Raw genomic sequence first — 72089 nt, forward strand, 5'->3', positions numbered from 1 at the left:
TAGAAGTCAATTGTTGGCTGATACATTATGTAATTTTAGAGCTTAAAACTTGTACTTGTAACTTTACATTATCAATAAAAAATTTTTCATTCCAATCATGTTTATGTATTCATGATTTGTCCTAAAAATTAACAAAGATGATTTTTGTATATTCATAAAGTGTTAAAAATTTGAGACATACATTAATTAGTAGTTAATTTCTAAATGCTCCCGATCAAAAGATCATCACGGATGACAGTGATCAATCCATTTGAGATCGGTACACGGTTCACCTTCCTGGACAGATGAGTCTTGGGTCTGCGGTGTAGAGACACTGGGATGAAGGTGCGGATGGTTGTTAGAGAACAACTTACACTGAGCATGACCAACACGAGAATCACATGGATGTCTACTTACTCGTCAGTGATCTTCTCGATGCTGCAGTGGTGTGAGTGATCCTTTGACCTACAATGTCATTGGCTATTCGCAGTGAGGCTATTGAGTTTGACTACATATTTTTTTGGTTCCTAGTCATTTAGATCCTTGTTGTGTATGCTAGCTTCAGTAGGTTCAGATTCGCTAATTGGAGTAGGATGCATCTAGATGGAATTTATCGATCTTGATAGAAAAGGAGAAGTCCTATGCGATTTGCGAGACTGAGTTCAAAAAGTCTTTGATCAAAGAAAATATGAATACTGAAAAAAATTTTATGAGATTCACAAATGAACTCGAATCGAGCCAATCTAATATATGACTGACAATGGGATCTGATGAGTTCTCCATAACCTCTGTCAAGTCGGGACTCATGATAGAAGGACAGAATCATATGATAACTGTATCTAGAAGTTCGTACTTTCATTTTACTGGGTTATCACTATATAGTGCTAGGTGTCACTGGTGGATTATGAGACTCATCGAGCGTCGTCTTGATGATTGATGACCCTTGAAGGGTAGAATTAAAAATATTCTAATCTATCAAAAAGAGTTTCGATGATATTATGATAGAGATTATAATATATCTTATTACCGAATAGAATGAAACCTATGGGGTCACACATTAAGAGATTTAATCTCGAATTTATCAATTAGACTTATGAAGTTCCAAGTGGGTTAGGGTTCATTGAAATCCTATTAGATTTATGAAAATCATACTAGCACATGGTTAAACCTAATTCTTCTTGAGACTTCGATTTAATCAAGTCTATAGTCTTAAACCAAACCTAAATCCACTTGAGTTTAACTGAGCTCTTAATTGTGAGCCTAAGAGGATTGGATAATATCAATAAGTTGGCATAAATTATCCTAATATTATCTCTACATTATCTCCTAATTATCTCTAAGCGGTGTGTGGAATAAATGGGAAGAAGAGTTGGTGCCTTCCTTCATTTTTGGCAGGACCAGGGGTGCCAATCCCCAAAATTTTGCTAGAAGGACCCACCCCCTCTTATGTGGCATGGCGTGGAGGAGAGAGAGAGGGGCCATGCCTCCTCTTTTGATCAAAATCCTAATGTGGGATGCCAAGAGTTGGCGCCCCAACTACCTGCCCTATATGAGATGGGATGCTCCTTGTACTTGCCTAAAGAGGCTGATAATATGCCAATTATATCTGATTTTATTGAAAAAAAGATTAAAAAGATAGAGTATTCTTATGAGATAAAGATGTACCTTTTTAAGATAATTGGATTCTTCTTTTGAGTCAAGATAGAGCTTATATAAAGAGAAAGTCACTTGGATTTTTAAGAAGAAGAATTTTATGAAACCAAAAATCTCCCTCTCCCTTCTCCATGCCTCCTCTCTCCCTCTCTTCTCTTCCAAGCCCAAGGGTTGGGCATCCCACTTTCTACATGTCAAAAATCTGAGGTGATTTATCTTCAAGAGCGAAGAACGAGGAAAAATAGAGAAAATACTGCAGATCAAGGAGTTGATCCCATAATCTAGATCAAAGAGTTGATCGAGATTCTTAAGGCTGAGATTCTACTTAAAAAAAATTACTATGAGAAGATCCGTTCGAGATTGATTTCGGTGGATACCAATAGAGGTCGGACATGTGTGCGGCTCGAGCATCTACGAATTTGTGATCATCGATAGCGATGAATATCTATCCGCGCTAAAGTATTAAGATTCGATCTCATACTTATTTTTAAATTTTAAATTATATATTTATTTTTTCTCCAGGACTTGGTAGGATTAGATTTGATCTATGCATGTGGGTTAAAGGATTTAATCTGTTTGTTTTCTGCTGCATTCAAAAAGAGTTTTAAAATACACACATGCTGCCTATCCAATTTTCTAACAATCATATGGAAAGATATCTTCCAAACCAGGCAGTGGTTCTATGGTAGTACATATGTAAACTTGGGAAATGGGTGTAGTTCTGCTTTTTGGTATGACTCATGGATCATTAAGAAACCTCTAAAGGATCTCTTTCCATCTCTGTTCATTTTTTCTAAACCACCTCAAGCTTCGATGGCTTGCATATTTAAACTAAATTAGAAAGGAACAAAGTTTTCATGCCCTGAACCTAAGAGAAGAGATTGAGTTCCTAGTCTTAAAGAAGATGTTAAACTCTTTAACCCTGTCAATTGAAGATGACTGGATTGAGTAGAGATGGCATCCTTCGAAGAAGTTTTTAGTTAAAAATAATTATAATTTTCTTAGTGATACGGGGTTACATTCTTCTTTGCAGAAATTGTATGAAAACTTCCACTGCTAGAAAAAATAAAAATTTCAACTGGTTAGCATTCCACAATAAAATTTTAACAGGAGAGGTATTAAACAAGAAAAAGTTGTAAGGGCCAGCTTTGTGCAACATGTGTGCGGAAGCTGAGGAAATAGCAAGCCATCTCTTTGTAAGATGTTCCTTCACTCGCTTAGTCTGGGCTCAGATTTCAGAAGTATTACATCTCCCTCTGATCTCTGATTCCATTGAAGATCTTTGGTCTACTTGGAGAAATACCATGTCAGGTAAGATAAATGGATATGCAAAAGATTGTTTATTAGCTACTGAAAAGAATAATATTTTTAAAAGAGAAGTGACGTCCCCCATTTCTATCATCCATGACACTATTTTTTTGCTATAAAGCTGGACATCAACAAACACAAAGAAGAGTCAAGCCGCAATCCTGGTGATGCTGGATGGCCTTAGAAGATTCAAGGCTTCCATTGATTGCTACAAAGTTGAAAAAAAAATAGAGAAAATAACTTGTTGGAGGGTACAACCTCATTTCGTTTTCTTTGATCTCTACAGTAGGCACATTTCTTGCTTGGGAACTCTGATGTGACCATGTCCTTGTAAGATTTCGCACATTCAGGATATACATGTAAAGATCAAAGCATGCAAATTTTTAACTTTTAAAAATAATAAATACAGTAAATTTGAACTTGACCTAGATTTAAAATAATTTTAAACTAACATGCATAAAAATATGGATCTAATCTACATATGCCAAAAATATTTACATGCTGAAATTAAGATGCTGAAAAATAAAATCAGATTTAGAGTTAGACTACATATGCCAGAAATATTCACATGCTGAAATTAAGCTGCTAAAAAATAAAATCAGATTTAGAGTTAGACCTTTACTTTTGCGCGGGTAGATCTTCACCGTGGTCCAATGGTCTATGATAATCTGATGAGGTTTCTGTAGAACTGCACACATATCTGGCCTCTACGGATATCCACCGAGGCTGATCTGATTAGGAGGACTCGATCTTATTGGAATGCTAGCTCTTTATAGAGATCACTTTTTGGATTGTCGAATAGGCTTGATTTTTTAATTCTCTTCTCAAGAAAATCAATCAAATCTATAGGAAGATGATGAAATTAGATCATATCTATTTTTTTTTTCTTTTTTCAAAATAAATTTCAAGATCTACCAAACAAGATAAAAGATCTAATCTCTTTCTTCTTCCTTTCTTGTCCAACTCTGAGACTAAATCTAAGAAAAGGTAGAGGAGAAGTTTCTATCTCCATCTCATGGATTAAGAAGGAGAGAAAAATCAGATCATTCTGATTTTAATTATATCCAACTCTTGAACATATTTGTAAGAGAGGAAGAGGAGAATTTTGTATCTATCTCATAGATTAATAGAGTGAGAAAAATCAGATCAAATCTGATTTTGTTCATGTCCAACCCTTGGACATCTTTGGAGAAGAGAATGAGGGAGATATGTCTAACTCTTAGACATAAGAGAGAGAAGAAGTTATTGCAACAATCAACTTTGGTTGTAAGAAAAAAGAGATAGGAAGGGAGAAAGCATCTCACTTTTTCTCTCATAGAAATCTCTCAAGCCAACACCTTGGGCATCCCCTTTTTCTCCATGCAAATCTCCACCTTTTAGGGCATCCAAAACTTTGAAGTCATCCATATGGAGGCGCCCCATATCCCCTCCTTTTAAACTAGGTGGTTAGGGTTTGTTGGAGTCCTTAAAGAAGAAGGACTCTTCCATAATGTGCCGCCCCTCTTCCCTTGTGTGCCATCATTATTTGCACCATAAATCCCATAGTAAAAGTAGGTTAGGCATCCCATATAGAAGTGGATAAGGAAGAGAATCTCAGTCCAACGAGACTCTGATTTTTTATCTTAATTTCATCCAATTCGAATCTAGTTTGAGTCAAATCTAATTAGAAATTAAGTTCAAATCCTATTTAGACTAAAAAATTTAAATTAAACTATAATCAGATTAAATTTGATTTAATTCAATCCATATTTATCAAATTAAATAATTACAACAATTATAATTTAGTCCTCCTATAACTTACTAATTCTTAGCAAGTCCTCAATGTAACTTTTACATTTAAGTCCAATCATCAATCAAATTGATAATTAAGATCACTTACGATTTGACAGAGTTTCAATCTAGTGGGACTCTAAAGTCTCAATCCAGTAAAATTCTTTTCAATCAGTCAAGATCTCTTTTATATGTAATCCTATAGTTCTATTCTGTCTGGTACTGAGATATAGTTTCATCTCCATCAAAATATCATTGAAATTCTTTTCAATAGATTGGAATGATTTCAACTCATCCATTGATAATTATTAACTATCAAAATAATTCTCATTGATTTTATAATTAACTAGTGATGCCGAGCAGCATGTAGTAATAATCCAGCAGAACAGAAGGATGAATCTCTAGGTATAGTTACCATATGATTCAGTTCTTCTATCATGATTCCGACAAGATAGAGATTATGAAAAACTCATCAAATCCATCGTCTATTATATATAAGATTTATTCGACTTGAATTCATTTATGAAATCTGATGGAAACTTCTTTCTATCATTCATATTGTTTTGATCAAAGTCTTCCGAACTTAATCTCATAAATCACATAGGACTACTCTTTTACTATTAAGAATGATAGATCTCATCTAGATGCACATCTTATTCTATAATAAATTACTACAGCCAACATATACCTTAAAACTCTGTATTGCTGGAAGATCGAGTTATGGTGTAGTCAAACTACAGCAATCTCATTGTGAACGTCAAGACACTGTAGGTCTAAGAACTAGTCATACTACTACAGCATCGAGAATATCACTGACGAGTGAGTAAACATCCAAGTGACTTTTCGTATTGGTCACGCTTAGTATTGTTGTTCTCTAACAACCACCTACATCTCGCTCCAGTGTCCCACACTATAAATTCGAGACTCATCTATCCTAAAAAAATGATCCATACACCAATCTTATCAGACTAATGACCATCTCCATGATGATCCTATGATCGAAAGTAATTTAGAAATTAATCATCAATAATACATGCCTCAAATTCTCAATTCTTAAGAATATGTGTTATCATCTTATTAATTTTTTGAACGATTCATGGAACATTCACTACATGAATGAAATTAACTATCCTAATTAATTAGATCAAATATAAAATTATATCTTAGAAAGAATTAATGTGTCGATCTAATTGACCTCTAGGACATACATCTAACAATCTTTCACTTGCACTAAAGCCAATCTACCATAAATCTAAGTCCTATCTTCTCAAGATGTGCTAATTCTTCACTGGCTAAATTATTTAGTTAGTAGGCCCACCACGTCTCTGTGAGGTCTACTCTGATCTTCGAAGTCTTACTTTTCAAAATAGTCATAAATCATCATTTTTATGTGCTAAAAACTCTGATGAGACTTAGCTCCTTAGCTAGAGCTATAGCGCTGTCGTTGCCTAAAAATAGTGTTGTGTTATCTCATGACATTACACCTAGTTCTGTAATAAATCAGAATGGTTTCTTAGCTACCTCATAAGCAATGACATATTCGGCTTCTAAAATCTACAATGATCGATTGTTTGAAACTCTTTCAATTTATCAAATCTCATTGCACAAGAAAAACATCCTGATATAAACTCTCTATCATCAACATCAGACTTAAAGTCTGAATTATGAATCCTTTAATCTTCAATTTTTCTTCTCCAAAGATCATGAGCATATCCTAAGTGCTTCTCAAGTACTTAAAAATATTCTTCAAGCTATCTAGTATCTTCAGCTTGAATTCAACTGATATCTGCTTGTGACACTTATAGCAAAGTCTATATCGGGTTGTATGTATAGTAAGATATACATGAGGCTCCCTTTAGCCGAAGCATAAGAGATCTTACTCATGTGTTGAATCTTCTCAAATGTGTCAGAACACATCTTCTTGGAGAGATCAATCTCATGCATAAAGAATAAAAATCCTTCTAGGAGTTATTCATACGAACCCTTTCAGCACTTTCTCTATGCACATTTTCTGTAAAAAATTAGCATCTCCTTAGATCTATCTCATAGACCTAGATCTATCTCATAAATCTTTATTGGATGCTTCTCGAGGTCCTTCATGGAGAGTTTATTTAGATAATCAAATTTTAAACCGATGTCAGTATAGGAAAACTTTTTTAATCAGAAGGATGTCATCCATGTACAATGCGAGGATCGTGACAATATTTCCACTGATCTTCTTATAAAAATATGTTTCCCTCAAGAAATATTTGATTACATCAAATGATTTAATCACATCAAATTCATGTTCCTTATATCCCATGAGGAATACTTCCTCTATGTCCTCTGTCAAAATACCTAAGTATCTTTCAGTAGGACAAGAGATTATAAGATGAAGGGACTACATATACTGGTTCAACATAATATGTTCTATGACTCATGCTCTTAAAAATTTCTTTTTGAGCTTAGTTCTCCTCCCACTATCCCATCTTGGACAAATTATTTCTCCAAGAACATAACATATCGGGCCACAATCACATATTATCCTTAGGAAGAAATTAGTATTTCTAAAACTCTTTAGGATACCTTTAAATGAGTCTTATAGATCTAACCTCTAATTTGGTCCATATGCCAATACTTGATAAGGCTGGACTTTCTTAATATACCACATCTCATATGACATAACTTAGAGAAAATTCTATTCATTAAGTTAAGCATATTCCTAAAAAAAAGAAGAAAAGATCGGTGAAGCTTATCATAGATCGAACTATATCGAATAGAGTCCAATTCCTACTTCGATACTTCATCAAATTAGGATACATCAGGAACAATCCATTGTGAGACTATGTCATTTTCTTGAGATAGGTTAGAAACTTCTATTAAGATACACATTTTCGATCTCATCGAAGAACCTTAAGAATTTTTCAATTTATTTCTTTACTTCATATCTGAATTCTTTGAACCTTTTCAGATTTCAGATTTGTTTCTCACACATATACCTATACTGTAAACAATCACCAATCTAAGTAATAAAATAAAAAGAATCACCCCTTACCCAACTCATCAAATGGACTGCATACATCAAAATGCATCAAGGCAAGTCTATAAGTGGTCCTCATCCCATGTCTCACAAAGCATGTTTGGCCATCTTTCCTTGAAGGTAGAATCCATAAATCAAAAATGACTCGAAAGTCGATGAGTCTAAAAGCTCATATCTTTTTAATTTATTTATTCTGTCCTCTCCTATACGGTCAAGTCTGAGATACCATATATACTTCAGATTTATCTCATCACTAGATCTCTCAGATCTTATGACATTCACCGTCTGCTCAAATACTAATATCGAGCAGATCCAACATACCTTTTGAAGGCATGTCCCTTATTCTTTTCTCTAGATTCATCAAGTATACAGAAATCCTTTCTCTTGAACTCTTCAAGGTCCCATCAGTAGTTACCAACTCAACCAATGTGCAATCGATTTTACTCATATGGTAGTTTACTATAAACTGTCCATATGAACTAGTAAGAAATGCAAGGTCAAATCCATTCATAATTCCTTATGCTTTGACATACTGAGCTTCTCAAGCTCATCCAAGTCCTTAATTATTATCAAACAATGATCATGAACTGACTGTCCTTTGTCAATATCGAACGGCTTGATGACTTAGGGATATCTGGTTAGCTCAACTTCTTGAAACTTAAAATCATTTTAGGTTCTAAGCCAGTCTTCATAACTTGATCGATTAGTCAATTAGTTCTAATTTTATGAGGATTGAAAGTTAATTTTTAATTCTATTAGAGAGTAGAGATTCTAGTTAAATATGTGTACTTGATTTTAAATTTGTTCTAAGGGCTTTTAAAACAAATGTACTCCTATTATTTTTTTGGATTCCAACACTCTTTGGGTTGGAAAGTGGAAACTCCTTCATGAGTTAGGATTTCTAGCAGGCATTGCAATCCCACCGACTGGCAACTACCTCACTTGACAGTTATTGACAAACATATCAACCAAAGTGGATAACTCTTCTCCAATACTTCTCGAGTAAATTAACAGACTTGGTCTCTAGGTCCTGAAACCTCATCTGACAGTTATTAGTCTCATTCTTCTCTAGTTAAGTCAAACTCACCATTGAGCACGAGTGAAGCCGTCATTAAGACCCTCACCTGATAGTTATTGGATCCAACCCCATCTCCATCCCGCAGCATCTCATACCAATAGAGTGTTTGCTTTTCTCTTGATACGACTGAACCACTATATCCAATCAAGAATAATTAACATCAGAGAGGGCACGACACTCTACAATGGTGGAAGATCCTATGACTTAATATTAACAAGAAGATTTTAATTTAGATCTCTTTAATCCTAATTAGTCATAACTGTTATGACTAACCCTAAGGGTATCGGCTAGCTTGAATCATCAAGCAACCACATCAAGATTAATCAACCAAATTGGCCAGAAAAGTATAAGTCGGTGGGGGTCCCCCATTGCTTTCTTTAACATTAATAAATTGATCAGATCAATGAATAAAATTAATTAAATAATTATCTTTCTTTAGATCAAATTAAATCACTTTTCTTAGACACCAATAGGTCAATCAATTTCAAATAGATTAGCTTATGTAACTCAGGCTCGAGCCACTGAGCTAAATCAGATCTTTGAGTTAATCAATCCAATATAAGGTTGTTAATCGATGTGACCAATTTATAACTATTGAGTTAATCTTGAGCACTCTTAACCTAATCCAATCAACTCTTGATTGGGTTGGATCAATTGCTCATCTCGATTGAGCTCTATCATATACAAATTGATTATCCAAAAGTAATCGAGTTACTAGACCTAATTGAACTACCCAAGCCCGAACCCTCATATTTTATGCTTAAGATTAAGATCTTAAATTCTCAATTTCATAACCTTAATTAAGTGTATTATGAACATGAAATAGTTTAGATGTCGAAACTGTTTTCATATCTAAACATTTAATTATGCATCTCATACATGAATCTATGATTTTAAATTAAAAGGTCACATCTCACATCATCTTAGGATAACTATTCAGCATAATCTCCATTATGCCAGGACAACCTTATGTCAGGATGATTTTGATTAACCCAACCAATTTAGATCTAATCTAAAATAGATTTGATCAATTATACATCTCATGTATAAATAAGATCTAATAACATACATCTCATGCAATGTCAAATTAGATTATGTATCTCATACATAATTATATCTACACATATTACATATGCATATCAATTATACATCTCTTGTATAAACAAAATCTAATACATCACATGTATTTAAATTAGATCTAATCTAATTTACTAAATTTAATTTTTAGATCTATAAATTTAATTTTCAAATCTATACATATCACATATGCATATGCATCTTATGTATAATCTAGATCTAATACATCTCATGTATATTTAAATTAGATCTAATCTAATTAATTAGATCTAAAGACCTAATTTTTAGATCTTCATAACATGTATGTGAAACAAAATTGTGGCTCTGATATCACTTATAGGATATCGTATATCCGAGATATGCATGCAGAGATCAGAACATACAGATTTTAACTTTTAAAAATCACGAACATAGTGAAATTTGAATTGGATCTAGATTTAAAATAATTTTAAATCTAATATGTATAAAATATGGATCCAATCTACACATGTCAGAAATATTCACATATTGAAATTAAGATGCTAAAAATAAAATCAGATTTAGAGTTAGATCTTTACTTTTGCGTGGATAGATCTTCACCGCGATCTGATGGTCCATGATAATCTGGTGAGGTTCTTGCAGAGCGCACATATGTCCGATCTCTAGGATATTCACTGAGGTTGATCTGATCAGGAGGATTCGATCTCATTGGGATGCTAGCTCCCTTACAAGATCGCTCTTGGATTATCGAATCGACTGGATCTTTTGATTCTCTTCTCAAAAGAATCAATAAGATCTATAGGAGATGATAAAATTAGATCACATCTGATTTTTTTTTTTCCTCTTTTCAAAAAAAATTTAAAATTTACTGAAAAAGATAAGAAATCTAATCTCTTTCTTCTTCTTTGCTTGTCCAACTGACTAGATCTAAGAAAAGTAGAGGAGAACTTTTTATATCCATCTCATAGATCAAAAAGGAGAGAAAAATCAAATCAAATATGATTTTAATTATGTTCAACTCTTGAAATATTTGTAAAAGAGGAAGAGAAGAATTTTGTGTCCATCTCTTAGACCAATATAGAGAAAAAAATCAGATCAAATCTGATTTTGTTCATGTCAATTTTTGAACATTTTTGGAGAAGATGATGAGGAAGATATGTCCAACTCTTAGATACAAGAGAGAGAGAAGAAGTTACTTACAAAAATCAACTTTTGGTTGTAAGAAAGAAGAGATAGGAAGGGAGAAAGCACCCCACTTTTTTTTTTGTCGGAAGTCCCTCACGCCAACACCTTGGGCATCTCCTTTGTCTCTATGCAAACTCCACCTTTTAGGATGTCCAAAATTTTGAAGTTATCCATATGGAGGTGCCCCATATCCACTCCTTTTAAACTAGGTGGTTAGGGTTTGTTGGAGTCCTTAAAGAAAAAGGACTCTTCCATAATGTTCTACCCCTCTCCCCTTGTGCGCCATCATTATTTGCACCATAAATCCCATGATGAAAATAAATTGGGTGTCCCATATAGAAGTAGATAAGGAAAGAGAATCTCAGTCTAATGGGATTCTAGTTTTCTATCTTAATTTAATCCGATTCAAATCCAATTCGAATCTAGTTTGAGTCAAACCCAATTAAAATTAAGTTTAGATCTTATTTGGACTAAAAAATCCAAATTAATTAGATTAGATCTGATTTAATTCAATCCATATTTGATCAAATCAAATAATTAGTAAAATTATAATTTAGTCCTATAATTTACTAACTCTTAGCAAATTCTCAATATAACTTTTACATTTAAGTCCGTTGATCCCACAATCCACAGTGATGTCTAGCAGCTGTAGTGGCAACCAAAAGAACAGAAGGATGAACCTCTACGTGTAGTTACTATGTGATTCATTTTTTATCGTGAGTTTCAATAAAACGGAGTTATAAAATACTCATTAAACTTCATTATTTGTCATATTTATTCGACTTGAGTTCATTTGTGAAACTTGATAGAAATTTTTTTCCATCATTCACACTGTCCTGATCAAGATCTTTCAAACTCAATCTTATAAATCATATAGGACTACTTTTTACTACTAAGATCGATAGATTCTATTTAAGTGTACATCCCATTCTTATAATGAACCTACTATAACCAACATATATCTCAAGACTTCGTATGCAAAAGACCAAGTTATGGTGCAGTCAAACTACAGAATCTTATTGTAAATAGTCGAGGCAGCATAGATTTAAGAACTAGTCACACCACTATAGCGTCGAGAATGTCACTGACGAGTGAGTAGACATTCAAATGACTTTTCATCTTGGTCATACTCAATACCATTGTTCTCTAACAATCACTGCACTCTTGCTCCAGTTCCCCACACTATAGACTTGAGACTCGTCTATCCTAAGAAAAGCAATCCGTGCACTAATCTTATCGAATCAATTATCATTTTCGTGATAATCCTATGATCAAAAGTAATTTAAGAATTAACCATTAATAACATATGTTTCAAATTATCAATTCTTGAGAATATGTGTTATCATCTCATTAATTTTTGGATAATTCATGATACATTCACTATACGAATAAAATTAACTGCTCTAATTAATTAGATCAAATATAAAATTATGTCTTAAAAAAATTAATGTGTCAGTCTGATTGGCTTCTAGGACATACATCTAACAATCCTCAATGTGGATTTTGATCCTTTAAAATGTGAACCCCCTTGCCTTTATAACTATGTATTATTTTGGGCCATAGTTTTGCCGAATGCTAACGGCCCTCATCATCGATGTTGGGACCAAAAATGAGCTCATTTATAAATACTAAATCTATTTTATAATAAATTACTGGGTGGATCATCCTTCCATTTTAATCTATATATATATATATATATATATATATATATATATATATATATTTTAAATTTATTTTTTAAATATCAATTTTCTAAGCCAAATACGTGTGTGTGTTGTAAATTCACAAAATAAAAACTATCAACATTGTTTATTTTGATATTTGGATATTTTTCGGGCCATAGATAATGAATTTAAATATTTCTATGCATTTAAATATAGGATCATAAATTTTATTTAACTAGTCTTTGGATATTTTTTAAATATATATAATAAATTTAAATATTTCTAAAATGTTCAATATAGGATTCTAAAGTTTATCTTAAAAATCCAAAAAAATATTTTTTTTTTTATGGAGTAGTATCATCCAATAAATATAATTTAACTGTACGTTGTGGATCTGTACGTCGGCCTCGGCTGCTACATCCTCGACTCTGGACGAGCTATGGAAGATTGATGCTTATCAAATTATGGGTATATGATAAATATGAAGATCGCCAAGAACGACCTGTTGAATTAGCTGTAGTTCTCGCTCTTCGATCCGATCCTTGTTCACTTCATCTTTGGACGACCTACTATAGTTCGGACATGGCCAACCAATCCTAAATTACTTGAGGTCAATGCATGCTCCACGATCTCCAAACTTCAACTTCGGATGATCTATTATAGTTCGTCCGTAGCCGAGCTAAGCTCTTGCCATAAGATCCGCTTTTCTCTATTCCAAATCGAAAAAGTTAAATAAAGAGAATTCCTCCATTATTGAGTCTCCTGTGAAAGGACACAATTTCTTCGAATCAATCTACATGCCAAATCTGAAAAGCTATTCATACTCCAAGACAGACACGACTCCAACTCCTCCTCTATAAATAAAGGAGTTTTGAGACTTATAAAGTAAGTTCTCTACTCTTTGCTCTCTCTCTTTTCATTGTTCTCCATGACTTGAGCATCAAAGATCTTTATCGGAGAATCCTCCGGTGAGAACTTTGTGCAGGTATTTGGATGAAGCTCCAACAGCAGTTTCATCTCAGCATCTCCACCTCGGCATCCAACCTCAAGTGGGGAGATCAGGAGCAACACTTTATTTTAAATTTTTTTATAAAATTATATCTATTTTTAAATTAATTAATAATATATTTTAATTTTTTGGATTCTTACACAGAAATATCCAACACAAAATCTATTCGGTTGCCTCAAGCCTCCCATAAAATTCCAAGGAAAAACTAGCGAAAAACATAAATAACATCAATGAAAAAAAGGGAAGTTGGAAAAAATCGAAAGATAAGACCTTTTCTCATATAGATTGATATTTTTTTTTTTTTTTTTTTTTCTTTTCATTTCATCTTTTTTTGGAGATTTAAGAAAGGAGGGCTCTGGGAGAGATCGGAGGGGTTTCTTAAGTTCGATAGAGATTTTGTCCTAATTGTGGTGTGTGTGTTGGTCTTTGAGAGCTTAATCTTGGTATAAATATGATAGTCTATAGGATTTGAAGATTTTTCATTAAAGGATTCTTCTCTGGCTACAAAATTTTTAATTCAATTCTCTGATTCTCCCATACCTGGCTAAAGAAAAAAAAAATTCCGTCATTTTTTTTTTTTTTTTTTTGCTGTGCATAGGGAGTTCAGAAGTTGCCTATATGTCAAGAAGGGGAAGCTCCGACCTCTTTTTTGGCGTATTGTATAGATTTTATTTTCTAAATTTATTAGATATATTCATATCAAACGGATATGATCCATCCATCTTTTATATATATATATATATATAAAAGGAGGTGGGGATGAGTATTGGAAGAGATGAGGCGTGAATTTGATTCAATTATAAAAGATCCGGTTCTTGTGGCCTACACTGTCGGTTATCCGGGTTCTTAAGTTTACATTAAATATTTTTATAAAAAAAATTACAGTAAAGATTATGTACCTATTGGAAACGTAAAAGGACCATAACAAAACTCAAATGTCTTATAATTATTTCCTGGGCAAAATAATGTTTAACTTTTACTATAACAGTTTTTGCTGGATCTCTTCCTCTTCCATTTCCTACGCCATGCAAACTCTTTCGATTTTTAATTGCGAGGAAGAAAAATACAAAACTATACAAAGTCGTCCAATTTCCTCAACTTCAAAAGAAACTTTGGTTAATAAGTAATTAAACACCCGTTTAAGAATATTAACCTACAGCCACACCCCCCCCGCCCCCCCCATAAAAAAAAAAACTAACCTACGACTACTCCCATAGAAAAGTGGAAAAAACGCCGTCTGGTTTTGTATGCGAGAAGAGGAGAGGAGCGAGAGGAGGGGAGAGAGAAAGAGAGTCCACAGAGAAAGGAAAGGTCGAGATGAGGGCGTACAACGACCCCAACTCCACCACGCGCGCGGTGGGTTTGGATTGGGGTTGGGGTGGGAATAACAAAGGACATGGCAGAGTTTACCCATTATCATCGCCCCCATCATCATCATCATCATCACCACCATCGCCGCCTTTCTGGATCCAAGGCCGAGGAGGGGACGCGAGCAACCTCTCTTTCACCCTAACCCTAACCCTAGGTGATCGTTTTTATCTCAATTCCGCTCCTTCGAGGCCAGAGACATAGATGGTTGAAGGAAATCCCCCTTCACTCCAGCGATCCTGTTGACTTTTGATTCCAAAGCCGTCGCCTTTATCTCTCCCCTCCCCGTTCTTTGGTCGCTCCTTTGGAGAGCAGATGACCTGAGGTCTTCGGTCGCGCCGCCGAGGTAAGGTTTCTGGGTGAGAGGTTTTCTTGATTTCGTTGTTATTCTTGTTCCTGGATGTTCATTTCTTGATTCGATTGTTTTTCGGTTTGTTTTTCGATCAGAGTTTCTTGATATTTGGTTCTTATGATCTGAATTGTGTTCGTCTCTGTTGGATTGTGAGGCGTATGTTATGAGATTTGACTGGGTTTTCTTCTGGAGATGTTGATTTTACCTGGATTTATCAGAAAGTTTCGATTTTTATGACTTCTTGACATGATTTTTCTCAATATCTATGGTTGTGAGCCTGAAAATTTTGATTTTTCCTCAAATTTCCTTTGGATTTCTAATTTTTATTGGTTTTGGATTTCGATGCCTTCTTCATTTTTTTTGCTTTTCTTTTTTTTTTTTCCTTTTATTTTTCAGCCTTTATTTTGCGGGCCTTGGTGTAATGGGTAAAGTTGCTCCTTTGTACGCTGGGTGTCATGCGTTCGAAATATGAAAACAGCCTCTCTGCACATAGACATGCTTTTCGTTTTTTTTAATTCACCTTGATTTTGGGGAAGCAATTGCTGTATATGTGGCTTTTGGTACTTATATCTTTACCACATTCTCTGGTTTTTATTGCACGTGTTGATTCGTTGTTTTCGTTGGAATTTTCTTTGATTTACAGACAAGAGTGGGGGTAAGTGTTGATATTTTGATTGTGATTGTGAAGTTGAAATCTTCCCAATGGAAGGATTTGGGGTCTCTGGAAATGCTTTCGCAAGGAAACGGAGGAGTGCAACTGCAAGGCGGCCTCGGCCAGACTCACAATTCATGTTGGAGGGTCGTGATGCCTCTCCTCCCTCATCCACACCATCTTCAGATAATGCTACGAAGCTCTCTCCTGATGATAGTTCTGGCCATGATGTCTCTTTCCGTAGGAAAGAATTTAATCTGAACAGCTCTGCCCCAAGGATTGCATCAATTAATAAGATTGAAGGCTTGGCTGCCTCAAAAGAGATAAAGAAAGATGATAAAAAGTTTGGAGATCTTGAAGGGTTCTATAGAGATGGTAGTTCGAGAGGGGGGCTGTCCGGAAATACCGATCATAGGAGAACTGGATCTGAGCTGAAGAGATGCAGTGAAGGTGCCCTTGCTCCAGCTAACTGGAAAGGTGCAAACAAGGTTAAAGAGAACTTGGAAATTTCTCTTGACAGCTATGCTGGCAAGAGCGGCGATGGAAATAATGTGCATGGGTCTGTTGGAACGCCTGACGGATCAGCTGAGAACAAGCTGAAAAAAGTGAAGCTCAAGGTAGGTGGAGTCACCCGCACCATTCATGCGAAATCAAATATGGTGAATGAGAAGAATGGTTCATCAACTGCAAAGCCTTCACGTTCTTCAGATGCTTCTCGGCATCGGCAGAGGCTGATTCTTCAGGTAGTATGCTGATTTATTCTGTTGAATAATTTAGCTTAGGATACCTTTGGCTTAAGAAGATGAATTAGAAGTATATTTAACTTTATTTTGAGAAGCATTTGGATGTTAAGTTGACTGGAAGAATATATTCCTGTTCCTGCTTAAAGTAATGGCACGAATATCTTAAACTGGTTGGTTTCCACTACTTAGAGATAATGCATTGTGTATAACTTCAACATATTTTTCTTTTATTCTGCAGGATATTTCAGATGATGACTACCCTCCACCTGAGAAACAGAATGGCTTGCAAGGAGCTCCACGAAAGGATTTTGGCAGAGGTGGCTTTTCTCATGGGGCAAAGGATAATCCACGGGTCAAAACAGAAGAAGAAAGCCTCTCTGGAAAGCAAACAGATACACCACAGAGTATACACTTCTCTGAGTCTGTTCGTAAAAGTAAGAGGGTGCCCAAGCGACGGGTGTTAGATGGCGAGTTTGATGATGGTAATGAAGATGATGAGATACGCTATCTTGGGAGACTCAAAACCTGTAAGTCCAGCTCAGATTACAGCGGTGGGCAGGAAGATGATGGAGAGAGCAGTGTGAAGAAAAAGAAGGTTTCCAAGGTTCCTAAAAGTAGGAAAAGTGCATATGATGTGGATGAGGACTTTGGTTTGTCACGATCAAATAAGGATAGCAAAAGGAAGTCAAGAAGTGCGAGGGAATCTGATGACACAGATTATATTGAAGAGGAAGAACCTGGTTCTGATGATGGACCAGAGGCCAAGAGCAAGAAACGCAAGAAGGAACCTGTAGATTCATCAATGGATGCCAGATCAGAACCTCTTACGACTCGTCAGCGAGCCCTTCAATCAGGCAAAGGTACTGGAGAGAGTTTGATTGAGTTTCCAAATGGGCTACCTCCTGCACCTCCAAGAAGTAAGGACTTGGTTCATAATCTTCAATTCATTCATTAACAAAAATTTCAATGTTGGAGATAATATTTTGTTGACATCTACATTATAATCACAGAACAAAAAGAGAAGCTGTCAGAGGTGGAGCTGCAGGCAAGGAAAGCTGAGGCTGCTCAGAGACGTAGAATGCAAGTTGAGAAGGCAGCTAGGGAATCTGAGGTTCATTTGTTGTTACCTGTTTTAAGAGTTTCTTGCTATTTATGAGCTAGCATCCTTTTGTATGGAAGCAACTTAGTTACTTTTAATATTACAGGCTGAGGCAATAAGGAAAATACTGGGCCAGGATTCTAACAGGAAGAAAAAAGAAGAGAAGATTCGTAAGGAGCGTGATGAAATGGCACAGGTAAATACTGTACTAGTGCTCTCAATTTGCTTCCAGTTTGTTCATTTGCCTATGCTAACCCCTTCAACCTGTTGCTTTACTCAGAAGAAGGCTGCTGAATCTTTGATATTAGCATCAAACACTGTCAGATGGGTTATGGGACCAACCGGCACGGTGGTTAAATTTGCTGATGATGTAGGTCTCCCAAGTATATTCAACTCCAAGCAATGCAGGTTAGAACTGGTCTTTTGCTGATCCGACACTATCGTATCAGTCCATACTATATACTAACACTATAAAAGGATGGTACCAGTATGGGGTCCAGTACTGAGACGGCAAATCTTTAGTCATCTATGTACAAGAAGCGATAATTTTACTAATGCCTTTATAGTCATATTCTACCATGGTTATTCATTCAGATGTGTAGTTGCTAGCTAATTACTTTCTTGGTGCATTGCTCTGGACTCAGTTATCCACCCCCACGAGAGAAATGTGCTGGCCCAGCATGTACAAATGCATATAAATATCGGGATTCCAAATCAAATCTTCCACTGTGCAGTCTACAATGCTACAAGGCAGTGAAAGAACGTGCTCAGTCTGTATCAACATGTTGATGTCTTCTTCATTCATCCATTTTCTGGTCTACACAGAAGCAGGTAATCCTGCTGTCACACTGAGAGTTGTATAATCTAATGTTGGTGGAAGAATTTCATTTATATTATTATTTTAAATGTATTAAGTTGGATGTATTATAAATTTATTTGATCAAACATAGAGATAGAGATATGCATATATAACTTTGGGCTTATGAAAATAAACAAGTAGTGCTTTTTTTGCACCCTACCTACATTATCCTATTGAGACAAATGAATGTGTTCTATCTTTTTGCTTTATTTATCTCCATGATGTTTGACTCGACGTGGAAGTGATAATCAAATTTATTCATTTTTTTAAGTTCCTAAGTTGAAGGTTGTGTGGGAAACAACTCCTACTCCAATCCATGGTCATCTCTTTTTGTTAATATTTGTGCAATTAGAGTTATGTGTTATCTGTTGAAATCTACATAGAGGAATAAGTTGTGGAGCATCAATTTCACTTATATTGATCATACCTTGTCTTTTGTAGATTGTAGGGTTAAAGGTCTTAAAAAGTGGTTGTAGAACTTTTTTTATCCAGTTATGCCTTTGATCAGGGTTGTCATTTTTGTATATCAGGTTGATGATATTGTTGTCGCATGCCACCTATAAATTTGAAAGTGAATAAATTTGATTCCAGCATCAGTCTGATATGTTATAAGATAATTGTTAAGTGAAATCAAGTGAAATTGAGTGAAATTGTTAAGCTAATGAAGGTGTAATACTGCAATTCATTATGAGCTAATTGTTAAGTGAAATTGTGATTACCGCTTTCTTAGTTACAGGCTTATTAAGACTGTTGGTTTCAACTTTGAAATTTTTACATATCAGTCCTCCAATCTTGTTTAAAAGAGAGAATGTGTATAGTTATCCCACCCATCTTACCAGGTTAGGGGCAAAAATTCATACAGTTTATTGATTCCATGCTTGCATTCCACCTGTAAGACTCTGGCTGCATGTTTCTATAACTTTCTTTGAGAATACACTGACGATTTGTGTGTGTTTGAAATGTCAACCAATCCAACATGCACAATGTGTTTAGCTAATTGTGGATTATCAGTACAAGCTTCATGGTAACCCTTCATTTATTGCTTCAAGTTGTATTATTTATTACCATAAACCTGAGTTTTTGACCAATAATAGAATTGATTGTGGCCCTTCAATTTCTATGAGCAGTTAAACTGATGCGTCTCTAAGACATTACATAATGTTAAACAAATGAGCATTTTCCCTATCTTGAGCCTAATGGACCTTCCATTGTTCTATTTATGTTTGAAAGAATCTACTTCAAAGCTTATCAGGCCATGCTTCAATTCACATTCTAAGAAAACCATGGAGAAAACTTGGTTTCTGAGCTATGCAGGACTAAGTTGTCGCTGCAGAAGCTAATTTATTGGACTCATTTGATTGTTTCAAGTTTTGTGAAAGGATATTTTGATAGAACTCCATTTCAACTACATCTTCAACTGATAATTTTAGAATTTGATTACCAGAAAACCCCAGTGAGTGGCATGATGTGTTTGGGTAAAAGCTTGTGAGTGGAGATTTTTGAATGATCATTCCACAAAAAAAAAAAAAGGTATTGGTCATTTTCCATGAACTTACATATGTATGTTGTCTGGTAGATGGCATTATTTACCTGTGTCCTGTTCAATCTTGAAAATCTCACTTGAAAATTATTTGTAAAACCCACTCCTATTTAACATGTTAAAAATTGTTTCTTACCTGCCATCTAAAAAAAAGTTTAAAACATTATGAATGATTCTGTCAGGCTTAGGAATTTCCAGGTCCATCATAAATCCAATCTTGGTTTAGATCACATTTAATCTTGATTTTAAATGTCTGGCTAGTTCCGGTATGTTGGCAGGGTTTATTTGTGCCCTGGGCTGGCAGTGGGCAGACTTCGATTGGACCTTTATCTGGCCTGCTGACAACCCAAAAGGCCTTAGTATGCTGGACGTTGATGCATGTGATGCTAAATTTAGTTGTGGAATTACTTCTTTCAACAATTGTTCATTTATAATCTACAGTTCCAGTTAATATTGTTCCAGAATTTTGACTAGACATCACTTACATAGGCCAATCACACTTGGTTTGGTTTGGCAGATTTGTGATTGCTAGAGAATTCAGGCCATGCTTCTGATTTCATCCTTCAGAAATAATGCAATTTGACGAGGCAATCATCATTCAGCAGTTGAAATAGAGGAAGAACTTGCTGGAGTCTTCAATATATATGCGTAATCCTTCCGTGATTCTACAATTATTGTGGAGATTGTGATCAAATGTGCTGAGAGGGGTTTCCTCCAAGAATATTCACTGTCCCGTGGGATTAATATTTAATTGCTATTTATAGATTCCTGTGGCCTTTGGACCCAGCCAAAAGCAACACCTGGAGGCAGAGCTTGTCTTCATTTTGAAGAGGTGGCATCCCTTGCTACAGCTAGTTGTATCGATGCCATGGGTTTTCTAGACATGTTGAACTGTTCAATGCATATTGATGTTTAGCCATATGTCAAATATACAAATTCCAGCTACTCAAAGAAGTTGCAAGTTCGTTCTTGGCAGCTCTTTAAATTTGATCGACGGTAATGAATTGTTTCCAACAATTCATTGATTATTCGAGTCGTTGGAAATCTTTTCTTTTATTACTGAGTGAAATTAAACTGTTTTAGTGAATTCCTATAAGTTCTTTCCTTAATTTCTTATGTAAATTGGGACTGATTCTTTTAAACGTTTTGGCGACTCTCAAAAAACTAGATTTTTCTGAATATTTTATGATTATTAACAACTTTTCTTTTTCTATTTTCAAATCTGGGATACCGGTTTAAGTTGTTTCTGTTATTATTAAACTCATGCTTCTGTTTTTACTGCTTCCTGTTCTTCCCCCTAATTTTGAGAAAGAATTGATCTGTGTCCTTGATAATAATCTTAAATGCCGATTTTGTCTCTAAGATTCTTCCAATGCAAAACTTTATATTTTACATGGAAAGGTAATGACGTAATCAATCAATGCCAAGCTCATTATGTAAAATAATCAATTTGAACTAAAATTGCTTTTTGAGCAAGAACATTTGTGGTTTTGTGTTATGCATTATCATGTTGCAGTTCTTTAAGACTTGTACACATGAAATACTTGCATATATCATTTGAATGGGTTTAGAATTTTACAAACAGCATGTGTTCCATTAAAATGCTGGAAATTTCCAGGATAGAGGCACATGCTAGACCAATTAGCAGATTATTTTTTGGGTCAAAACAAACATCACATGGATGCTGTGTGGAAGCATTCTGTGGTACATGTTGCATGTGTATGTGTTCTCAGCTAATATTTCAAACTGTACGAGCAGTTGGTATTCCCTGAGAAAAACTTTTAGACATATTTACGAGGAACCTTATTAAATTTCAGATGTTGAGCTGTATGGGAACATCTAGGTAGGCAACTTGGGCAGGTTGCATCGAGTTGAGGGCTAGTCCTACTTTTAACTTGTAAACCAACCAAATATGACCTTGGGTTGGGATTTCTGCACCCTGAGCCTACCCAAACTCTTATTAAACTAAGTTTGGGTTAGTGTCAGGTTGGCTTGGGTCGGGTTGGATTAATCCGGTTAGGTCAAGTTGTATGGGTAACATAAGATAGGCGAAAAGTTTTGGGCATTTTTGTTTAGTCATTATTCGTTTGGTTGATCCTCTCTGCATGAATTAAGCAATTATATAACTTAACAAGGTTGAAGATATAGCTAAAGCATTTTATATGAAATAAACCATAATTTATTTATTTAACCAGTTATGTCAGTGTTGATTGGGTTTTGGTTGAGTTAGGATCAAGTTTAGGGTGGGCTTTAACTCAAACCTAACCAACCTGTTGGTATGAAGGTAGGTGTCATGCTTGTGGACTTGTTTCTGGCAGCTCCACTGCTAAAATCTGTGAAGGAATTAAATGGTTTTCAAAGATACATGCAGTGATTTGTTCCCTATGGGTTTTGACATCTGATCCTCCGGTTGCATGTGGTGCACTCCATTATTTTTGGTCAATTATTCTGCCTTAATTTCTAGGTTATTAAGGATTGAGGCTGGAACTGACCATATTGACCTAGGTTGCTTTTGATGAAATCTTGATAAAATGTCGTTGTAACTGTTGGAAATCAATTATAGTCAGCATGGTTTAGCCGTCTTAGGGGACTCTCAAACTGGTGGAGCTTATCTTAACCTCAAGAGCTACCAGGAAACTTTCAGACCTGTATGCTAACGTAGTCTAGCGCTCAGTGTAATTATGTGGCGGTATTAGCATTGAATTTAAATGAGTTTTTAGACCTACTTTCAGACAATGATTTGATTGTTCAACGACATTCATATGGTAGCACATGTCTTGGTTCATTGAGGTGAATCATAATGCTAGATGGTAGACTGAAATTCACAGGAAGCATGATAGTTTTATGACTGATTCCTACTTTGATAGTTTCCTTTCTTATTTTCCCTTTCGACCCGTGCCAATTGACTTTTCAGAATGATAGAAAATTTTCAGCATGGATGTAAGCTCTAGCTGGTTTCCTGGATGTCCATGGTCAAAGCATGCCCACTTTGTTGAATCTCAATAAGTTAGCCAGCAGTAATCAATAACAATTTGTTCAATCACTCATTCAAATATTATCATAAGTTGTCTGCTCTTGGTGATACATACTGCTTTATACTGGATTCCAAACCTGAGTCTTGGTCACTGAATTTTTGGAGATTCCATGCTCATCTTCATTATCCCTAGCTCTTACTTTCGATGTGAAAAGGAGAGTATATTTTAGGAAAATTTCAGCATAGGTTAATCATGACAGCCCGGACGGTATAGCCATTGCTTGCATACCAGTTCTGTGATGCAGTTGAGTGGAAATTCTGTTGACCGTGCCATTGCCCTTCTTGCTTTCGGTGCCTGCTAATTAGCCTAAACTCATCTGGTGTTAGCAGAAGCAGTACCAACCATGCGTCTTCTTGGATTATTACTGATTGTCATAATAATTTGAACATAAATGTAGGCCTTGCGTAGTTTTTAACAACAGGTGGAGTGTAACATGTAATCTATTTTTTTCTGTATATTGATAAGAGATGTATGGTGTATACAATATAACAACACGTAGGGCTCATTTATAACACAATGTGTGAACAAATGAAAGAATCTCTAATCCGACCAACTTTTGAATCGCATTGCTTCAATGAAACTGCATGATGATTTTTTTCTATCCAAATTATAAGCAAAACTGTTGCGACTTTCTTCTTCAGAGATAACTGGATGTATGTCATCTCCCTTGCACAGCAGTCACTGACATCTGATTCACTGAATAGGGGGACCTTGATGAGGATGCTAAGAGAGAAGAAGTTTCGGAACCCTCAGTTTTAAAACTTGCACCCTTGATGCCAATGAAAGGAGGTTGTGTGGGAAGAGGAAGGTCCTTTGAGTTACTGGTCAGCATCTCCACCACCTTCCACATTGGTGGCCTGAGATTAGGAGAAGCTTGTGCGCATAGAAGACCAATATGGAATACCTTTAGAGCTTGCTCCTCAGAGCACTGGTCTTGAAGATAAGGATCCAGCAGTTCCAATAATCTCTCTGAATTGAATTTTTGCCATATCTACTAAGAAACAAGAAATTTGTCCATAAGAATGCAAGTTAGAACAGGGGTATGGAAGTTTCTGATCAAATAAATATTGGAGCAGGGAATTAATTACCAATGACACAAGGGAATGGCCTTCTGCTGATTCTGCTATGGAACTGTTGTTCTTTCGGCCTGTAACAATTTCAAGAACTAGTACACCATAGCTGTAAATGTCGGCCTTCTCTGTCAGCTGCCCATGGACGATATATTCGGGAGCCATATAGCCACTGAAAGCATTGAGGATTCAAATTGTCACTTTGAAAATTTTTGTTGAGATCCATTAGTGTTTGATGATTGGAGAATAATTTTTGCTAGAAAAAGAATCATTTAAGAACATGCAACCTTTATCCTTGTAAAAAGAGCAAATAGATCAACAGGTCAATCAGGGATATGGATTATCAAGAAAATTAGAGACCTAAACCCCTTTTTAGGCTGTCAGTCACTAACTTTTCTTCTTGTTTTTTCATTAAAAGGAAAAAGAACTTCTCCTTCTTGGTTGATCTTTCTCATTAAATATTAGGTAGTTTCTCAAATTAGTGACTGTCTGTGTGTACAGGCTAAATCCCCTATGTACAAGGTTCAACAGTCGTATGCTGGTGCCTACATCCTGAGGCAGAGTAGTGCTTAATAGTCTCTCTTTATGAGTTATTCTTCAATCATTGTTATAAAGGGCCTACATCCTGTGCCCCAGCTCTTCCAGATCGAACAACTTCTATTCATTTTGTTACCTTTTTCACGCACACAGACTCTTCATGAGTTATTCTTCAATTACTCCTATAAAGGGCTACATCCTCCCCCATGGCTCTTCCAGGTCGAACAACTTCTATACATTTTGTAACCTTTCTCGTATATTTTGCAACATGCCATGTTAATGTTTTTATGCGCTTGACTGCTTGGTTCCCATTAATGTCCAGCTTCCTGATCCATCAACATCTTGTCTTCGACTTTCTCCTCAGTTTTGGAAGATCGCATGATATCTCAATACTGCCTCGCTCTAATTTCTGAGACATTCACTCTTCTGGTTTTTTCATATGAGGATAAGTCTACAACTTAGATTTATTCGATCAGTTTGAATAACCATCTGTAATATATTCATTTAAGCAGTGTTTATAAGAAATTGTGATGATTTGAAGCATTTAATTTCTCTTATAAAGGCCATGCCTATAACATCCTTTAATTTGAATTTGAATGCTAAATACTCGAAGCATTAGTAAACAGAGAAAAGAAGTTTCTTGACTCACAAAGTTCCTGCTAGGCCAGTGCTGAGATGACTCTGATCCCCTGCAAAATACCTTACCAGTCCAAAATCTGATATTTTGGGCTTAAAACTTTCATCCAACAATATGTTGCTGGCTTTTATATCCCTATGTATAATCCTGACCTCACAAGAAGTATGGAGATAAGCCAGTCCCTCCGCCGTTCCAGTGATAATATTGAATCTCCTTTTCCAATCCAATGCATTCTTCTTGAATGAGTCTGTAAGCAAATCAGAGGAGAGCAACTCATGCATGTTCATCGTTTATAGCTAAAGCAGGGTACTCTATAGCTAATAATTACATTTAAGATTAAAAATACTGTACCAAATAAGAAGTGATCCAAGCTAGTATTGCATAAATACTCATAAACCACAAGGCTTTCAGGTCCTTCAACACTGCAACCCAGAAGCTTCACAAGGTTTTTGTGCTGAATTCGATTAATAAGACTAACTTCATTGAAGAACTGATCAAGCCATTGCCTTGTAGTGGAGAACAGCCTTTTAACAGCAATTTCCCTGCCATCTGGTAGAACTCCCTAGTGATGGAGAAAACAAACCAATCTATTTTTGCACTTATACTAGGGATAAATCTGATGGACAGTATCATGAAGCAATTGGAGTAGAATCTAGCAAACTAAATTGATATAAACTTGAAGAATATACAGGGCTTTAAGTTACCTTGTAAACTGAGCCAAACCCCCCTTGGCCAAGCTTATTCATCTGACTGAAGTTGTCTGTTGCTATTCTCAAATCTTCATATTTGAAATTAAGATTAGATGATGAAATTGATCTTATAATTTCTTGTGAACCATCTATATCTGCAGTGGGATTCAAAATAGCAAGTTAGTCTCTCAATGTATCAACACATCTCCATCGAACTCAGACATTTGATCGTCTATTAGATCTTTTTACCGTCATTCGAATCAATGGATCGTCTATTAGGTCTTAATTTCATCCAGAGGATAGCTATTGCTATGACTGCCAATGCAGCAATGACTGACCCAAGAGCAACTATCAGTCGACGCCGGGCTGCCATAATAAATCAAGACCCAAAGTGATTATTATGGAAAGAAAAAAGAATTGTCCACATTCAACCAGATAATTCGGATAGATGGCATCACACAGTTTGACTTCCATTCAGTCTTAAGGCTTAGCAGAAGAAAAGCAACAAGAGACCCATGAATTCCACATTGCACAAAGTAATTGATTAGACTTTAATCCAATCTTCCCCAAAAAAAAGGGCAAAAAGTGATGATGAACAGCTGAATCATAAGGAAATAGAAGAAAAGTTAGAACAAACAACTTCTCATGAATTACAATCCAAAACTTAGGAGGAATATATTTTTGATGAATTGAGTAAGTCACCTTCTCTCCTCAATAAAGCTACCAAATTAACAAAAGAAAGGATGAGAAAAGTTGACTGTGAACAAAAATCAATGCAATCGCCTGTGCTACTCTTGTTCTCCATAAATGAAACATTAATCTAACAACCGATTCCTGATTTTCTGAACTACCTCTATATCCAATTGATATAAAACATGACCAATTTCATACTGAAACAATAAACACATACAAATCAAACACAAGCATTCTGCTAAAAATTTAACATCTGAAAAAGATTTTAACATATGTGACAGAATATGGCAAGCATAACAGGACTCGATTGAATTACCAGAAGAAGAGCCACCACTTTCCACTGTATCGCTACGTAGAACGGCTCCGTCGAGTACCTCAAGTAACACCCTGCATTCAGAGCCTTCCCATCTGAAGCCGGTAAGCACCGGGCCACACTACCTCTTGCACTTTCCAAACAATCCCTGCATCCACTCTCATTCAGAGACCTCCAACACTGTGCCATCCCATAGACTGTCACACCTGATGACCCAACTGATAAGCTCCCTGCCTTGTAGTACTCCTTACTGCTATATGCTTCTGATGTCAAATTCCTCACCAACTTCATTGCTGTATCATCAAAGTCTGTGGAATTCGATGCAGATGTCGATGAATTCCCACAAACATATGTGTCGAGCTTGTCGACCGCCTCGCTAGATATGTTATAGTCTGCATACCTCAAGAAGCAACCATCAAGATAGATCCTGCCAGTGGTATTAGGGAGACAGTAAGGGAGCTTGACTCTACTCTCTGCATAGCAGAGCTGGCAACCAGTGGGGGAAAGGTAATTGAAGCACTGGCCAAGGCCATAAACGATGTTGGAGGTGCCTGAGACTGCGGTGCCAAAACCAGTCCTGGTGACATTCTGGTACACCATCTCCATGGTGTTTACAAAGTTGACATCGAAGGCTTCGGGCTTTGTCGATTGGTTTTGGCCGCAGATGGTGAGGATTATAGCAGGGGAATCATCAGCTTTGGCGAAGAAAGCACCAGAGATGAGGAGGAGGAGGTGGATCCATGATAGCAAGGTGAATACCATCTGTGGAGGAGTTCAAGGAAGGTAGCTTAGGTTGCTCCTGCTGCTATTTTGTCTTTTTGATTTTGTGAAGCTATGCTTGGATGGAGAGATCTTTTCTAATATGCTCTAAATTTTTCTTTTCATGTGGTTGAATAAATGATGGGTTGGTGGGTAGAGGCGTTGAACTCCATCATGAGAACTAAACTTTGGTGCCACTGGATTTATCTAGAAGTACTTGACTTTTCATCTCCAATTAAAAGAAGACATTCTTCCAGCTCCCTTGGCTGGGGGGTTTTAGTTGCTTATTCCTTGGAGTTTGGTTGTGGGAAGAGAGGTCTCTCCTTGAAGCTGGTGCATGACACCACCGATTGGAATGGTAAAGAATTATGAAAGAACTTTTATTTGACAAATAAATTGGATGCATGTGCATCTTGGAAATATAATATTTGAATTTTGAAAGAAAGAAGGTTATACAAGAAATATTATCTAAAACTTAAATATTAAAAATTTTCTAAATAGCCGACAACGATTGACTTGTAGCTTGGAGTTTCTGAATTCGCTAAAAGCTGTCGTGGGATGCGCCAGCGATTTTCCTATTTAAAATTGTCTACACCGGTAAAGTTGATTTTAAGACCGGAATTTTCCCACATGAGATCAAGGGTGGAGCCCATGCCATGAAAAAATTGGAGGAGTACATCAGCCTTTCTAACCTTATCATTTGTTTTGATGTTTTTTTTTTATTCCCGTTACTCTAGCACCGTTCTATGAAAGAACAGTTGGGTGGTCTTTTTTTTTTTTTTTTTTTTTTTTTTTTTTTTTTGGTATTGGTAAGTGGCTGGGTGGTCGGTTTGGTATTTAAATGAAGCATCGATGGCATTAGTAGGACGGCCCAAAGTGGCCTAATATTCTTCTACCACGTCAAGGAGCCTGACTTCTGTTTCAACCATCACCATCTCTCTCTTTCGGAGGTCTTATTTGGCACGAATGATCTGCAAAAAGTCTCTAATTAGAGGTGACTCCAATAAAGATTCTTTGACACTCAAGTCAAAATTTCATTCCACAGAAGAAAGAGCGTGAGAGGCAGAGTGATTGCATACCTTCTCGTGGATCTTTTTTAAATTTCTTTTATAGCAGAGAATTGGAACTTCAGTTGACAAGTTGGTTGGCACGATCCTATATAATCAAGACATGATTCGTTGGGTTGTCATTCGATATTTTCGAGATGTGGCGAATATGGTTGCCTTATCAGTCTAACGACAGCTGTTGCCTCGTAGGTGTCGTGTTTTGAATGGAGTGGCCAATCTAGATGCTGTGGGGATGAGGACTGGTCATCGACTACTGGAGTTCGATCATCTTGCGCTATCGTCAAGATTTGCTCCATAATGCATGCGTGATCAATCGACGAGGAGTCATCGAAGATGATGTGCAGGGGTCGTCGAGTCACTGTCGACGAGCAAGGCTCTAGTCGGATGGTTGCGAAGGACTAATCGGTGAAAGTAGTTGCCGACATCGAGTCGTCAGAGGAGGTGGTGGCGACCTTGGGTCGTCAGAGATCCCTGTTGATGAGCCTGCTGAACGCAGCTATTTTAAGCTTTGGATCTCTTCATAAATTTGGTCTGTACGAAATTTTTTCCAACACATACCCTCCTACTCTCGAGTCTGACTTCAGTCAGGAGAAGGGAGTACACCTGTCGTCCTAAAACTGATGATGTGAAAAGGGTTCTGTGATTGATGGAACGTGCACGATTTTTCAAGGCAGGCTTGAGGTGGTACAACTTAAGTCATCACGATGGAATTAAATGTCTGTCATTTCGCTGTATGCTTTTGAATTGTAGTGCCGATTTGCATAACCGACAGCAGTGACTGACCGAATAGCAGGATGACACGTGTGCCATGTTCTTCGACTTGTTGGGGAAGAATGATTCGATACCTGAGTATTATCTTCTCCTGGCTATAAATAAGAGAAGTGCTTGTCTTTTTCGATTGTTGCCGGGCTCTTTGATTCCTTTGTCCATTGCCATAGCTCTTAGAGCAAAAGACTTTCTTTCTTCTCCTGGTGTGAGTCCCCAAAGAGGTTTCCAAAGGTTATGGTGATCGCTTCATTTTTTTCGTCTTCTTCCTTTGTTCAGAGGTGAATTTTCCTCTCTTGCCGATCTATTCTTCTGCTCTTCCTTTCTTTCTTTAGATATCTTTCCAGTCATTTTGCTTGAAAATGGTAGAGCAGAGCGAGCTTGGTCCAGAGTTATCACTCTATACTGAACCCAGACGATTTAAGTCAGATATGGATTTGGTACGGGATCCCTCCAGAAGCCACGTCTAGTCCCACCGATCCTTAAGGTGAGGTCAGGAAATGAGGCATGTACTTTCTTCTCTTCTTTCTCCTATAAAGAAATAGTGGTTAATGAAACAAAGTTTTATCCTTTTTGTATTTTCTTTCACTTGTCCAGCTTCGCTCGTGCACTCTCATCGAGTATACTCCTACAACTCCTATTATCGAGCCTTTATCAGTAGAGTCTTTATCAGCGGTATCTGCAGTAAGGATCAGGTCCCGTACAGGCGATCTTGAAAAAATCATTAAGAAGTTAAATAAAAAGCTTCTGCTTGGAAGGAGCTGTAAAAGACCAAAAATGCTTTAGACGAAGCCTTGGCAGAAGCCGACCAACTAAAGATGATCAATTGTCAGAGTGTCATGACATACTCCACCGAGAAGACTCGACTTGCCATCAGTCCACATGACTGTCGAAGCTTGTTGAGGATGCCATCTGGGGCATCGCTGTTCGGGAACAAGATCTTCATATCTGGCTTCGCAGGTTTAAGAATAGAGTTTCGAAGTTGAAGTCATCGAAGGTTGCCACCAACGAGGCCGGGAGGCATTCTGCTGATCATGTGGTGCAACTTCAAAAAAATCTTCACGCTGCTCAGGAGAAGATATCCAAAGCCAATCGTCAGTCTGTTGATAATTGTACTCATATTTATAAAATATATATGAATTTTTATTAATAAAAGTTATGTGACTTTTTCATCATATTTTGCCTATCTTTTTTGAACTCCTATGTTGTGATGAAGTCCTTAAGACTATGTTTAATCGACAAAAAAAGATTTATTGTTTAGTCCTTAAAATGTGTTCGCGATTAAATGATATGCTGTTAATAGGACGATAGCAATATCAAGTATAGATCGTTGTGTGCCATATGGGCTAGTTATCCTCTTAACCAAGGAGTGTGAAAATACTGGTATGGCATGCAGGTGGAATGTAGGAGTACATTCGCATCGAATGTGATCATTTGTCGAGCACTCTGCTGTCAAGAGTAGCTTGTGAAGGATATAGATATAAGTGTCCCTTCGATCTGAGATCATCACGGTGACTTATAAGTAACTTACTATACTTTGGTATCGAACCATCTGAATTTTTAATTCAGTGACAGAAAGTTACTGAGTGCAGTAAGTACTTATCAAGTCGGTGTGTGAGTCAAGATGGAATTGATCTCCCTGAATAAGTAGGAGATATGCATCAGTATATTTTAATTTAGTAAAATCTTGGCCAGAATAATCCATATGATGGATTTGAAAGGTTAAAATATAATATGATCGACTATATTAGGATTGACAGTCAAATCTTAGGTCACCTTGAGCATTAGGATCAAAGGGATGAATTATACGATAACCATACGTTAGTAGATTCTAGAATATTGCTTTGTAATCTTTCGATCTATCCGGATGTCAGATCCCATTGCTAGATAGTTACATAGATTAGTATAAAAATTTGTTCTTATACTACCGGCTTAGGTTTGAACCTATGGGGTCACACACATGAGAAGATACGGTCTGATCTGATGGCTGAAGAGTCCCATGTGACTCTGATGAAGAGTCCCATTGGGATTGAGACTCTGGAGGAGAGTCTCACTAGACTAGGACTCTACTATTAATGGAGAATTAATTAGCAATTATATTGCTAATTGACTCTATTTGATTGAGCAAAGAGCTTTGGATCAAGTCTAATTGAATTAGATTCAGTTTGATTTAGTTTGGATTTGATTTGATCAAGCCTAATTATAAAAAAAATTTGATCCTGATTTGATCAGGATTTGGGCTCAGCTAATTCCTAATTGGGTTAGGAATTTATTGAGATGATTGGGCTCCTAATTAGATTAGATTCATTTCTATCATGGGGTTCAAACCAGATTTGATTTAGCTTAGAATCAAAATAGAAATGAAGAGTCCCAGTCGGTAGGAACTCTATCTCTTCCTCTTGCGCCACCTTTGGACCCGCCTCTCTTCTCAACATCAAAATTGGTTTTGGCGTGAGATTTTTAGCATGAAGAAAGAGGGCTCAATAAGGGTGGGCAGCAAAGCATGATGAGTCATGATTTTATCTCATGCCTAATTTGAATGCGATCCAAATTAGAGATAAGAAGATAAGAAAGAAAGAAATTTTATGTTTGGAAAGAAGGGTGGCACCATGATATTTTTCCTTAAATTCTTTGAAGTATTTTTGGACGTGAGAAAGATCAAATCTCCTTCATCATGCCATCACTCATTCTTGAAAATTTTGGGATGCCAATATTGGGATTGGAGTGGAGATATTGGCACCTCTCCTCTTGATCCAAAACCCAAGTCCCTTGTTATTTAAAGAGGGCTCCAATAGTGGACGCCTCATATATTGTTACTTGCTGATTTTGTTTCTCCACAAGAGCTCTCTCCTCTTCCTCCTCTAGATCTTCTTCTCCTTTAGAGCATCCAAGAGATTTAAAGAAGAAGAGAAAGTTCAGCTTTTGAAGATCCTTACAAGCTAGTACTTCTAAGAAGCCTAATCTGCACCAATCTTCGTATGGATGATCTGTAGAGGTCAGACATCTTTGTGCGGCTATGAACCTGAAAGGACTCTCTCCTATGCGAGATATTTGTGGAGATCAACAATCCACAATCTAGTAACGAGTTTTGAACTTGTTAAACTAGTTTTGGTAGATCTAACGGTTAGATCTAATTTGCAGCATCGAGTAGATCGATGCAGATTTTTATTTTTAGATCTTAAGTTCATGTTAAATCATATTATAGATCTTGATATGATAGTTTAGATTAGATCTTATATATATAATAGATTAAATCATTTAATCTTATACATCCACTGTGAAAAATTTTAAAATTGTATGCATAGTACTGTCCAGTATTTCTTCAAATGATATCAGAGTCAGATTCCTTATGATATGATTTAATATGCTTTTAGATCTGATTATATGTTATTTAGATTAGATCTAAATATATTTTAATTTCAGATCTGATATTTGATGAGTTCTGTACATGTTAGATTAGATGAACTGAGTAGCAAAGTACTCAGATTGGGCAATCATCAGGCCGTTCGATCATAGGAGCAAGAAGGATTACATGACCCTCTCCTTTCATTCAATGGAGTGCTTTTATGACGTGTAAGGGTGCCATTGTGAGATTTTACGAAGAAAAAAGTGAAAAAAAAAATTACTTTCTTATAAAATCTTAGATCTTGAAATCCTAAAATTTGTTGTATGTGATGTAAGTTGCAAAGAAAAGTAATTATATTTAATCTTAATAATCAAAATTATTTTGATTTGAAATCATGAAAATTTAGATTTGACATAAAAAGATTTTATAATTTAATGTAAAAATTTACATGAGAAATAGTTTCAAAACCTAAACCATGTTGATGCTAAACTTAATTAAGAATTAAGTGTTGAATCGATTAGATCTAGAATTGTGATTTAAGATCTAATGACATTGCATAAAATATGAGGCATGAGTTAGCTCAAATCAGATCTTCTAAATTGGATTAGACCTAAGGTTAGAATCAAAGAGTTAATAGACTATATAGAAAAATTAATTAAATCTAACCAAATATTGAATTAGATTAAATAAAAAATTTTCTAATACAATAGTTGTAGATGGTCAAGTCCATATCTTTGATTAGACCAAATGGACCTTGATTGTGGCTCAGTGGTTGAACCCGAATTATATATTGATCAAATCAAAACTAATTAACCAATTGGTGTCTAAGATAAGTTTGGCATTTCGATCAATGATTTTTAATTGGGAGTTATTTATCTAACCATTTCGATAGTATCTATGGCAAGCTTAACATACCCTCCCATTGATCTCACTTATCTAACCAATTTGGTGGATTATATTTTGATAAGATCGCTAAGTGATTCGAGTTGACCCATGCCATTAAGGTTAATCAATGTGACTGATTTAGATACCATTTCAACCAGTATGACATTAATCCGATTCAATGACTTGGTGAAGTCAGTGGAAAGATTGTGGTCTACTGGTTGATCTCTTCTTCTTTTTTTTAATTCATAAATTAAATTTTTTAAATTATTAGATTTTTAAAATGAGATAATTATGGTGATAACTAAATTATAGCTCCCATTAAGTTGGGTGATAATAGATCCAATGGTATAATGATCATTGAAAACCCAAAGGTCTGGTGCTCATCTACTATTAGAATTATCATTCATAATATGATGACTTAGTTGAGTCTCTCTAGCAAGTGATCAGATTAGTCGATCAAAATCAACCTGATCATTTGGTGTTAGATTTTTAAGTATGATCATGTTAATGGTTGGACCTAACCAGGACTTGTAGAGAAGACCAAAGTCAACTGAAAAGTTATCTGGGGCTAAATCAAATACTAAAAATTATTTATAAAATAATTGGTTAATGAACCTATCCATGGATGCACATGGGTGAGCCGACCAAAGTCGGACTTGTGTGCAATTTGTGTAGACTTTAGTACCACTAAGAAATTAAGATAATTCATCGAATTAGAGATAGAGATTGTCAATTCATACAAACTAGTGGGAGAACCTTTAGACTAAAGTCCATATCTTTAGGCTTAATTAATTTACATACTAATTAGATTTTGATTTTCTTTTTGTGCAATTATAGCTTCAACCTTGTCACTTCGATCACTGTTGGACAGTAAGAAGTTGATGGGTCCAATTTCAATAACTGATATCGAAAACTTAAAATGATCCTGGAGCACGAGCTGATTTTGTATGTCATTACAAATCCGACACTTGAGGAGCCTGCTCCCAACGTCCGCGGTATGGTTCGAGATACTTATTTGAAGTGGCTCAATGACAGCAATATAGTGCGTTGTATAATGCGGCCTGCAATGAATGACGAGTTCAGTCGAAAGTTTCAAGAGGCTCAGCTAGAAGAAATGCTCAAAGTATTGAGAGAGTCTTTTGATACTCCCGACAATATTGAGCGGCACAAGACTAGTTACGTCATTTTCAATGCTCGAATGAGGGAGGAGCATCGGTCACTGATCATGTATTGTATATGATCGAACAGATTGAGCGATTAAGCAAGCTCGACTTTTTCTTGCACGACAGCTTGGGAAGGATGCGATCCTGCATTTTCTACCCAAATCTGACCTTCTATTTCTCAGTCATTTTAAAATGATGAAGCCTGTAGTCAACTATCACGATCTGTTGGGGTTGCTACAGACTTTTGAGAATGATCACTAGCTCCACAAGGAGATGGTGAATGTAGTGGGAGGATCTTCTTCGGATGGACGTCGTCTTTTTAAGAAAGAAAAAAAAAGAATAAAAAGGTACAAAGTGCTAGGAGTCAGACCCAAAAGTTTAAGTCCAAGGCCGACTAAAGTCAGACAAAGTACCTCTATTGTAAGAAGTAGGATCACTGAAAAAGAAACTGTCCTCGATACATAACTTTCTTTGACCCGAATAAGCCAAAAAAGAAAAAGCAATCGGTTGTTAGACAAGGTAATTATATGGTAACATCTTGTAACTTCTCAGTTTTTGATACAATGACCTGGGTATTAGATATCGGTAGTCCTATTAACATTTGTAATTCATTGTAGGGACTTCAGATCGGTAGGAGATTTGGAGATGACGAAAAATTCTGGAATATTGGAGATGGAAGATCAGTTTCAGTTCTAGCTTTAAAATTATCAAGCTTGTATTCAATTCTCATTTTATTGTTCTTAATAATTGTCATTACTGTTTCAATTTTTTTTTAATGTTATTTCTGTAGGCCTTTTGGCCAAAGGGAATTATGAAATTTCAATAAAGAAAAGCTTTTGTGATATTATTTTGAATGGTATTACTATAATGCGTGGACAGTTGAATAATGATATTTATATTATATCACAGTTAAATGTAATGTACACGTCTAACAAATGTCCTAGAATAGTCGATGTCATGGATGCTTATCTTTGGTATTGTAGGTTAGGTCATATTAACAAGAATAGGATGAACAGATTAGCTCAAGAAAGAATTCTTGATGATAATGATTATGAATCATTGCCAACCTGTGAGTCTTGTCTACTTAAAAGGATGATCAAGTCATTTTTTACTGAAAAAGATGAACGAGCCAGTGATGTTTTGGATCTTATACATACTGATGTATGTGGACCCATGAGCACTAGTGCCAAAGAGAATACCACTATTTCATTATATTTACAAATGACTATCTAGGTATGGGTATGTCTACTTGATGAAATACAAGTCCGAATCATTTGAAATGTTCAAACGATTTCGTAATAAAGTAGAGAAACAAATGGAAAGAATATTAAAATTCTTTGATCAGATCGAGGAGGTGAATATCTTTCTGATGAATTTTTGATATATCTTAAGAAGAATGAGATTCTCTCTCAATGGATACCTCCTAAAATACCACAACACAATGGTGTGTCAGAAAAGAAAATCAATCTATTGGATATGGTTCAATTCATGATGGGCTTTTCTAGTCTGCCAATATCTTTTTGGAGATATGCACTCGAGTCGGCTTGTTATGTGCTTAATAGGATTTCTAATAAATCTTAAGTAGAACACCATATGAGATATGGACGGGACATAAGCCAGAGCTCTCTCACCTTAGGGTTTGGAGGTGTCTGGCTTATGTCAAATATTTAAAAACAGACAAACTCAGAGTCAGATCTGATAAATATATTTTTATAGGGTATCTCAAAGAAATTAAGAGATATTACTTCTACCTTGCTAATGAACAAAAGGTATTTATCAGCCTTAGGGTAATCTTTTTAGAAAAAAAAATTCTTTGAGAAAGAGATTAATGCCTCTAAGGTTGAACTTGAAGAAATTCAACAGGTAAAACCGACATAGTCTAATGAACCCATAAAATCGGATTTAATGATGTCAAACTCGAAACCAATTGTAGAGATATCGTTAAGGAGATCCGATAAAGTATCGCATCAATCGGACAGATACTATGATTTCTTGATCCGAGATGGAGATCCTGTTGAACTCGATGAGAAAATAAAGATCCGATCACCTATATGGATACAATGTAGAGGTCTGACTCTGATAAATGATTTGAAGCAATGAAATTCGAAATAGAATCTATGAAGGTCAATGATGTATGGACATTAGTTGACCCACCTGAAGGGGTTAAATCCATTGGATGTAAGTGAGTCTTCAAAAGGAAGAAGGGCACAGACAAAAGGTGGAGACCTATAAAGCCCGTTTGGTTGCCCAGAATTATTATCAGCATTATGATATTGACTATGACGAAATATTTTTTCCTATGACAATACTCAAATTCATTCGGATTATACTTGCAATAGTGACACACATAGATTATGAAATCTGACAAATGAATATGAAAATAGCTTTTCTAAATAGAAGCTAGAAGAAGAGATGTATATGATATAGTCTGAGAATTTTATATCTACAGATGATCTAAAGTGTGTAAGCTTTAGAGATCCATCTATGGATTGAAGCAGATATCTAGGAGTTAAAACATATGTTTTGACAAGATTATCAGAAAATATGGTTTCATTAGGAACGGAGAAAAACCTATATTTACAAATGGATAAATAACTCTGTGCTTATATTTCTCGTACTATATATGGATGACATTCTCTTAATCAAATATGACATCCTATATTATAAGGAATAAAAGTCTGATTATCGTCTCAGTTCTCTATGAAGGATCTGGAAGAAGCATCCTACATCCTTTGAATGAAGATCTATAGAGATAGATCAAAAAGGTTGCTTGGATTATCTCAGTCCACGTATATAGATACTGTGCTGAAACGGTTCAGCATGGAGAATTTCAAGAAAGGCTATCTTCCGATAGGCCATAAAATTTTTCTCTCGAAGAGGGATCATCCGATAACTCTTAAGAGAGAGAGCATATGAGTAGAGTTTCATATGCTTCGATAGTGGGTTCTATAATATACGTCATGACATATACAAGACCAGACGTGGCATACTCACTAAGGATAGTGAGTAGATACCAGTCTGATCTAGGAAAGAACTACTAAAAGATCAAAAAGATCATTCTTAAGTATTTAAGAAATACTAAAGATCAGTAGCTTATTTATGGTGAAACTGACTTGAAACTAGTGGGACTCACTGACTCCAGCTTTCAGTCTGACCATGACGATAGCAAGACTGTGTCGGAATATATTTTTATCCTGAATGATGGAGCAATTTGCTGAAAAAATTTCAAGTAGTACATCGTAGCTGACTCTGTTTGCAAGGTGGAGTATATCGCGGTATCCGATACTGCGAAAGAAGCTGTATGGTTGTGAAAATTCATCGATGAGCTCAGAGTGGCACTCTCCATCAATGATCCTGTCCTATTATACTGCGACAGTACTGGAGCCATTACTCAAGCCAAAGAGCTGAAGTCCCATCAGTGCACCAAATATATTCTGTACCGCTACCACCTCATCCGAAAGATCATGGATCGAGGAGATGTCGACCTTCAGAAGATCGACAAAAAGGAGAACTTGATCGATCCATTTACTAAAGCTCTCAAAATTAAGGAGTTCGATGATCATAAGTCGAAGATGGATATATGATACTGTACCGATTGACTTTAGTCCAAGTGAGAGTTATTGAAAATTGTGTCCCAAAATCAATTGTCAGTCTGTTGATGATTGTATTCATATTTATAAAATATATATAAATTTTTATTAATAAAAATTATTTGGCTTTTTCATCATATTTTATCCATCTTTTTTGAACTCCTGTATTGTGATAAAATCCTTAGGACTATGTTTAATCTACAAAGAAGGATTTATCGTTTAGTCCTTAAAATGTGCTTGCGATCAAGTGATATGCTGTTAATAGAATGATACAATATCAAGTATAGATCATTGTGTGTCATATGGGTTGATTGTCCTCTTAACCAAGGAGTGTGGAGATACTGGTATGGCATGCAAATGGAATGTGTGGGGAAAATCAGTGCAGGGATAAAATGGTAATTTTAAAACTTTTTTAAAATCATTATTTTATAGTAAAAATTATTAATTAATCTAATTAATTAATAAAAATTTATCCTACACAAGATCTAAATATGATATATAGCATGCATGCATTTAAATTTGAAATTCAAATTTGAACAGTAAACACTTTACTGTAATGTGTTCAGAACACAATACCTTTGTGCAGATAGTAGATCGCCGCAATCTGATCACCGTTGAGAGAGTCTGATCGTTGCGATATAACCACACAGCATGTTTGACCTCTGTGGATCATTCACATGAAGCTTTCGGTCTGATTGACTCCTCACGAGTGCTAGCTCGTTGTAGAGTCCTTTCGACAGCCGATGCAGATCGAACTCCTTCGATCGATGTTTGCCAATTCTTCAGATACTCTGGATCATCAGCAGACGTGTTTGAGAGGATGTTGAAGATCTTTCTAAAATTTAGTGGGCTCACGACACTCGTAGCTCACCTTCTCACTTTCCAAACTCCAGGCTGAAATCCTGAAGAACTCACTGAAACCCTGCGCACACTTTTTCTTTCTTTTCTTTCTTTTTCTCTCGAAGGATATTGACCTTCACCTTGCACACAAAGATTTCTCATGCCCAGATTTTCTCTCTAATTTTTTTTTTTACACACCCCACTCTTCTCCTCCTTTTAAAACAATGTCAAACGTCTTATCCACGTGAGAGGATAAAGATGAGAATTGCATATTTGAATTCAAATCAAATTTTGAATTCAAATGGAAATCAATTTATCCCTATCCACTAAGGGCGTGAGAAGAGGAGGGCATGGCTTAATTTATGCGGGAGTGATTTCATGAGAAATATTTTCTCATGAAATAAATGGACGTTAAAAGAGGATAAGGTCAAGGCGCTAAGATTGGTTGCTCATTCAAATTCAAACTTTATTTTGAATTTGAATGGCCAACCAATCATCCTTATCCACTCATATGGTGCATTAAAGTAGGGCGTGAGAAGGGCTTTGCGTGAGAAAAAATTCATGAGACCTTCCTTCTCGTGAATTCAAATGGGTGCAGTGAAGTGAGGTGGCGCAGGGAGAATGGGTCAAGGTGGTTTATTATTTAAACCAACCTAATTGAACCAAATAAGTTAGGCCCAATTAGACTAATTTAAATCTAACTTAATTAGACTTAATTAGGCTCAATAAAATTTTAATCAAATCAAAAATTGATTAAGCCCAACCCCTGATCAAATCAGGGACCAAACCATCTCGACGATTAGGTCAACTCTTAACCTAATCGGGTCAAACCCAACTGAATCCAATTCAATTGGATTTGATCCAAAATTAATTACTTAATCAAATTGAGTTAATTAACGATCAAATTACTAATTAAATCTCTCATAAATATTAAGTCCAAATTCGATGGATAATTGGCATCAGAATTCATCGATATGTAACCCTGATCGAAGAGTCCCAAACCAGTGGGACTCTTGATCCCGGTACCCAAAATGTGTGGACTCATGATCAGAGAATCTGATTCTCGATCACAGAGTCCTAGACACATAGGACTCATAGTCCACAAGCATTAGGATTCTTCATCAGCCATCAGATCAGATAGAAACCTCTAATGTGTGTGACCCCGCAGGTTCGAACCTAAGCCAGTAGCACAAGAATCAATTCCTGTACTAATCGAAGTGACCATCTAGCAAAGGTACCCAATGATCGGATAGGTTGAATGGTCAAATCGCAATACTCAGAACCTACGTGAATATGGTTACTGTATAATTCATCCTTTTGACATCTGTGTTTAGGACGACTCAGGGTTAAACTGTCAATCCTGATTAGATCATCCGAATCGTGCTCAACTCAAACAGTCCTGTGACTCCTCACAAAGACTACCTTGGCCAAAATTTTGCTAAATTGAAACACGACTGTACACAGCTCCTAAACTGGAGTGGTCAATCCCATCTTGACACACGCACCGACAAGTCAAGTACTTGACTACACCCAGCAGCCTTCCGTCACTGAATTGAAAATTCAGGTAGTCCAGTACCTAAATGCAGTGAGTTGCTTGCAAGTCACCATGGTGGTCTCAGATCGGAGGGATATTTATACCCATATTCCATCAGAGTAAATCTTGACAGCAGAAATAGCTCCAGAGTCAGTCACGTTCAGTACAGATGTACCCTTACATCTCACCTGTATGCCATACCAGTATCTCCACACTCATTGGTTAAAAAGACAACCAACTTATATGGCACACAACGATCTATGCTTGATAAACATTATCGTCCTTGGTAACAACGTATCATTTGGTCACGAATAGATTTAAGGACTAAACGACAAATCCTCCTTTGTCGAGTCTAAATAGTCCTAAGGACTTCACCACAATATAGGAGTTCATTAGAAGATGAAACATTTTATGATAAAAAATATCAAAATAATTTTTACTAATTCATAATTCATGTACATATACAAAAATGAGCACAATCGTCAACGGGCTGACGATTGACTTTGGGACACTATTTCCAACAGAATGTAGGAGTACATTCGCATCAAATGTGACTATTTATCGAGCACTCTACTATCAAGAGTAGCTCATGAAGGGTATGGATATAAGTATTCTCCGACCTGAGATCACCATGGTGACTTATAAGCAACTCACTGTACTTTAATACGAGACCATCTGAATTTTTAATTCAGTGATGAAAGGTTACTGGGTGTAGTCAAGTACTTATCGAGTCGGTGTATGAGTCAAGATGAAATTGATCCCTCTGAATAAGTAGGAGATAACATCAGTGTATTTCAATTTAGCAAAATCTTGATCAGAGTAGTCTATGCGATGGATTTGAAAGATTGAAATATAAATGGTCGACTATATTAGTGTTGATAGTCAAACTCTAGGTCACTTTGAGCATTAAGATCAAACGGATGAATTATACGGTAACCATACACCAATAGGTTCTAAAATTTGCTTTGTAATCTTTCGACCTATCCAGACGTCGGGTTTCATTACTAGATGGTTACATCGATTAGTATAAAAATTTATTCTTATACTACCGACTTAGGTTCGAACCTATGGAGTCACACACATTAGAAGATACATTCTGATATGATGGCTAAAGAGTTCAATTGGATTGTGACTCTGATGAAGAGTCCCACTGGATTGAGACTCTGGAGGAGAGTCCCACTAGACTAGGACTCTGCTATTAATAGAGAATTAATTAGTAATTAGATTGCTAATTGACTTAATTTGATTAAGCAAAGAGCTTTAGATCAAGTTTAATTGAATTAAATTCAGTTTGACTTAGTTTGGGTTTGATTTGATCAAACATAATTGCAAGTAACATTTGATCCTAATTTGATCAGAATTTGGGCTCAGCTAATTCTTAATTTGGTTAGAAATTTATTAAGATGATTGGACTTGTAATTAGATTAGGTTCATTTCTATCATTGGGTTCAAACCAGATTTAATTTGGCTTAGAATCAAAATAGAAATAAAGAGTCCCAGTTGGTAGGGACTCTATCTCTTCCTTTTGCCCACCTTTGGACCCACTTCTCTTCTCAACATCAAAATTGGTTTTGGCATGAGATTTTTGGCATGAAGAGAGAGGGCCCACAAAGGATGGGTGGCAAAGCATGATGAGTCATGATCTTATCTCATACCTAATTGAATGCGATCCAAATTAGAGCTAAGGAGATAAGAAGGAAAGAAATTTTTTTGTTTGGAAAGAAGGGTGGCACCATGATATTTTTTTCTTGAATTTGTTGAAGTATTTTGGGTATGAGAAAGACCAGATCTCCTTCATCATATCATCACTCATTCTTGGAAATTTTGGGACACCAATATTGGGATTGGCATGGAGATATTGGCGCCTCTCCTCTTGACCCAAAATCCTAGTCCCTTGTTATTTAAAGGGGGCTTCAATAGTAGTGCCTCATATATTGTTGCTTGCTGATTTTATTTCTTCACAAGAGCTCACTTCTCTCTCCTCTTCCTCCTCTAGATCTTCTTCTCCTTTGGAGCATCCAAGAGATTTAAAGAAGAAGAGAAAGTTCAGTCTTTGAAGATTCTTGCAAGCTAGCACTTCCAATGAGCTTGATTTGCACCGATCTTCATGTGAACAATCTGTAGAGGTCAGACGTCTTTGTGCAGCTGTGAGCAACCTGAAAGGACTCTCTCCTATATGAGATATTTGTGGAGATCAGCAACCCACAATCTGGTAACGAGTTTTGAACTTACTAAAATAGTTTTGGTAGATCTAATGGTTAGATCTAGTTTGCAGCATCGATTAGATCGATGCATATTTTTATTTTTAAATTTTGAATTCATGTTAAATCATATTATAGGACTTGACATGATAGTCTAGATTAGATCTTATGGATGTAAAATAAATTCAATCATTTAATCTTATACATCCACTGTAAAAAATTTTGAAATTGCATGCATAGTACTGCCCAGTATTTTCTTCACAGGCGACCTTGAAAATGTCATTAAGAAATTAAATAAAAAGGCTTCCACTTGGAAGGAGCTATCAAAGATCAAAAATACTTTAAACGAGGCCTTGGCAGAAGCCAACCGACTAAAGATGATCAATCGTTAGAGTGTCATGACATACTCCATCGAGAAGGCTCGACTTGCCGTCGAGTCCACACAATTGTCGAAGCTTGTTGAAGATGCCACCTGGGGCACCACTGTTCGGAAACAAGATCTCTGTGTCCAGCTTCGCTGGTCTAAGAATGGAGTTTCGGAGTTGAAGGCATCGGAGGTTGCCACCAATGAGGCTGGGAGGCATTCTACCGATCATGTGGCCAACTTCAGAAAGATCTTCGTGCTGCCCAGGAGAAGATATCCAAACTCGAGCATTCGAGGAATGCAGTCGTCGAATACAACCCGAGGGAGAGTTTGCGAATGACCAAAAGATTTCGAGGCTCGATCGGATGTAAATCTATCGATCTCGTGTCGTCAGACGACATAGTTAGGCATATGTTCGACACGGAGTACACAGCTAACTTTTGGATATGCCAGATTCGGATCAAGATGATGTTTTCGAGACTCGATCTCTCCAATATTTCTCCCTATCACGGTGCCGAGACCTCCACAACTTAGGGTAGGTCCAAGAGCGTGGAGATCTAAGAACTTGGTCCTACTAGTGGGGAGGTCCGTGAAGAGGCTCCCGATGAGACTTCAGAGACAGCAGCAGGTCGTGATTGAATGTAGAAATATTTGGAGTCATCTTGTTCATGATGATGATGTCCCTATCATCACAACGAGTTAAGTAGATGCAATAATTAAATACTTATCTTACATCGCTTTTTCCTTTATAATGTGGTGTTGCTTGGTGTCGCTGCCAATCTTTGCTTGGAAGATCTCTTGTTTTGGACAAGGACTCTTCGATTCCTTTATTCACCGGGTTCTTCATGCATTGATTGCTGACGGCCTTCTAATATTTCATGATTCCCACATATTTAAGCTGGATTTGACCAGAGTGCTTAATGGCTGTGGGGAACGACGGCTATTGACTCTTCCAATGGAATAGCGTTTGGGGAAGAATGTTGGGCTTGTGAGAGCACGCCACATGGTCACATCCTGTTCATGAAGGATCATCCAAATTAATTTCTAGAGTTGAGAAGATACGTTATTTATGGCTGATGGGTGGCTACATTTTTTAGGCTGTCGATTGGCCATTAGTGTGGGCACTGGTGCCTATAAATAGGGATCGAGGGCCGGTTGAACTCCATCTTTCATCTTTCTTTCCTTTGTTCTCACAAAAATTTTTTCTCCCCTCTGCCACCATGGCGCCAACTCTGCAAGCAATCAAAGCCAGGATAAAGGAGAGGAGGGCTGTCGAAAAAATGGCTCGAAAGAGGGCTCGGCATGCCGGTTCGTCCTCCTCTCGCATAGTGCCCTCCACCTCTTGATCCTCGTCGTCCTCTAGGAGTGAGGGTGTCCCCCAGTTTGAGTGGATTCCTCCTAAAGTCTAGGCACGCTGCATCCAAGAGTTCTAAGCCTCCATCGCATTCGAGAGGGAGGCCATCAACATCACCACCACCGATTTTATCCTCAGGTTCTAAGACTGTAAGGCCCATCTGTGAGGATGATGCTGCAGTTGGACCTCCACCATCTTCAGTCAGAAAATAGCAATGAGAAGGTGGGGGCCTTCTCGTCAGATGAGACTGAGCCCCCTCATCCTTTCTTCTGCTTCCTTCTTTTTCTTCTTCTTTTTTCTTTTTTGTTTTTCTTTTTGTAAGGTGGTGCCTCAGGCACTATCTTTTTTCTATAAATATTTGAATGAAAAAAAAAGTTGTCTTGCTTTCCTCAGTGTCTCTATGTATCATGGATGCTTGTTAATTTCTTCTTTGGCCAATCAAGGATCATCGTGTTATGATCTGAAGGTCCTATTGGTTATCCCTATTCCATCAAGTTGTCTTAGCCGATAAATTTCTCGCTTGACGACCTCCTCCACTTGGTATGGACCCTCCTAATTTGGGACCAGTTTGCCTCACTCCTCTAATTGGGATACCTCCGTCTTGTGCAGCACTAGATCGCCATCTCTGAAGACTTTGTTTCAGACCCTGGTATTGTAATACCAGGCAACCTTTTGTTGATAAGCCGCTATTCGGATGTATCCTTTTTCTTGGCCTCTTCAAGTAGATCCAGACTAGTGCGTAGCCTTTGTGAATTGGTTTGCTCATCAAAATTCTCTGTCCTTGCCGATGGGATCCCAATTTCGACTGGTATTGTCATGGCCTGGCCTAGCCCATGCAACAATCAGCCAAAGCCCAAATTAAAATAAAAAAAAGAAGAAAAAAATAATATAATAATAATATAATAATAATAAATAGGATTTTCTCATCTCTCTTCCGTGAAGAAAAAAAAAGAGAGAGAAAAAAAAAAAAAATCATTAAATTAATTAATAAATAATGATATAAATAATAAAATATGAGAAAGAGAGTTTCTCTCTCTTTCCTCTCTCTCTTCAGCCTGAACTAGTATTTTTTTCTCTAGAATTGGACTTTCTCTCTCTACTTTTTCTCTCTAGAATCTTCTCTCTAGATTATTTCTCTTTCCTAAGATTTTTAGAATTTTGAGAAGAATGATGATGAATTTAAATGATCCTCGTGATGAATTTTTGATCCATGATCGTCGGACGGTACACCGACATCCACTTTGATCAGATCAAGTATTTTTAGATTTTATTTCTTATGATCTTATTGAATTGTTCACATGATAATCTTAACATGATTTGATCTGATCGATCAAATTTATTGAATCATATCATCTGGGAAGTTCAAGATGAGTTTTCTTCTCTAAAATTTTCTCTCTCTAGAATTTTCTCTCTCTAAAGTTATTTCTCTCTCTCGATCGATTTCTCTCTCTTGATCGATTTATCAATGAAAAATTCTTTCAATAGTTCTGATCTGATTCTAATGAAGAATCCTGATCCATGATTGTCAGACAGGTACTGGCACCCACCTTAATCAGACCATGAATCTTTAGATTTGATTATGCATGATTTCGATCTAGCCATGACTTGATTTGATCATGTTGATTTTATCAATCGAGATATTGGATCAATCGTAATGTTGGATTGTGTCACCTGATCAATTCGAATTGTACCTCATGAATTCTCTCTACTTGATTTTATAAAATTGATGAAGAAACCTCGATCCTATCACTTCGAATCGATTTGATCTGATAGTCAAACCTTGGATCGTTTAGGTCCTAATTAGATTTTGATTAGATGAAATTAGATGATCGGATCCAGTCTAAACCGTTGAAATATGGTATTCATATTCTTTCTAATTATTGAAATTGATTCTGTATAGGATTGTAGATATTTGATCATGGGATATTGCGATATGATCTACGAACAAAATTTTTAGAAGAAAATTTATAGAATTATGTGGATTTATTGGAATACGTTTGAGGTAAGTAATGTTTCACTTTTTCTAGATTTATCGATAAATTATAATGTATTTTTCTGACATGATTTGTGAAACAATGCATGAATTGGATGAATGGTATTTTGTTATGAAAATATCTTATTTGAAATGTTATGATGAAGCATGATTAAACATATTGATTTCATGATGCATTACATTGATTGATTTCGATACTACATAATTATATATTTTATTATCGAAATTAGAATATGAAATATGATTTATGAAGAATTATAATATAAGAAATATTATGAATTGACAATCTGACTATGTAAAGGACCCCGCCAATGGGGGCATATACGTTGGCAATTGATTGTGCTGAGGGTTTATATCGCCAGTGAGACCAGCGACATGTCGTCAGAGAGACCAGCGACAAACAGCCAGAGAGACCAGCGATTCGAAGGACTTTGCTGCCAGATGATTCGCAGCTCACCGCAAGCAGATACGCGGTATTATAACCCTGCCACAGAAAAAATGTGGTCATAGCTCATGGTTGACGAAAAGAATTAAAGAACAAAAGAAATTGAAATCTCGAAAGAAACTTGAATTTTCGAAAAAGAAATGAATTTGGCATGAATTATATTGCATAATTGAAATTGATTTGAATTGATGAACTCTATATGCTTATTTTCTATAAATAATTATTTACTTAAATATCTGATGAAATCTGTTGAAAGTGATCATTGCTTACTGGGCTGTCTAGCTCATTTTTCTTATTTTACTATTTTTACAGATGTTGAAGAATTAAGATGATACAAGATATGAATGGAAGAGTGATCAGAAGCAGAATCTTCATACTTTTATTTTAGGTTGAAAGGCTTATTTGAATTTGATGCAAAGCCTTTGAATTATTGTTGAATTTATTGAGATATTAAAGAAGAAATTTAGATCGTTATTTTTGGATTTAATTTATTGACTAATTATTCGCTGTTGTTTTAGAATAGCATGATAAGATGCCTTGCATGCTTATGGAAAGAGTTTTCTATGAGTATGCGGCGGTTGCCATGACCCTCGATTACAATCTCGATCGGGGGCGTGACAATTATAGTGGTATCAGAGCATAAGTGGATGAATTATGAAAATAGAACAGACATAGAATGGGTGTAAGTGGATAGACACCAGAGACATTATAGTGTAGATCTTTAATGATTATAGTGGGAGAAATATTTATAAATTTTGATTAAATATTGAGATTATGTATAAAAGGATCGCAAGAGATTATGACATATGGAGTTTGAAATATGATGGATAATCTATAGATCATGATATGATTAGTTAGATCTTGATCGAAAGTAATCACAAAAGGATTGACATAAAATTTTATTATGCATTGTGGTTATTAATTTGATCATTGGTTATTCAAGTGAATCGTAAGTTCAAATTCGATGTGAGAATAATACTATGATATTACTTCTAGTTGAAAAGTTGACTATTATTGGCAAGATAAAGATTTGATAATAAAATCTTATTCCAGAATGGGCTAAGAAATTTTTTTTTTATGATGCTTGATTGGAATATTTATCGAAATTGAACTTGGTATGTGGATCATATATATAAAGTGGCATATTAGGATGAATGCATACTTGGAGATATTGCAAAGAAGTCTATTTTTTATTGATGAAATCATTTTGAGGTTGTAGAATATTCATCGTACTGGAATCTTTAATCATCATCCTTAGATTTAGATAATAATCTTATTATGTCTCTTGGGGACTTCATGATGTGTATGAAATTTCAATTTAAAGATTTCGTATCTAAGTTGATCAAGAGATTTTTGATATTATTATTGAGGTTGTTAATAAAAAATTGATATCTTTAGATTAAGACAAAAGATCTGATTTATATTTATCTAGATTAAGAGATCCATGTGAATTTACAATTTAAAAATTTTAGATTTAGAATTGATATGGAGTTCCTTTGCTTTTGTTAATGAGGTCCCTAATTGAATCTACTATTAAATAGAGATTTGATTTTTTTGAAGCTTGTATGATTGTTATGAAAGGATATTTGATAGATATTGAAGATCCTGATGATAAAAATTTTAGAAAAAAAATAAAAAATAATGATTTGAAATTCTTATATATTCTGATTATGTCCAAATTTGATGAGCATCGAAGGATTTTCTCATTAATTTGACTTATAAAGATTTTTGATTTAAAAATTATCGAATTAAATTGATATGAGAATTGAGATTTGATTCATATTGATTATAGTAAATCTATATGATGGTTTAAATATAATATTGGACTCAAGGGTTAATCAAGATTATTGTACACCAGTAAAGGTATGAATGAGAATCGAAAGTTAATCTTTGACTTCAATTGAAATTTGAAATTTTAGATCTTTTCTATTGATAAGATAAAGAAATAATTTGATCAATTTTTTTTTTGATGAACCTAAGAAATTTTGATTGTTAGATCAGAGTGCGCAGCGGAAGCATGGTAATCTGAACTACTTTGAGTAAGTCAGGAATGTTGACCCTTTGAGTTAAAGAATTATGATAGATGATATGGTTTGATACAAGAAATTTATTGATATTAGAAAGAATAATATTTTAAAAATTTTAATTATTTTTAGATATCCCTAATATGATTTTCAAAAGTAGAGCTTCCACCTACTATGCTACAAAAATAATTAGCATCCTAATTCTAAGATGAGTGGACCTTTGATTTTTTATTTTTAATTTAGAATATTTAGAGATAAATTTTTTCTATCCTAGAATTAAATTTTATAATTCTCTAATTACTAGAAAAATTTGAGATTGTTTATCGAATGATGATTTCGATCTTAGATTATTATACTCAAATAATTATCTCCAGGGTATAATGAAATTTGAAGTTAGAATCTTTTGATCATTATTATTTCTCTGACTGAATGAAAAAGATTGAGGTCATCTATTGATATTGACGATTGTTCTACAAAAGATGGATTGGAGTTATTTATAATTTAATTTGATAATGAATTGATTAATTAAGAGTTGTTAATATTTAGATAAAGAAAATTGATATACTTTCTTAGAATAGAGACATTGATTTTGATTATAAGAAAAATATAGTTTTGATTTAGATCAATTTTTGAGTTATTGATTTTATTATGGAATGACTTAATGATAAAATTTACTTCAAGAATTAGAATATTAAAATATTTATGGATGAGATTTAAGTAAGAAACTATGAAGACTCAGGCAAGAAAAATTTCGAGGACGAAATTTTTTTTAGAGGGGAAGAATGTCATGGCCTGGCCTGGCCCATGCAACAATCAGCCAAAGCCCAAAATAAAATAAAAAAAAAAGAAGAAGAAAAATAAAATAATAATAATATAATAATAATAAATAGGATTTTCTCATCTCTCTTCCGTGAAGAAAAAGAAAAAAAAAAGAGAGAGAGAAAAGAAAAGAAAAAAAATCATTAAATTAATTAATAAATAATGATATAAATAATAAAATATAAGAAAGAGAGTTTCTCTCTTCCCTCTCTCTTCAGCCTGAACTAGTATTTTCTCTCTCTAGAATTGAATTTTTTCTCTCTACTTTCTCTCTCTAGAATTCTCTCTCTAGATTATTTTTCTCTCCTAAATTTTTAGAATTTTGAGAAGAATGATGATGAATTTAAATGATCCTTGTGATAGATTTTTGATCAATGATCGTCGGACGGTACACCGGCATCCACTTTGATCAGATCAAGTATTTTTAGATTTTATTTTTCATGATCTTATTGAATTGTCCACATGATAATCTTAGCATGATTTGATCTGATCGATCGAATTTGTTGAATCATATCATCTGAGAAGTTCAAGATGAGTTTTCTCTCTCTAAAATTTTTTTTCTCTAGAATTTTTTTCTCTAAAGTCATTTCTCTCTCTCGATCGATTTCTCTCTCTTGATCGATTTATCAATGAAAAATTCTTTCAATAGTCCTGATCTGATTCTAATGAAGAATCCTGATCCATTATTGTCAGACAGCGTACTGGCATCCATCTTAATCAGACCATGAATCTTTAGATTTGATTATGCATGATTTCGATCTAGCCATGACTTGATTTGATCATGTTGATTTCATCAATCAAGATATTGGACCAATCGTAATGTTGGATTGTGTCACCTGATCAATTCGAATTGTACCTCATGAATTCTCTCTCCTCTGATTTTCTCTCTCTACTTGATTTTATAAAATCGATGAAGAAACCTCGGTCCTATCACTTCGAATCCGATTTGATCTGATAGTCAAATCTTGGATCGTTTAGGTCCTAATTAGATTTTGATTAGATGAAATTAGATGATCGGACCTAGTCTAAACCGTTGAAATATAGTATTCGTATTCTTTCTAATTATTGAAATTGATTCTGTATAGGATTGTGGATGTTTAATCATGGGATATTGTGATATGATCTATGAATAGAATTTTTGAAAAAAAAAATTATAGAATTATATGGATTTATTGGAATACGTTTGAGGTAAGTAATTTTCACTTTTTCTAGATTTATCGATAAATTATAATGTATTTTTCTGACATGATTTGTGAAACAATGCATGAATTGGATGAATGGTATTTTGTTATGAAAATATCTTATTTGAAATATTATGATGAAGCATGATTAAACATATTGATTTCATGATGCATTACATTGATTGATTTCGATACTACATGATTATATGTTTTATTATCAAATTAGAATATGAAATATGATTTATGAAGAATTATGATATAAGAAACATTATGAATTGACAACCTGACTATGTAAAGGACCATGCCAATGGGGGTATATACGTTGGCAATTGATTGTCCTGAGGGTTTATGTCGCCAGTGAGACCAGCGACATATCGCCAGAGAGACCAGCAACAAACGCTAGAGAGACCAGCGGTTCCGAAGGACTTTACTGCCAGATGATTCGCAGCTCACCGCAAGCAGATACGCGGTATTATGACCCTACCACAGGAAAAATGTGGTCATAGCTCATGGTTGACGAAAAAAAATTGAAGAACAAAAGAAATTGAAATCTCGAAAGAAACTTGAATTTTCGAAAAAGAAATGAATTTGGCATGAATTATATTGCATAATTGAAATTGATTTCGAATTGATGAACTCTATATGCTTATTTTCTATAAATAATTATTTACTTAAATGTCTGATGAAATCTGTTGAAAGTAATCATTGCTTACTGGGCTGTCTAGCTCATTTTCTCTTATTTTACCGTGTTTACAGATGTTGAAGAATTAAGATGATACAAGATATGAATGGAAGAGTGATCAGAAGCAGAATCTTCATACTTTTATTTTAGGTTGAAAGGCTTATTTGAATTTGATGCAAAGCCTTTGAATTGTTGTTGAATTTATTGAGATATTAAAGAAGAAATTTAGATCATTATATTTTAGATTTAATTTATTGACTAATTATTCCGCTGTTGTTTTAGAATAGCATGATAAGATGCCTTGCATGCTTATGGGAAGAGTTTTCTATGAGTATGTGGCGGTTGCCATGACCCTCGATTCACAATCTCGGGTCGGGGGCGTGACAGGTATTACTGCTTCTGTCCCAAAAGTTAGGCTGAAGAGAGTCTCCCTTATTGAGACTCTTGGGGTCGTCTAGTATGCTCATAGTACGTGATAAAGCTCATCAGCCTATGATTCTTTGGTTTGTCCAACCTGATCTTCAGTGCTCGCAGAATTATGCAATTTGTTACTTCGGCCTCTCCATTAGCTTAAGGATGAGCGATGGAGGTGAAGTGATGTGTTATCCCATATAATCTTTCAAATTTGACCCCTGTAAATTGACACCTATTGTTGGTAATCAGCACTTAGAGTAGGCTGAACCGACAGATAATTGATTTTCAGACGAAATCTATCATCCTTGTTTCTGTGATGCGGGCAAGAGGTCCAGCTTTTACCCATTTGATGAAGTAATCCACGGCGATAAGTAGAAACTTGCGCTGGCCTGACGCCTATGGAAAAGGACCAAGGATATCTATTGTCCATTGTGCGAAGAACCAAAGAGTATGGGTAGGAGTGATCGGCATGGCAGGCAGTCATTGTATATTGGAGTTTCTTTGGCACTTATCACACCACCACACATAATCTTCGAAATCCTTCTGCATGGTTGGCCTATAGTAGCCTTGCCTGAGGAGTTTATAAGCCAATGCCCTCTTACCTATATGATTTCTGCAAATCTCCTTATGCACTTCTTGGAGAGTGTAGTCAGCTTCAAATAGTCAGAGACACTTCAAGAGAGGCAGTGAATGAGACCTCTCATACAACTTTCCCTCATGAAGGAGATAGCCTACAACTTTCCCTCATGAGACCTCTTATACCTAATTTTTTGTGCTTCTTTTCGGTCTGCTGGTGGGGTTTCATCTTTGAGATAGTCTACTAACGAATCAATCTAAGAGGGTTTCTTATCAACCTATAGTATGATCGTCGATTTTTCAATGCTTGGTCGACTCATTACTTTGAAGAATATTTTTTTTGACAACTCAAATGATGCCGATGTCACTAGTTTGGATAGTAAGTCTACCCTTAAGTTCTTCGATCCAGATACCTGTTGAATTTCAAACTTACTGAAAGTAGATGCAAGGTCTTTAATCTTTTGAAGATATTTATCATATTTTCTCCTTGGGCTTCATAACTGCCTTCAACTAGCTTAGAACCCATGCGATGCATGGCATATATTTATTTCTTCAAAAATATTTTTATAAATTAAAAATTTAACATAGTATAAAAGACATCATAGATGATATCAAATATTCTAAATAAAAATATAAATTCAAAATATTTAAATAACATAATAATAAGAAGTAACATAATCATTTCTGTCTTTTACTGACAGAGAAATCATTTCTTGAATCAACATTTTCAGCATCAATTATTTCAGAATCCTCATCATTAAGCAGAGCATGATCACTTATTTGCATCCCATGTACATCTCTTTTCTTCATAATCATATCAATAAAAATAATATATATTTTATTATTATATAATTTTTTATTTTATTAAATTTTTAGTCATCATTAAAGATTTACTTTAGAGAAAAGATATGATCAATCATCGATCAACACAATCATTGATAAGTTTGAGAGATGGAAGGGATGGAAGGAAAGAGGACATAAGGAGTAGGGTGGAAGAAAGGAGAAAAAAATAATGTGCTAAAAGCAAGGGAGACTAATATAATATGTCAAGCATTTTAGATATAAATAAATCAGAAGAAGATAGTACTCTCTTAAAAAAATCAAATTAAGAAAACTAAAAAAAAAATTAACAATTTCTCTTAGAAAGCCAACTACATGTCTCAAAAATCCTCACCATTCTCCCAAACTTATTCTCCTTCCCATCTCTCTCCCCTCTCTTCTTCCTTCCCCTTCCCATCTCTCTCTCTCTATCCTCCCCCCTCACCCAACAAATCCCAGTTTCATTCTCTTTCTTAGAGCAATAGATAAGGGGAGAAAGATTCTAACCCCCATGCGATGCATGCGATGCAACCCGCCGATGATGACCACCCTCTCTCCGGCAAGTGCCAACACCCGCTCTCCCCTTGCAGTCATCGGGGCTGCTGCCGCCGACCCCCATCGGAGGCAGAAGACCCAAAGATCCATCTCCTCTGTGACATCATTGCCAACATCAACCCACATCTGTCGTGGAGCACACCCTCGACGACGTCGACATCCGAATCTCGGCTACTAACATCAAGGACATCGAGCAATCCTCTATCATCATAGACGCCGTAGCGACCCCTTCCATAGTCGGATGGCTCTAGCCGGTGCATCCATCCTTCTCCTCCTCGATAAGCATGACGATCGGGGCCACCATGGTCGCTCCCACCGATCGGATGGTATACGCAACCAACCCAACATTCAATGACACCCACCCTTCCCCCTCCTCATCTTTCTCTGTCATCTTCATCCCTAACACCTCCTCCTCCGCCAGCCATCCCCTCCAACCCCTTATCATCCCTTGTCTGCCTCCGCGATAGCTGCCATCGCTGCCTTCTCTACCAACAGCCGCTGCCCTCAACGATGGGAAGTACCATCCGAGTCCCGATCTTTGCTGGCCACCAACCGCGATACCTCCGTTAGTTTCTCGATTTAACTTCGACCATATCACATGCATGCACTCTCTCTCTACATATCTATCGCTCTCCTTTCCCACATCTCTCCATCGTTAGTGGACCGTTCGAGGGAGCTGGAGAAAGGTCTTGTTCATGCGAACAGGGAACTGGGAAGCTATTCAGGCGTCGCCAAAAGAAATGTTTCTAAAGACCTGTTCGGGCATCGTCGGTGGAGCACTGTTTGGGTGAACAGGGATGCTACGGGCAAACACGTCGTCTGCCGTCTGCCGCCTCTCCTCCTCTGACTTCGCCTACTTTTTCTTTCTTAGAGCAATAAAGGGTCCGCGCGCATTCAAGAGCTTTCACGAGCGAGCGCCACGACATCCAGGTGGCCAATGGAGGCTTCATATTTTTTGCCACATGTCAAACGAAGGTTTCTCAATGGAGAAGCCTCTCTCTCTATCTCTCTCTCTCTCTCTCTCTCTCTATATATATATATATATATATATATATATATACACACACGATGTGCTCGATGACCAACTAGGAATCACTGCAAGCCTTCAAGTCTTATATCCCCAGTTCCCTGGCTATTCGAAGTCTAGCGGCCAAGGCCTCATACTCGCTTCATTATTAATGGTTGGAAACTCAAAGCGCATGGCATACTCAGCCACCATCCCTCCTGGGCTAGTAAAAATTAAACCTGCTCCAGATCTGAGGAGTTGGACGAGCCATCTACATATATCACCCAAGAGTTGTCATCAATCTTCGACGGATCCGCATCAATTGGGATCTGCAATTCTGACTCTTCCTACTCAATCGGCTAGTCTAGAATAGTGCATTCGACCACAAAGTCAGCTAAGATCTGTGTCTTAATAAATGGTCGGGGTTAATACTGAATGTCAAATTCTGAAAGTTTGACCACCCACTTTGCGATCCGTCCGAATGTGTCTGGCCAATGAAGAATGCTCTTTACTGACTGATTGGTCAAGAGGATAATGGTGTGAGCTTGAAAGTATGGTCAGAGCTTCTTAGCCGCAATGAAGAGTGCATACGTCAGTTTTTCCAACTTTGAATGTCTGATCTCTACATCCCTCAATATTCGACTGATGTAGTAGATCGGCTTCTGTATCTTATTTTGCTCTTGAACCAACACTACACTCATAGAAACAGGCAAAACTGCAAGGTATAAATATAACTGTTCATCAGGATCAGGCTGATCGAGTAATGGAGCAGAACTAAGGTAGTTCTTGAGGTCGGCAAATGCTTTCTGACACTCCTTAGTCCACTGAAAGTTCTTCGACTGCTTTAGGACTTGGAAGAAGGGCAAGCATCGTTTTGCTAATCTTGAGATAAATCGGTTCAGAGCAGTAACTTTTTCGGTAAGGCATTGCACTTCCTTGATTGTTCTTGGAGGAGTCATTTTCTATATGGCCTTTATCTTCTCCAGATTGGCTTCAATTCTTCGACTGAAGATCATAAAGCCCAGAAACTTTCTAGAGGTCACCCTAAAAGCATATTTGGCTAGATTCAGTTTCATTTTGTACTTCTATAGAGTGGTAAAGGCTTCTTCGAGGTCGTCAATATGGGTTCTCCCAGATTTGCTCTTGACGAGCATATCGTCCACGTACACCTCTATATTTTGTCCGATCTGGTTCTTGAAAACTTTGTTCATAAGGCCTAATAAGTTGCACCTACATTTTTGAAATCAAAGGACATCATTCTGTAACAAAAAAAATCTTGATCAATAAAAAAGGAGGTCTTGTCCTCATCTTCAGGCACCATCCAAATTTGATTATAATAAAAAAAAGACATCCATGAAGGACATGAGTTCATGGCCTGACATGACATCGATCATCTGATCAATTCTCGACAGAGGATGGCTATCTTTTGGACAAGTCTTATTAAGATTGATGAAGTCGATGCAGATCTATTATTTGCCGTTCGCCTTCTTCACTATGGCCACATTAGCTATCCACTCTGGATAGATTATCTCCTTAATGAAATCCATCTAAAGCAACTTGTCCACCTCTTTGGCCATTGCCTTCTGTCGTTCCGGGATAAAACTCCTCTTCTTTTACTTGAAGAGCGGTGATTTGGGCTCATGTTCAATCGGTGCATGATCACTGAAGGATCAATTTCGGGTATGTCTGTTGGTGTCCAAGCAAAGATATCCGAGTTCGTCTACAAAAAGGAGGTTAGCTGGTTTTTCATTACCTCATCCAGATTTGATCTGACCTGGACTGTATGCTCCAGATTTCCATCCATTAGTGGAATTGAGATTAGGTCCTCGATGGGCTCTCTTTGCTCCTTCATTAACTCGTCACAAGTATCCAGCCCTCGATCAAGTATGATTCGGTAGGGCAACCTCCTTGAAGAGCGATGCTGTAGCAATACTATGCCAGATACTGGTCTCCTCAGACTTCTCCAACTCCACTAGCTGTTGGAAACTTCATCTTCAGGTAGTATGTTGATACGACAGCTCAAAGCACATTCAGGCCTGGCCAACCAAGAATGGCGTTGTAAACCAAAGGTGCTCGGATGATTAGGAAGTCTACTTGCATGGTGGACTGAGCAGGAGATCAGCCAATCTTTACAGGCAAGGTGATGACCCCCTCAATACGGATGGTGTCTCTAGTGAATCTAACGAGTGGAGAGTCCATTCTTCCTAGTCGATCAGTAGGTATCCCTATCTTCAAAAATACATCATAAAATAATACATCGACAGAGCTTTCATTATCTATCAAGACGTGGCGTATATCATAATTTGTGATGTTTAACATTACGATGACTATGTCATTATGCAGAAACTAAACTCCTCGAGCATCTTCCTAGGTGAAAGTTATCAGCTTCCCAGTTCTCTACCTCTTCGATGCCTCTTCATCCCTGCTGGGCCTTTCAGCTTCGTGCCCTCCAGTGATGGCATTGATCATGCCAACCGGGGTTAGTCTTCCTGTAGTGCTGTCTGGCATGGCTGCTCATCCGGATGAGGAGACCCCTGGTGCCTTCCCCGCCGCTCACGCCGCTATCACCAATTTCACTGCTCTTGCCTCCGCAGGATGAAGCGATCAAGATGACCGTGCCTGATGAAGTCTTCAATTTCATTCTAGAGTTTGAGACACTCCTCTGTATCGTGACTGTGATACAGACAATATTTATTGTGGTCCCTTAGATGTGAGAGTGTCTGAAGCCTCCTTGCTTCTGGAAGCTGCTCCCTTATTTGCATCAACACTTGAGTCCTATCTGTGTTCAGCGAAGTATAGTTGGTGTACCTTCCAGATGGTGAAGGTTATTGATCCCTTCTTTAAGGACTTCGAGGTTGGCAATTCCGAGAAGGCCCCCCATTTTTTTGCTTCTGGAATGAAGATCGGAGATGGTGAAGGTTATCGATCCCTTCTTTAAGGACTTCGAGGTCGGCAATTCCGAGAAGGGCCCCCTATTTTCTTGCTTCTGGAATGAAGATCGGGAGCGCTGGAGGATTCTCTCCTCCCATCTTGGGGAGTGCTTCTTATTCTGCCCTATCGCAGCAAAACTGGCAGGAGCCTCTTTGACGAAAACCTCCTCCATGTGAGCATACTTCTCTTCACGGGCAAGTATATTGGGATAATTCCGAGGAAAAGCTTTCACTAGTGACTTTTCAATATCGTTCTTCAAAAGTCTGCCCATCATTGCGGACATTGCGACTGACTGATCCAAATCGTGAACTTCAGGATCCTCGTATTAAAGCGGCTAACGAAAGTGCAGATTGACTCCCCCTCCTTTTGCTTGATAGTGTAGAGTAATCAAACTGCTTTTGTTATCGTCGGTTGCTAACAAAATGACCGACGAAAGACCGGCACAACTCTTCAAAAGAGTGAATTGAAACCGATTTCAAGCTTGAATACCACTGTCGAGCCACTACCTTGAGAGTAGTAGGAAATGCTCGATAGAGGATTCCATCAGTTACTCTGTGAAGGAGTATCACCACCTTGAAAGCTTTTAGATGATCGATGGGATCGATGGTCCCGTCATAGGCCTCAAACTGTAGTACCTTAAAGTATTGAGGGAGTGGCTCCTGCATTATCTCCGAGAATGAAAGGTGGCTCACTGCTGAACCCATCATAGGGCCGCATCAAAAAATTATTGTTGATAGCATCGATCCACTTATTGAGCACCCAAACTGCCTCTCGATGGTGAGATCTCAGATGGTGCAGGCTTCGGAGTGCAAGGGAGAGTGGTGATCAGGAGTTAAGTCATGCTCGGATCACGGGCTGGGAGATCGCCATCTCGCTGATTCCCAGGTCTTGAGGTGGGTTTGCCTCCTCTCTAGACTCTATGGAGGTATCCGCGGCTATTCTGATTGTTGTGGCGGTTGTGAGCCGGATTCGGTGGGGGTGCCGTCGAGAGAGGTGCTGGTGGCACCGTCAAGGAAAATACTGATGCACCACAGAAGAAGGTACGGGAGCAACTTGATCAGGCGCGACAGTGCCTGTGGAGGCGCAAGAACGGTTTGGACAGTCTGGACAGCGACCATTAAAGTTTGGACCTGCTGGAAGAGCAAGTTGAACTGATCCGCCATGACCAATGTTAGCTAGGCTAGCGGAGAAGTCTCCATCGCCATGACTGCATCTGGTTGTTGGCCTAGCTCTCCGCTTGAGGTGATGGCATTGGTGAGACGGGATGAGACTCGCTTCGGTGGCATAGTATTTGCTCTCGATCTATGCTCTTTCAAAAATATATCAAAAATCCTTTCTCTAGTGCCAATCTGTTGGTGCGAGAAATCATCCGGCATCGGGGCACTGGAGCGATGACAAGGTGGGTTTCCTGGGCGTGCGACCTGCAAAAATTTTCTAACCGGAGGTGGCTTCAACAAGGATCCTCCGATGCTCAATTCAAAATCTTGTTCAATAGAAGGAAGAGTGTGAGAGGTAGAGTAATTGCATACCTTCTCGTAGGCCCTCTTTTAATTTTCTTTATAACGGAGAATTGGAGCTTCAGTTGTTGGTTGGCACGATCCCGCATAATCAAGATGTGATTTGTTGGGTATGAGATTATCGCTCGATATTTCTGAGATGTAATGAATGTGATTGCCTTATCGGTCCAGGACAGCTGTTGTCTCGTGGGTGCCATGTTTTGAATAGAGTGGCCAACCTGGATGTTGTGGGAACGAGGACTGGTCGTCGATGACTAGGGGTCAGTCATCTTGCGTCATTGTCAAGATTTTCTCCATAATGTATGAGTGATCGACTGACGAGGAGTCATCGGAGATCACATACAGGGGTCACCGAGTCGCTATCGACAAACAAGGCTCTAGTCGGATGGTTGTGGAAAACTAATCGATGAAAGTAGTTGTCAATCTCGAGTCGTCAAAAGAGGTGGTGGCCGACCTTGGGTCGTCGGAGACCCCTATCGATGGGCTCACTGAACGTAGCTATTTTGGGCTTTGGGTCTTTTCATGAATTTAGCCTATACGAAATTTTTCCCAATAACTAGCTTGATCATTTTGATTAAAATATTATTTTATTTTGATGAAGAAGCAAGATATCAAATAAACCATAGATCTTGTTATATAGGTGCCGGGATAATACAACAAAATGACTCATGGCATCTTATTATATATATATATATATATATATAGGAGGCATATCAAGTGAGAGAAGTGACTTAATATGAGAGATGAGAGAATACAATAATAATCCTTGGATCCACATCAATAATTTTATTGAGAACACGGTTGTCTAAACTATCCAAATATTCTTATGATTTATCCATTTCTTTCTTTTTTTAGCGCACGTGCGCCCACACACACACACATATATATAACTATTATTTGAATTCATATTATCAAGTAATAGGAGGTCCCTGAAACTACATCCTTTGACTATCATATTTTGAACCTTCGTCCCCCTCCAGCTAGGGCTGTTCATAATTTAGTTTCAGATCGAAAATCGATTCAAATCGAACCGAAATCAAACCGAATATAGTTCGGTTCAATTTTTAATTTTTATTTTCAAAAATTTTGGTTTTCGATTCGATTTGGTTAAAAATCAAAAAATCAAAAAATCGAACAAAAATCGAAGTCGTAATTTAAATTTATATTATTTACCATGTTAAAAACTTATTGGTTATATGGATGGATGATTGGATATTTAGATTTGGTCTATTGTTATAATTTACTTTAATGCTTGATTGCTTGTTTGTATTGTAGATGATGTAATTTTTGATATACTATATTTTATTTATTATCGATTTATTATTTATCAAATACAATGTATTATTAATTATTAATTTTTAATTTTTAATATAAAAAATTATCAATCAGATTCAACAGATCTTGAATTTAATTAAATGTAATGTAACAAGCTAACAATAAATCGACAATAATTATTTGAATATATTATATCAAAAATAAATTATTAAAAAAATTATAAAAAATTTAAAAAATCAAACTGAATCGAATCGAAATTCTTGGTTCGGTTCCTATCTTATTCATATCGATTTTTAATTTTTAATTTTTTATTATTTAGTTTTTAGATCGGATCGATTCAGATCGGATCAGATCGATTAAAATCAAATGAAGTGCTAATAGCTGCTAATAGCTGTCATTAGCTGATGAAAAATAAAACAAGGTTACGATGAGATAGTGCTATAATTGATTGTCATTTTCTATCAAAAAATATTTAAATTTTATTTATATTTACATGTAGAAATTTGTATTTTCATAAGATGAATAATGAACAAGCTAAATTTCATTTAATGGTATAATTGTAAAACATAGATAAAATCTAAATATCCATTGTATATAGGCACAAGTTATTGGATGACTTTTTTTTTTTTGGGTCAGACCGGTGTATTATACATAACATGTACAGATATTTGAGCTCAGAGTTGGAGGGTTCACAACCAAGTCTTTTTTTTTTTTTTTTAATAAAAATAATCAAATATAATTTTGAAGCATTCCCAATAAATGCAGGTGGATGAGGCTAGTCACAATCAATGCAATTATATCAAGCGAAATCTAATAGTTAGAGGCCCGGATCAACTCAATTCAAAATATTAAGATTAAAAATTTAACTCAAAATTAATTAAATTTTAATATTCAAATTTAAATTTAATTTAATAAAAAAATAAATAATATTTAAAATTATTTTGACTCAACTCAAATATTAACAAAATCATACTCATGCAAGTTCAAGTTTAAATCCGAACTTTGATCATAAATTAAAAATATAGTTAAAAATTAATAATTATATCAAATTAAAAAAGAATATATTTAACAAATATTAAATTAATGATATATATTTTAAATAAAAATATATATTATATATATATATATATATATATATATATATATTCGATTGAATTCACGAATTCAAGTCAAATATTTTACTACCCAGTGCTTGATTTAAGCTTGGCCAACCAGCGAGTTGCCCAGCCTGGCTGCCCGGCTCACAGCCGCACATTTGGGTCTGTGCGCATCACTCGGTATTATGGCCGGTGAGAATGCGAAGAGGCATCTATCCATCCGTCTTCAGGTAGTGAGAAAGCTGGGAATTTTCTAAATCCGTCCCTTCAAGCCATTTAAGTAGTGTAGAACAGCGCATCAATAACCTTTCATACAATGTAGTCAGATGCTTGTCAGTGTGACAGTTGTCATAGTCAAATCTTAAAATAGAATAGGAGAATATTGAAGGGACCCCTCCCTACATCTACCCTGCTATCAAAGTCAAAGTCTCTAGGGGAATCTATTGGGGCAATGAGGCTTCATTAGTCGTTTGCGAGGTGCTGCGAGTCTCGAGCGCAATAGCAGTGCAACCACGCTTGTTTACCCCTTTGATTTAGTTTTTACTTTTAAGATAGAAGAGAAAGCAAAGCCCATGGCTGGATTTTGGATGTATTTCCAAACTTACATGAATAACCAGAAAAAATATGATCAGATCAGCATACCACAGCCATCTATGCTTGTTCTAACAACCTATTGTTTGCTGATTAAACTGCAATTTAGGATCTATAATGTTTGTCACGAACTCGAACTATAAAATTATAAGGAAAAAAGTAGGAGAAAAGTAAAGGTTGTGTTTGGTTAAAGAAATTATAATACTACTTGCCAACTCACTTAAATTAACAAACATTCTTGACTATTCAAATGCAGTGGACCGAGTAAGAGTATAAATATTAGTTACATTTATTTCTATACCTCTTTCAATCAAGTATTATATAGGAATGCCAGATTTCTGAAAATCACAACCCTAGATCCACAAACCACTCACAGTCGCCAATCCTAGCCATTGAGCTTCAACATAGATCAGCATTACAAGTACTTTGTAGCAATGTGGTTATGATACTAATGATCGCTTTGATAGAAGCCTCATGTAACAATTAATTAAGAACTATAGTGGTCATCCTCATGCTTTGCTTTTCCATCTAAGATACACACACACAAAAAAAAAAGACCTCCAATTTTACCATGATAAGGAGCAATTCATATGTCAAATTATGAGTAATCTTATAGATCCAGTTTCCAAAGATGTTAGGCATGGTGTACCATGAGATGCAAGTAACCAGTAATATCTAGCCAGCTGGTTGAATTTGGAAATTATTAAGAATGGTAGATAAAAAGTGAAAACTGGGCCGAGTTAGATCCAATTTCTACGTGTTCCAGCTCAACGAGGACATACTTTTCGGACTTCAATCGAGGCCCTCATGCCCTAGCCCAGCGTGAACGTAAATAGATCTGCCCTAAATAAGCCCGACATAGCCAAACCTAAGCCCGACCCGATAAGCTAGAGTGTAGAGAGGAAGGGTAGGAAGGGATGCATCACTGGCCAGGGGCATAGATGCTTGGGCTCTCAGTTGAGCTTTGGATTGGATGTTTAAGCTCCACATCATAAACCTCTCTGATCTGATCTGAAATCTGATGGCCCAGCTCTACAGTAGACTTTGGCACCATAAAATTTTATATTATCGTAGATGGCCACTATATCATCTATCTCGAAGACTGATGGTCTCATTTGTTACCAGGATATGCTATATATCGTGCTAATGATATCTTATTATATTTTAAGAATGAATATTTTTTTGAGATGGATGATACGATGGCTATTTATGATAGTATAGAATTGTGCAAACATTCAGACCATATGTTGCAACATGAAGGGAAAGAAGGGACTGACTATATATTAAAAGAAATACATATTCATAAATCTTTCACCTTTTTTTTTTTTGTTTGTACAGGAGCTTACGCGATGTCATGAAGGTTAAATTGGCAACCTAATCTCTAGGAACACCAGGAGGTTCAAACAAAAAAATATAAAAAGTAAAAATGATGCCTTCATTGCCGTAGCACCAAAGAGACGCTTGACGCCTATTCACTCAAGGTAGACTGTCACACCCAGCCGGTGAGACGCTTTACGCTTTGTCCCAGCCAACCAGCAGCGATGCATCAGAGGACCATGGAAGCCTTCGTGCCATCCAACGCCGTCATAGAGGAGAGATGGATCCTGCTCTTCTCTCTAAGAATTTTGGAACCAGACACAAGGCTGAAGCCAGGGAAAGCAGCCAGCCTTTGAAACAACCAAAAAAAAAAAAAAAAAAATCAATGTCATAACTGAATGGCAAACCTAAAGGCACTCGTAATTTTTCTGCAAGTTGACTAAGCCATAAATTCTGAATCATGAATTCAAAGTTCTAGAAAAAGATTTTGGATATGTCTCTCTGGGTTGACAAGCTCCACCTGAGGCCAGTTCCATGTAGGCCACTGGATCTCAGGCTTTAAGTGGCTTTGCATCCCATCGCATCCCATCACGGCTGACCAGAGGACGGAGAAGTTTGTGAGGTGACATCCTCACAACGGAAGAGGGAGGAGCATTTCTAATTGAGACTCGCCAATATCTTGTGTTTGATATTGGAACTTGCATTCCAGGACCTCAGCTGTGTCCATGGCCGAGCCTCCCTCCCATCTCGGTACTCGAATCCGGTTCTCATTTCTTGAATTCGTCATGATTAGAGAAATGAGTTTGATTGGAGGAGGAAGGCCAAGGTGTTTGTGTAATTTGGATGGTGATTTTTGATGGCAAGGATGGAATGCTAGGAAGGCTTTAATAGAGGTAGGCAAACATCATTGGAGCGAATCTGACCGGAGATTTGGGTACCAAATCTGAAAGATTGCGTCAGGACATGGAAGGCAAATTCATTGTATAAACGAAATCTTTCTGCATTTGGCCGGATTGGTAGAATCTTAGGTAGGATGACCTAAATAGGATTATCACAGTGATCTAATATCATCAGTGATCCAAATTTTGTGACGATCTGATCACCAATGGTTTAAGATCTCTATGTCTGATAGACCATGATTTGATGATTAAAGATTTTCGGATATCTATTGTTTGGTATTCTATAAGAATTCAAAATTATTGATTATATAATATCAAAACTATCCATATATATTCGATAAGAATATATTTATTAATTATATATAGTATATCATAAATAAAATATCACTATATTTCTTAATTAATCACTATATTAATTATTATTATAGAATGAATATTTTTATTTATACTTATAATATATTATTTATTAATATGAATATTTACTTTGATTAGAAAAATAAAGTAAATAAAATAAAATATTAAATATTTTTATTATATAAATATAAAGTATAATAAGATATTTTTATTCTAATTTAAAAAATATCATAGAATTATAATATGAAGTTAATATGATTAATAATATATTATAATATAATATATATATATATTAAGTATAATATATAATATTATATATACAATATTAATATAGTATGTTAATGATATATTGATATATGAAGATTATTGCCAGACTGAGGATATTTTTGTCCTTATATTTCAGCCTAAGATCACTGTCTGAGACTGATTTTGAATTTCTCAACTCGAGGATGGACATCCCATCACTGAATTGGAGGATTATTTGAAATCACTGCCACATAGGATCATTATAGTGCAATCAAATATGATGATTTTATCATCTTTATCCACATCATCTTTGATCTTGGATGGATCATCTCATACCAAATGCCTCTTTAAGGGTAGAAGCATGAGGTGAGTTCATCCAAAACTTCTCCACACATAGGCAAACCATCAAAGAGAATAGTTCATCTTCCATCAAAAAGTCAAAGGCTGTTTATGTGGTTATATTGCATATAGTATTTGGCTAGCAAAAAATTCTCACATATTCCAAAACTTAAGACTAAGTACTATCATGATTCTTAAGACTAAGTATTACTGGAGGTTTCGTATGTGTTTTGGAAGACTAATAGTACTATTGATTGGATGATTTTTTTCGTATGCCTCGTTGCAAATCAATGTTATGGGATTCTATAGTTGCTTTACCTAATCAACTTTTAAATATTTTATTTTTTGATTCTTGAGATGTATTTATTCATATTTAATTTAGTATAAAGCATCTGTTTTATTCCCAAAAAAAAAAAACATTGGTTATGGTAGAGGCTAGTAAAAGGTAAAAAAATCCAATGGGGGTTTTGAACTCCAATGTACCATGAAGGGGCAAGTGGAAAAAAAAAAGAAGCAAGACCATAATTGCATATCTTTTGGTTACATCTGTCGTCACATTTCGAGTGTATTTGATTTGTGATCGAAATTAAAATTAAAATTAAAATAATATTGAAATAAAAATCAAAATTATCATATCTTCTAGTACATTTTATCCAAAATCAAAATCAAAATAGTATTTGATGATTAATAGGGATTGGATTTTGGAGGTTGTGATATTCCCATTCTTGGAATCAAATGGAAATGAGACCCCCCCCCCAACTAGAAAGGGAATCACTAACTCTCATTTTGATTTCAGAATCTAACTTTCCCAACAATGCGTGGTCTAAATTTATCATTATGCAAATTTACTGCATGCCAATATGTTGTTATTAATTTTGGAGATTCTAAGCGACTAGAATACACTCTGTATCTTCTCATTCCCTGTATCAAAACAAACACAGCTAAGAGTTTGCATTGTGTGAACAAGAAATGGATTATTGCATTCCATGTGCAAAAGCAATGCTACATGGCTCCCGCACACAAACAATTCTCTTGGTATGTGGTAAGAGAGTACTGGTGCAACTCAAGGATTTATTGCTAAACAAGATCAATCGATTGATTATTTAGCTGTAAATTTGTAGTTGTTTGTCTAAAACTTCTCTTGTCCATAATAAGCTTCTTGAATAACATACATATATACATACACACACATATACACACACATGTATGTATATATATGTATATAGATCAAATTTGGGTAAAATCGATCGGATTTGGGAGCAGATCCGACTAGATCAAAACTGAATAATGGAAGTTCTACATCGATGATCTAAACTATTTGATATGATATACTACTTTAAAACTATTTACATATAAAAAATTTTATGATTTGAAGATCCTTAGCCTGTGCATCAAGTGATCAAAAAATACATCTAATTTAATTTTATTTAGACTGCCCAATTTTTGACTACTTGATGCATAGGTTAGGGATCTCTAAATCATATGATTTTTTGTGTGCAAGCAGTTTGAAGCTAGTAAATCATATTCAATGGTTTAGATTATTGATGTAAGATCTCTATTATAGAGTTTTGATTGATCGAATTGGAGTCCAAATCTGGTTGATCTAATTCTGATTTGACTATATATATATATATATATATATATATATATATATATATATATATATATATATATATATATATATATATATATATATATATATATATATTTGATGATTTTTTTCGGGGAGAAGAAAAGTTATCAAACCAAATCACGTGATCGTGAGAGATGGCCATGTTGGCCAACCAATCGATGTTCTGATTTCCTGCCCCATAGATATGATTGTGGGAGAAATCTACCACAGTCGGCAGCATGGATTTGATGCTCCTTGAGAATGGATGTTGAGAAGAATCTAGGTCATCAATCGAGGACACCACAGTCACATAGTCCTTTTTCATTATAATCTCCTCAGCTTGAAACAAAGTTGTCAATACCCCCAATTCTCAATCCATGCCACGCAGCTATTAATCCTGCACTCAGTACAGAGTCGGTGGACAAGGAAATAGCAGCAGCAGCATACAAAGCCTTCCCTTGGAAATCACATATCATGAACACAACTCCTGCAGTGTGAGAGTGAATCGATCCATCAAATTTTTTTAAAGTAAACTTCAGTTGAGGAGATTGCCTTCATTCTCATCAGAGTTATTCGTCCAGATTTTGAATGTTTTTCTCCATGCTCCTAAGTGACAAAGGAAAAAAAATGGACAATGCATTATACTGGAAAATGCATTCATGACCCCCATTGTCATTCATGGACCTGATGGTAGATAATTGTTGCTTGAATGCTTGTATACGCAGCTGAATTGTGAGTTAAGAACTTTTCTAGAAACGCGCCATGACAAGCTAAAACAAATGGTCATCTCTGAAGCTTATCAGATATGATCGGACGATAGTCGAGTATAGCATCGGCACCCCTCGCTTTGGGATACTTGGTAGCTGGCGAGTGGTTGTATGGTGTTCTAAGCTACTCAAATCTAAGGGAAGGAGAATGAAGCTGTAGACTAAATAGGCTCATTTGTTGCGAAGCATATTGAAGATTTATTGTCCGTTCATTATTCTACGACGTCTTGATTCTTTCATGGTATTTTATTTTCTGATTTTTTTTGATGTATTTATACCAGCCTATTGCAATTCCTCTATCTTATTAGAAAAGAAGAAAAAAAAAAAGCTTATCAGATGACATGGCAAGAAGCTTCTAACTTTGATAATCAATAAAAAATTACAACTTTAATATACATAAATCATAAACAACAAACACCAGGGCTATCGATGAGCACATGCCTTCAACAAGCTTAAAGAGTGTAACTTAGGAAAACCAGGAATGAACTGTAAGGTTTGGGGAGTTCAAATCTAGAACTATAAATTAAGGTCCAAGGATTACGTTTCCATCAAAAAAAAAAAAAAGAAAAACAAAAAAGGTATACGTAAACGGAGAGAAAAATGCTAAGACGGATTCTCCATGCAAAAAGCTCCATTTTCTAAACTGATGCTAACCTGGAGTTTTTTTTTTTTTTTTTAATATAAATTAATCATTCTGCACTGCATCACTCTTCATGTACTATATGGTATATGAAACTTTCCAGGTAGAGTCCCAGACTCCTAATCAGTTCAAAGTTGAAATAAATCACAGGCCAGTCGTGGAAGATGAAATAACCCATAGTTAAATGGTCCCATTATTTTGGGCTCGTTTTAGTGGGCCTCCACTCTCATGGATCGGCTTCTATCTCTTATGCGAAGTTTCTGCGGCCCAACACTTACCGCCCTGTGAGGCGGTGAAGAAACCCCGGCTCGGCGTCACCAGTAACCACCAATAACCCCCTCTTCGTCGAAGAATCGAGAGAGAGAGAGCTCGACTGCAACTGGTCTCCCGTTCTTCTCGTCTTCGCTCTTTATATCTATACGGGCTTTCTTGGTGGAATCCATGGCGGGGGTTTCTAGAAAGCCCGACAAAGATCGCTCTCTGGTAAACCCTATTCCCACCCGCATGTCTTCTTCCTTTGGGTGATCGCGTTCTTCTCCCAAAACCAACTTTCGTCAGTTAGTTTTTAATGTTGTGTTGATGACAAATATCTTGGCTTTTTAGGATAAAAAGAAACAAAGATTGCCTTAGGATTGTGATTGAGGTTTAGTGAGCACAGCAAAAATCAAAATATCATTTATTGGGATGATGGAATTAAAGAACGGTTTCCAAAAAGATTTCTTTTTTGAATTTTTTTTTTTAAATAATGAACAGGAGTTTCAAGGATTCCTGAATGACCTAGAAGGCTGGGATTACTTGCTTAAGGATAAAGGTCACAAAATGAAGGGTCAATCGCATGAAAGCAACAAACGGGTAAGTTGATTACAATGTCTTTGATTCTTCTTATGCTTTGATTTCAATTACAATGTGCGGTTAGCAGCTGTTTCTTTTGCTGTGTGATGTTTAATTGAAACCACTAAACTGAGGACGGTTATCACGATCGTTACGATGTTCTTACTAAAATTGAAGCTAAACTATATAAGCCATCTGTTATTATTATTATTATTATTATTATTATTATTATTATTATTATTATTATTATTTTAAATCTACATCAAGAGTTGGGGATGTGTCAGCTTAAATATGTCAAACAAAAAATAAGTTTGTTTTCCTGAAATCATTTTCAGGACGATCTGGATTTTTTGAGATTGATCCCTATAACTGGAAGATAAGAATGCACACTTTCATAGCATCTTGTAAGAAAATTAGTGTACTGACAGAACAACCAAATTATGCCATGCATAGCATTTGCTTGTGTAGCACTATGGTTCGCCAGGCTGGGCATCAAATTTAAAGCCAAATCGTAGCTTGGGCAATGCCTGCCTAATTGATTCACAAGAAACCATTTTCTGGGTTTGTTTTATCAACACTCCAAATTCCAAACCTTAACTACCTCCCTCCATAAAGAACAGATCGACTGTAAATACTATTTTCCTATTGTTAGATCAAATGATGCTTTACATATATTTTATGGAGAAATGAATCATAGTAGTGGTGAGCACATGCATCTAATACCAGCTAAGGTCTAGATAAGAGATAAGAAATCTGCGTTGCTGCTTGGATCATTTCATGCCTATGTATCTTAGAAGAAAGAGTAGCTTTTATTGCTGTAATTGACCGAATGCTGTGATCGACCACCATTTTTTGGTTGGTTTTCCCACAGGAGGTGACCCAAGGTAGCATTCTCTAAATGCTTTCACTGCACAAACAACTCTATCTTGTTTTCTTTATTTCTTTCCTCATTTGCCCCTATTGTGATGATAGAAACTTGTCAAAATCAATATATCCTTGAACTACTAAGACCAATGTAAAACATATGTGGTTCCTGAAAAATGCCTATGACATGTTTAGTTTCTTTGTAAAATTAATCACTATCATAAGCAGCAATGGTGCTTTTTAAGCTTATGGATCTATATTGCCATTAATTGGCATTGATTACAAATCATCCTAAATTTTTTATTTTCATTAGGTACTCTCTTTTTATTTACATCCATTAGTTTGGTCTTATCCTTATCTCATCTAATTGATGAACCAAGATCAGCAGCTTCACCATAGACGTATCTATTTCACATCATAATTAATTTATAGTGGTAAAATAGTATTGAATATTAAAATTTTTGTTTTTTAATGCATTGACATATTGACCTAGCATGGTACTATCAACTCAAAGAGGTCATAATTTGATAACATGATAAGTTGTCTATGAGTCCTCGGACTCAGCCTTACACATACTGGCTTGAAGTTTCTTTTTTGCAGAGAACTTCAGAATGTAACTGCAAATGATGGCATGTCCACTTGTTTTACCATGTAACTGCAAATGAATATAGTTTATATAACAATATTATATTGTATATTGCATTCTTACATTTGTAAGTATAATTTAGTTGATACTTGAGGTTGTTGAATCTTTTTTGTGTTCAAGAATACATTTTTTTTGAGCTATGCTGCTTGTACATTGTCTGTGCATGTTGTTTGAATTAGGAAAAAAAAAAACTTTGACTTTGTTCTGACAAAAAAGCAGAACTAATTTAAATATAGTACTGTTTATACAAAATAAATTCAATTTCTTTGCTCAAGGTTTTAAATCCCATGGGAAAGGGTTGTCCTGATTTTTTCATAGAATGGGACGCGCCGCCGTCCCGCCCCATCCCATCCCGACACTTGGGACAAGAGATGTCCTAAGGCGTCTCGATTGGGACACTGGGATGCTAGCGGGACGGCCTTCTCCCGATACATGAGATGGTACGCTATCCTGGTGTTCCATGAGACGCCCCG

The 72089-nt window shown here is 36.2% G+C and overlaps 3 protein-coding genes across 13 annotated transcripts in view; 2 read left to right on the top strand and 1 right to left on the bottom strand.

Moving 5' to 3' along the window:
- The first annotated feature begins 14960 nt into the window (after nt 1–14960).
- On the top strand, nt 14961–24658 carry LOC105045024 (uncharacterized). Of its 5 annotated transcripts, none has more exons than XM_073257633.1 (8): nt 14961–15435; nt 16085–16836; nt 17075–17753; nt 17847–17947; nt 18042–18131; nt 18216–18343; nt 18580–18766; nt 24074–24658. In XM_073257633.1, exons 2-7 carry the CDS (start codon nt 16144–16146, stop codon nt 18722–18724), a joined length of 1836 nt encoding a protein of 611 aa, XP_073113734.1. In that variant the 5' UTR covers nt 14961–15435; nt 16085–16143; the 3' UTR covers nt 18725–18766; nt 24074–24658. The 5 variants fall into 5 exon arrangements, with proteins under 5 accessions (XP_073113734.1, XP_073113732.1, XP_010921487.1 ...); XM_073257631.1 differs by lacking the exon at nt 24074–24658 and adding an exon at nt 20824–21421; XM_010923185.4 differs by lacking the exon at nt 24074–24658 and adding an exon at nt 20852–21421 and having other exon boundaries at nt 16130–16836.
- LOC105045116 (cysteine-rich receptor-like protein kinase 2) lies at nt 23792–28403 on the bottom strand. Its single transcript, XM_010923273.3, is given in 8 exon segments — nt 23792–24360; nt 24458–24611; nt 25626–25860; nt 25965–26175; nt 26318–26457; nt 26552–26668; nt 27312–27341; nt 27344–28403. Coding segments are annotated over 8 exon segments (1947 nt in total). The 5' UTR covers nt 28071–28403; the 3' UTR covers nt 23792–24027.
- A 41165-nt stretch (nt 28404–69568) lies between these two features.
- Nucleotides 69569–72089, top strand: part of LOC105057344 (uncharacterized) — a 9464-nt gene continuing 6943 nt past the window's right edge. For 5 of the 7 annotated variants that reach the window (XR_012141412.1, XR_012141413.1, XM_073257636.1 and 2 more), the window contains exons 1-2: nt 69571–69758; nt 70029–70127. Coding sequence is in view for 5 of the 7 variants with exons in the window: in XM_073257636.1 (XP_073113737.1) it covers nt 69717–69758; nt 70029–70127 (141 nt within the window). In the remaining 2 variants the exon portion in view is untranslated. Of the gene's footprint in view, nt 69759–70028; nt 70128–72089 lie in introns of all 7 variants that reach the window. The other 2 variants (XM_073257635.1, XM_073257639.1) reach the window with 1 other exon arrangement.

This window comes from Elaeis guineensis, chromosome 5 (genome assembly GCF_000442705.2).
Source record: "Elaeis guineensis isolate ETL-2024a chromosome 5, EG11, whole genome shotgun sequence".
Classification (NCBI taxonomy): Eukaryota; Viridiplantae; Streptophyta; class Magnoliopsida; order Arecales; family Arecaceae; genus Elaeis; species Elaeis guineensis.

What these genes read in the sequence shown, in the direction of transcription:
- LOC105045024 (XM_073257633.1), top strand. Translation starts at nt 16,144, where the DNA reads ATGGAAGGATTTGGGGTCTCTGGAAATGCTTTCGCAAGGAAACGGAGG. An exon ending in AGGCAGCTAGGGAATCTGAG is followed by an intron (nt 17,948 to 18,041) that starts GTTCATTTGTTG and finishes TTAATATTACAG; the next exon opens with GCTGAGGCAATAAGGAAAAT. An exon ending in AGCGTGATGAAATGGCACAG is followed by an intron (nt 18,132 to 18,215) that starts GTAAATACTGTA and finishes TGCTTTACTCAG; the next exon opens with AAGAAGGCTGCTGAATCTTT.